Source organism: Lactuca saligna, chromosome 1, assembly GCF_052625555.1.
Source record: "Lactuca saligna cultivar CGN05327 chromosome 1, ASM5262555v1, whole genome shotgun sequence".
NCBI lineage: Eukaryota > Viridiplantae > Streptophyta > Magnoliopsida > Asterales > Asteraceae > Lactuca > Lactuca saligna.
Genome location: NC_136417.1, coordinates 53,357,078 through 53,429,166, shown reverse-complemented (window position 1 = coordinate 53,429,166; position 72,089 = coordinate 53,357,078). Strand labels below are relative to the sequence as shown.

Genomic DNA, 72,089 nt, shown 5'->3' with positions numbered 1-72,089 from the left:
ATCTCATGAAATGTAGTATAAACAATTTGAATAATAAGACCATAGAGTAAACATTTGGAAGAATGAGTTTTTTTGATCTTATGGATAGCAAATACGGCTCATCATCCATGATCAAAATTTCTTCTCCATATTCAATTTTTTTGCTTCCTTGTAGTTACTACACATTCTTGTAAATGTCAATATGTTATCCTTAGTAAAGTACTCTAAAGATTACAAGTAATACTCCAATGATATTATGAATTCATATATCTAATTGTAGGCTAATCATTTGGGACTATGAGTTGTATTTTAATCCTAAGGATAGTTGCAGGGGCTCATAATCCATGATCAAAAAATCTTCTCCATGTTTCAATCTTTTACTTCCCTTTAGATATACTAGCTATGTATGATTTCTTGGTCCTTTTCTTGTTAGGGAAACAAGTAGCCTATCTTGAACATGTCTCAAAAAAAGTCTACCTAGTGTCCTTGGTGTTTGGGGCCGAATTATGTATACCGACACTAGTTACATTTTATGCCACACCCCCAAACCAGATGGCGGAAACGTCTGGGGGTGGAGGACTTCATTTGTTGTATCACAAGACATGCATCATAGTAATCAAAGTTCAAACAACCATTGTATTTAAAAATTATAAATATTTACATGTGTTCAATCACTGTATATTGACACCAAAATAATTACCCCAAAATACAATAGTTATGACTCAAAAAGGCTTCATCTTCTCAAAAGCTTGGGGAGTACCTGTTTATTGTTTCCCTGAGAATACAAGTAATTTGAAAAGAGAGTATCAACATAAGGTTGAGTGAGTGCATAAGTATTTATGTTTAAAAGTATGTTTTCTGTTCCTTAATTATGTAAAACTATTCCAGAAAATCCTATATTTTCTACTATGTATAAAAAGTAGTTTTAATCCCATAAAACCGTACTGTTTTTAAACCATTGTTCTGTGTTTGTATCCTTTTGTAAAACCTATATAAGTGAATATGCGTGGCTCCACCATCTATTATTGTAAACTGTATCTCTGTAAACTAGTACTTTGAAAATATACTCATATTTAGTTGAATATACACTAACATATCGTTAATATCTTTTCAACGAGTTATTATAACCATACTATGACTGGATGTCCTGAAACAAACGCTTTGTTCAGATGACAATTGTCCCTTGTTGTTCAGATGAATAAACATCTTGGACATATTGTCTCATAAAAAGCATATATACGTTACATGTATAATGGAAACCCAATCATTTTGTAATAAATGATTGATAGCATTTTTCCTTTTTTTTTGTATACTCTAAGTGTACTTGAAAGTTGTATACCCTTGTTTAGTTTTGAATCAAACTCTTGTTCTTGTACAATAGTATAAACCCATGTTCTTGTAAAATACTGTACTCTAGTATACTTGACTTGTGAGTTAGTGTTCTTTGAATCATAAAATATACCTATTATAAATTATATGTATTTTATGTATTGAGACTAACGGTTCATGAATGCAACCCCTTGCTCGACATGTTACAAAGGGTATTTGAAACTGAATGAAATAACTTTAATATACACACACACACACACACACACAAAAGATATATAACTAAAATTCAAACGACATTCGGACAAATAACCGATACCCAAAATCCACATCCAAACAAGGAAAAGGAAATAAAGTGAGTTATCAGTCCTAAGTCTTTTAAATCTTGTTTACATATATATATATATATATATATATATATATATATATATATATATATATATATATATATATATGTAAACAAATGATTTCAAATTGTGATAAAGGGGGGGGGGGGGGGGGGGGAGGGGGGATACAAGTCTAACACAAGGATTTTGTGTTAAAAACAAATGATTTCAAATTGTGATAAAATAACATTAAGTCGTCTAAAGTATTTCAAAATGTTAAACTCTTTATATCCACATGTAGGTGAGACTATACTGTACAACTTTCGTTTAGGCTCCGTCGCTTAATTTTGTCTTAAATTTTAAAGTTATATTTTTCATAGGCCGGGACAGGAAAAGTCCGTTAAAAATTCATAACTTCTTCATTCGACGTCCGTTTTCGTCTGTATTTTTACCGTTGGATTTTATTTTGATAAGATCTCTAATTTTTATTTAGGTTGTTTTGGCTAAATGTTGATCAAACTAAATTTCGAGTTTCGGGTTGTGCACTACTGTCTCGAAACTTAGAAAAATCATAACTTGTTCATACGTAGTTAGATTTTGACATTCTTTTCATAGATCTTCTCGGTTTAACGAATTTTATGACTTTCATTTTGATTGTTAAGGCTCAAAAGTATCTTATTAAAAATTCACTTTTTATGCCGAATATTGTTTTGCCGGTTTTGTCGCAAATATTCGATTGGTCATAACTTTTTCGTTATAACTCGGATTTGGGTTTTCTTTATATTTTTGAAATCCTTGACACGATTTCTACCACTATATTCAACCTAATTAAGTTTATTTAACATTTCATTTTTGAGGGTTGATTATGTAAATATACATAGAATACGAAAATTTCTCATTAGTATTTTAAAAAGAACTACAAATCGATCTTATATTATTACATAGATTTGAAATAACAGGTTGTTAAATTATCCCCCCGTTATAGAGAATTTTGTCCCGAAATTAGGACTATAGCGTTACAGAAAGACTAGGGAAAAAGATGTGGATATTTCTGTTGCATTTGATCCCCCCGCTCCCAAGTGAATTTAGGTCCCCATTTTGCATTCGAGCGAACCTTCACTATCGGGATACGACTTTATTTGGTTTTCTTAACTTCCATGTCTAGAATTTCTACGGGTTCTTCCACAAAGTTGAGGCTCTCGTTTAACTCGATTTCCTCGAGTGGGATCACAAGATTCTCGTTGGATAGACACTTTTTCAGATTAGAAACATGGAAGGTAGGATGAATGTTACTTAGTTCTCGGCATAGTCGAAGTTTCTAAGCTACATGACCGATTCTGGCAAGAATCTCGAATGGTCCTATGTACCTTGGATTCAATTTGTCACACTTTCCAAAGCATATCATTCCCTTTCAGGGAGAGACCTTCAACAAGACATGGTCACCTACCTGGAACTCCAAGGGTTTTCTCCTTTTGTCAGCGTAGCTTTTCTATCTATCTCTGGAAGCTTTAAGTCGCTCTCGAATTTGTATAATTTTCTCCGTAGTTTCTCGAATATTTTTTGGACTAGTGAGAGTACTGTTTGGAACTCGACCTCTAGCTAACTCCGTATCACCCACTTCAGCCCAACACAGAGGTGATCTGCACTTAAGGCCATAGAGTGCTTCGAATGGAGCAACCTTTATGCTAGTGTGATAACTATTATTGTAAGAGAACTCGACAAGGGGTAAATGAGTATCCTATGCCTTCCCAAAGTCTATCACGCAGGATCGCAACATATCTTCTAGATTTTGAATCGTCCTCTCACTTTGCGCGTTCGTTTGTGGATGGTAGACTGTACTCATGTCCAACCTAGCTCCCAGAAACGAGAAGTGAATCTACTACCTCGGTCAGAAATAATAGATATTGGCACACCATGATGTCTAACTATTTCTCTGATGTAAGTTCTTGTTAGATTCTCCATATTGTCGGTTTCTTTTATGGGCAAAAAGTGTGCAAATTTGGTCAATCTATCAACGATTACCCAAATAGTATCATAACCACCTGTTGTCTTGGGTAACTTAGTTATGAAATCTATCGTAATCCGCTCCCACTTCCATTCAGGGATTTCAGGTTGTTGCAGTAGACCTGAAGGTTTCTGATACTCTACTTTGACATTGGCGCAAGTAAGGCACTTGCCCACAAAGATAGCAATCTCAGCCTTCATGTTAGGCCACTAGTAATGTTTCTTAAGGTCCATATACATATTGTCTGAACCTGGGTGAATGGAGTATCGGGTTTTGTGTGCTTCATTTATAACCACGTCTCTGTAAACACCGAACTTTGGTGTCCAAATCCGGTTCATGAAACAATAGACTCCATCACTTCTGACTTCGAAATTTTTATCCATTCCTCTCAGTGTTTCACCTGCCGTGTTTTTGGGTTTTAAGGCCTCAATCTGATCCTTTTTGATCTATGTGGACAGATGTGAATGGATCGTCATGGTCAACGACTTTACTCGACATCCTGAGTATTCTTTTCTGCTAAGGGCGTCAACTACAATATTGGCTATACCAGGGTGATAACAAATCTCACATTCATAATCGTTCAGTACCTCCACCCACCGTTGTTGCTTCATGTTCAGCTCCTTCTGGTCTAAGATATGCTGATGACTTTTATGGTCCGTGAATATTGTGCATTTCGTGCCATATAAGTAATGTCTCGATATCTTAGGAGCAAAAACCACAACTCCTAATTCAATGTCATGTGTTGTATAGTTGACCTCATGTGTCTTGAGCTATCTCGAGGCGTAGGATATAATCTTTCCTCGTTGCATCAGAACACATCCAAGCCCTTGGTTAGAAGCATCACAATACACTACAAAATCCTCTATCCCTTCGGTTAGAGACAAGATCGGTGAACTGCACAAAGCTCGCTTCAACATTTGGAATGTTGTTTCTTGTTTCTCTCCCCAACTAAAAGTTACACCCTTTTGTGTCAGGGTGGTAAGCGGTTTAGTAATTCGGGAGAAGTTCTGAATAAATCTGCGATAATAGCGAACAAGACCTAAGAATTGTCGGATTTCTATAGGTGTTTTGGGCGCTAAACAGTTCTCAATTGCCTTTATTTTGGAAGGGTCCACGTGAATTCCCTGTTGACTGACTACGTGACCCAGGAAATTTACCTTCCTGATCCAAAATTCACATTTTGAGAATTTCACATAAAGTTTCTCTGTTCTCAGGGTTTGTAGCACTTGACGAAGATGTTGGCCATGCTCTTCTTTGCTTCTCGAGTAGATAAGGATGTCGTCAATGAAGACTATGATGAATTTGTACAAGTATGGACGACACACTCTGTTCATTAGGTCCATGAACACAACAGGTGCATTCGTCAATCCGAAAGGCATCACTACAAACTCGTAATGACTATAACGAGTTCTGAACGTTGTTTTGGGAACATCCTCCTTCAAAATATGTAACTGGTGATCCCTAGATCTCAAGTCTATCTTCGAGAAGTAGATCGCACCTTGAAGTTGGTCAAACAGATTGTCAATGCGAGGTAGAGCATAACGATTCTTGATGGTAAGTTTATTCAGCTCGCGATAGTCTATGCACATGCGGAATGTTCCATCCTTTTTCTTCACGAACAAGACCGGTGCTCCCCATGGTGAGAAACCTTGGTCTGATGAAGCCTTCGCTAAGGAGTTCGTTCAGCTGGTTGGACAATTCCTGCATTTCTTATGGTGCAAGACAATAGGGGGATTTGGATACAGGGGTAGCCCCAGGGATTAAGTCGATTCTGAATTTGACTTGTTGTTCATGTGGCACTCCTAGGAGATCATCGGGAAATATTTCAGAAAGTTGCAAGCCTCAGGAATGCTCGCGATGTCTTTCACTTCTTGCTTTTTGTCTACTACATGAGCTAAGAAAGCACAATACTTCTTGAGAAGATACTTTTGTGCCTTGATACAAGAAATGATCTGGAGGTTCGATCCAAGTTTGTCGTCGTAGATAATAAGAGTTTCATTATTTGGCAAGTTCAAACATACGACTCTTTTGTAACATAGGATGGCAGCATGGTTAGAACACAACCAATCCATACCAATAATGACGTCGAAACATTTGATAGAGACCGACATAAGGTCTATTGGGAATGAAAAGTTATTCAAGGTAAAGGTACATCATGTGTATATGTCGTTAGTGTATTTGGATTTTCCATTGACCATTTCTACTGTGAAGGTTTCATTTAGTGGTTGGGAGTTTTGTTTTAGTAGGTGCTCAAAATTATGGCTCACCAAGTTCTTCTCAGCACCACAATCAAATAGAATGTATGCATAAGTATTATTGAGAAGAAATGTACCCGTGACCACCGTAGGGTCTGCCACAGCTTCTTCGTGACCGATTGCCAGTATTCTTTCAACTCCACCGACATTTATACCTTTGGGGCAATGTCTTTTGAAATGTATAACTTCGCCGCATTCATAACATGCTTGACCCACTCCAGCGACATGTACTTGGTTAAGTGGTTGGGGTGGTGATTTACAGAATCGGGTAGTATGCCCTTTTTTGTTGCAGTTCCGACACTGCATTTCTTGGCAATTTCCGTTATGGTGGAAATTACACTTGTTGCATTTAGGGAGTTTACCAGCATAAGGCTTAGTTGGTGTGGGGTTAGCAGGAACAACAGTAGGTATAGTAGCAGCATGGACTGCCACTAATTGTTACTTCTTTGAGGGCTCTTGAGAAGATCGGCCCTTCCTTTTATTCCAGTTCTTCTTCTTGCTATTGTTGTTGTTGCTGTTTTTTCCCTTGGCTTGTTCTGGAGCAGTAACCATAAAGTTCTGATGGGCTCCATGGTCAATTAATGACTATGCCAGCTCTTTAGTACTGTAAAAGGTAACAGGTCTGGAAGCAATTACACTTCCCTGAATCTGGGACGACAGCCTCCAGATGTACCTTTCAATCTTTTTGCTCTCCAGAGCAACCAAATCCAGACATAGGATCGTTAAGTTGCTGAACATATTAGTGTAGGTTGTTATGTCTGAACCAACCATTGTAAGACCCTAAAGCACTTGTTCGAGTTTCTGTATTTCACCTTGCGGACAGTATTCCCGCATCAGCATTGATTTGATGTTCTCCCAACTTATGGAGTTAGCCACTACCAGAGTCAGTAACTTAACATGGCTGTTCCACCATGTTAGGGCTCTATCAACAAAAGTACAAGCAACGAGTTTAACCTTGCTGCTTTCTAGACTGGAGCAGATTTCAAAGACTACCTCTATTTTCTCAATCCATTTCTTTAACGCAACAACTCCCCCAGTCCCGTTAAAGGTCCTAGGTTTGGTGTTTGAAAATTCCTTGTAGTTACACTCCCGATGGGCCCCTTGATTTTCCCTGATTGGATGGGTGTGCGCCACTCCCTGATCCACTTGTGCTAGTGGTGTTTATATTATACATAGCAACTACAACAGTTGCAGCGACCGCTGCCTGAAACGTGGCAACGTCAAATTGAGGAGGTGGTGTTGGCGCTTCGTTAACATTGACATGTCTTGGATTTTTCCATGGAGGTATCTTTTACTATAAAAGTTAAAAGATGAAAAAGACAATTAAATATCAAGAATAAACATGTGTATGATATCTCTGAACTAAAACCCTTAGTTCAATATGAATCTTGTAAATAATTGGTAATAGAAGTCTATTGTAAATAATTGGTAATAGAAGTCTCTTACAACTATAATCTTGCAACAAGGTAATATGAACTTGAGTGGTTATTCAATTTCTCATGTGTTATGATTCGACTAAAAATTGATTTATACTCGATTCATAATAAGAGTTATAAAATAAAAAGATAAATTTATGAATTTCGAGTGATACATGCTGAAGTAAAACGTAATACTTTAATATATATATATATATATATATATATATATATATATATATATATATATATATATATTGGATACATTATGTTGATTGGAGAATTGGACCTTTCTAAAGGTCTAAAGTACACCAAATTACTGAAAATAATACATTTAGCCGAAGTCCTAATCTATAACAAAATTAGAAGTAGCATACACACTACTTGCGTCATATTCTGCGCTGAGTACTAGACTCTGCTTCCTGGTGTACGTTTGGTTTCTATTAATTGTCTTTCCAAGGTAGTTTGATGCTCCCTTAGTTCTCTTATTTCTGTTAGGTCAACATTCACTTGGTTTTATAGTGCCTCAGTGTGGGTTTAGGATTCATCTTGGATTTCGTCCAAATGGACGAATATCCGTCATGCTAGTGGGGGATTGTATATCATGGGTTCTGTGGGGGACGAATATCCTTTCTTGAATGCAGGAGGTGGGATGGCCGGTGGGGGATTGTATATCATGGGTTCTGTGTCGGTATCCTCTGAATCTTCCTCTTCTTCTTCCTCTACCGATTCCTCTTCTTCTTCCTCTTCCGGATCCTCTACTATCAACCATGTTGGTCATATCTCAAACCAATATAGTTGATCAAGCTATATTTATTCCAGATATGATTACATAACTGCCCAGGTTTGACTGTAGTGTCCAATATCCAAATACTTTTGAGTTGTTATGGTTGTGATACTATTCCTGTATGTATAAGTGTTAGTATAGTTCTTGTAAAAATATCTAAATTTTTAAAAGCATGATTGTAGTCAGAGCCCTCAGCCTCAATGTATTTATAGTTTGTATATCTTTTATGGATTGATATACTAAGTTCACTATAAACAATGCTTTGATACCAATTTGTCACACCCCCAAACCAGACGGCGAAAACATTTGAGGGTGGAGGACTTCATTTGTAGTATCACAAAACATGCATCATAGTAATCAAAGTACAAACAACCATTGTATTTAAAAAGTATAAATATTTACATGTGTTCAATCACTGTATATTGACACCAAAATAGTTACAACAAAATACAATAGTTATGACTCAAAAAGGCTTCATCTTCTCAAAAGCTCGAGGAGTACCTGTTTATTGTTTCTTTGAGAATACAAGTAATTTAAAAAGAGAGTATCAACATAAAGTTGAGTGAGTGCATAAGTATTTATGTTTAAGAGTATGTTTTCTGTTCCTTGAATATGTAAAACTGCTCCAGAAAATCCTATATTTTCTGCAATGTATAAAAAGTAGTTTTAATCCCATAAAACCGTTCTGTTTGTAAACCATTATTTTGTGTTTGTATTCATTTGTAAAACCTGTATAAGTGAATATGCCTGGCTCCACCAGCTATCATTGTAAACTATATCTCTGTAAAAACTAGTACTTTGAAAATATACTCATGCTTAGTTGAATATACACTAACGTATTGTTAATATCTTTTTAATGCGTTATTATAACTATATTATGACTGGATGGCCTAAAACAAACGCTTTGAAGGCGTTTAAACTGTTGATAACAATTGTCACTCGTAGGCGTGTATGCCATACTGTAGCTAGCAGCTTGAGTGCGAGTTTGTCAATTCCAATTATAGATCTATACACACTTGTTTCAATCACCGACTGGAGATTCTGGTTATAATATCAGGACTTTAACTGTGTTGTTCAGATGAATAAACACCCTGAACAAATTGTCTCATAAAAAGCATATAAATGTTACGTGTATAATGAAAACCCAATCATTCTGAAATAAATGATTGATAGTATTTTCCCTTGTTTTGTATACTCTAAGTGTACTTGAAAGTTGTATACCCTTGTTTAGTTTTGAATCAAACTCTTGTTCTTGTACAATAGTATAAACCCATGTTCTTGTAAAATAGTGTACTCTAGTATACTTGACTCGTGAGTCGTGAGTTAGTGTTCTTTGAATAATAAATAGTGTACTCTAGTATACTTAACTCGTGAGTCGTGAGGTAGTGTTCTTTGAATAATAAGTTATACCTATTATAATTTATATGTATTTTATGTATTGATACTAACTATTCATGAATGCAACCCCTTGCTCAACATGTTACAAAGGGTATTTGAAACTGAATGAAATAACTTTAATTGTTGTATATATACAAGATACATAACTAAAGATGAAATGACAGTCGGACAAATAACCGATATCCTAAATCCACATCCAAACAAGGAAAAAGAAATAAAGTGAGTTATTAGTCCTAAGTGTTTTAAATCTTGGTTATATATATATATATATATATATATATATATATATATATGTATATATATATATATATATATATATATATATATATATATATATATATAGTAGTTTATAACCCGTAGTAACCATGGTTAGAAAATTAATTAAACTTTTATAGTGAAAACTCAAAATTATTAATCAAATATTTTAAATAAATTATTAATTAAAAGATATTTTTTTAGTTATATAAAATTATAATTGTTAATTTAAATAAATATATAAATTATATAATCTTATAAGTTGTATTAATTTTATTTTAATTTTATTGTAATGTTATTAATTTAATATAATTAGAGTGAGAAATTTAAAATTTAAAATTTAAAATTGAGAGTTAATATGTTAATAAATGACATGCATTAATTAGAAAGACTAATAGGGTGACACTTGTTAAAAGTAGAATAAAATATGTATTTATTAAAAAGCCTAATAAGATGACACATATCAAAAGAAGATTAAAGCTATTATTTTATTTGAATAGGAAGATATATATATATATATATATATATATATATATATATATATATATATATATATATATATATATATATATATATATATATATATATATATATATAAGTTTATAACCCGTGGGCACCACTGATTAGAGAGGTAAAAATAATTTTAATTAAATTATAAGGTAATAATTGAGCAATGATAAAAAAAAATTAATAATTTAATAAATTAGGCAATAGATATTAACAATAAATTTTTTGTTTACGTGTTTGATATGTGTAAAATGGAGGAGTAAATTAGTGGAAATTTAATTAATGAGGAAAAACCTTAGAATGACAAGTGACAAATAATTAATGTGAAGCTCTAATTGATTGACACATGACAAATGTGCTACTCTTTTATTAGGTAGGGATATATATATATATATATATATATATATATATATATATATATATATATATATATATCATTTTTGGGAAAAAGTATAAGTTTATAAAAGAGTTTAACATTTTGAAATACTTTTGATGACTTAATGTCATTTTATCACAATTTGTAATCATTTGTTTGTAACACAAAATCCTTGTGTTAAACTTGTATCCCCCCCCCCCCCTTTTAAACAGTAAAAACCATGAAAATATATGGGTATGAGCTCACTTGATAAGTAGGGATTTGGGTAGCGATTCAGTTTTAAGAATGACTTTTCTTGATGTAACTACGAGTTTTTGGTGAAAACCCGAGCTTCATGTGGGCAACATTTAGACTGGAAGAGATATTTTTCTCGGGAATTTTGGGCTTCGGGCTTCCTTTAGATGTTCGATATGTAACCGAGGCGTCAGGGTAGTTTAGAGAGGTTAGAATGTGAAGGAAAGTAGGAGAGAGGTTGAAAAAAGTAAACAAAATCCCGAGGTCTCATATCCTATTTATAGGAGGGCTTCTGGCCTCAGTACGCTGGGCGTAATATTCACGTACGCAGGGCGTATTAGTGAAATCATTAAGTCGCTGGGCGTACTACTTGGATCCTTATCTGAACGTCGGAGGTGGCAAGGCTACGAGGCACGTGTCGATGCTAGACTCATTATACCGAGCATAATCTTATTACGTGGGGCTTACTCCCTTTGATCATATCTGGAGTCTCCGACGTGTCCGACACATGTCACATGCAAGGGATAAGGCGACGTGGGTAATCCGAAGCCTAGTCTTTGAGTACGCGGGGCGTACTCCTTGTACGCAGGGCGTACTTCTCTTTTTCAAACTTCAAAAATTTATATCATTTACATACGAACTTCGTATTTGATGTTCTTTATATCCACGCATAGGTGAGACTATACTCTACAACTTTCGTCGTGGGCTAATTTTGACTTAAATTTTAAAGTTATATTTTTTAACAGGTTAGAACATGAAAAGTTCGTTAAGAATTCATAACCTTTTCATCTGACATCCATTTTCGTCTGTCTTTTTACTGTTTGATTTCTTTTGATAAGATCTCCGATTCTTATTTAGTTTGTTTTGTCTAAATGTTGATGAAACTAAATTTCGAATTTCGGGTTGTGCACTGCTGTCTCGAAACTTAGAAAAATCATAACTTGTTCATACGGTGTTACATTTAGACGTTCTTTTCATAGATGTTCTTGTTTAAAAAATTTTATGACTTTCATTTTGATTGTTAAGGCTCTAAAGTATTTTATTGAAAATCCACTTTTTACGCTGAATAGTGTTTTGCTGGTTTTGTCGTGGAATTTTCGATTGGTCATAACTTTTTCGTTATAACTTGGTTTTGGGCGTTCTTTTTATTTTTGAAATCCTTGACACGATTTCCACCAACATATTCAACCCAATTAAATTTATTTAACATTTCATTTTTGAGGGTCGATTATGTAAATGTACGTAGTATACGAAAGTTTCTCTTTATTATTTTAAAAAGAACTACAAATCGATCTTATACTATTACATGCGTTTGAAATAACAGGTTGTTACATTTTAACCCATGGGCAATTGACATTCTTCTTCTTCACACTTCCATTCATGATAACGAAAGTAGGAGCATTTGAAGTTGGTGTTTCTATGATTGGCCATGTTAGTTTCAAAAGGACCCTCAACATACCATCCAACTCATTCATGGATATTTCAAAGTTGTTCATATCAAAATCAAAGTGATTTGATTATATGTACATCTCGTGTAGTTGATTACGATAACCACAGTCAACTCCTAACTTAATGAAATTCCATTTGTCTTCAATATGTTAATATACAATGTATACTTTATAATTTCTCTTTCTTAAAATTGAGATCGCAGTGGTTGGAGGAACCTTAGGAAGAGTTTTTTCTAGGGCATGATCTTTCTTTTCGTTCATGATAACTATTCCTAAACTACAAATTTAAGCAAGATTGATCATCCTATCATCTTAACCTTTTAGAAGTTTTATAGTAGTAAATGTTAGTGTATAGACATCATTCAATATTAATTTCCATTATAGTGTGCTTTGTTAATCCTTAGAAAATAATTACCCAAGCCAAAAATAATTTAACTAAGGCTAGGATCCATATTTAACTCCATGATGTGAAGAGGGATGCAGTAATCACACCACAAAGCTATTTAGGTAGGCAACATTAATCATCAATTTCAATCACTATGAAATTCCTAGATCTTTGAGATTCCTTAACTAGGGTCAATGTTCTCGATTATGCCCATCTTAGTCTATATCAGTGATGTCGTGGAACATATATTATATGGTGAATCAACCATGAAAAAACCACATGATCCCCGACTCAAGTTACGTTTGAGATTCACGAGTACCACATCATTTCCAACTATAATAACAAATTGACGTGTCGACAAACCGTACACACTCCATCAGTAGATTATAAAGAAATGTGCACTTTTTATGGGTAGCTTATGACTCAGGTTTTTTACTTATATAAAAAATGATTTTGTTTTAATACTTTAAGTTAATAGTTTTAACTTGAACATCATCCTATCAAACCCTTTCGGTAACTTCACTCTCAAAATGCAAAGAGGTGGTGAAGATGGTAAGCAATGAACATTTAAAAACCGCCCTCATTTAAAATCAATGAAACCTCGTTAAAACTCTCTTATAACATTAGAGTGAGTAAGCCTAGTCATGGTAAAGCTGATAATGTTTAATTAAACATGTGAGGAAACATGTTTATAAATGTCTTTTATATATATATATATATATATATATATATATATGTAAATTTAAACCTTTTAAATTTAAGTGCCCTTTATTATTTCTAATTAACCGCGAGAAATCAATGTTAATAATTAATATTAATTTATTATTTTTAAATCACTATTATAAACTATCTTTATAATAATTTAACTATTCAAATTTAAAATCATTAAATTTAAAATAGGTAGTTATCTAAAATTCAAAATCTTCATATTTGTTTCTTGCAAGATAGGTTTGAAAACCTATGGAACAAGTTAGGGTTTATGGAGTTAAATCTGGTAGAAGCGCACTACGCCCTATAGGAGGCACACCACGCCCTATCGATTTTCCAAGTTTCCATTTTGATTTTTGTTGGTTAAGGTTATTAAACCGTAGCTTAGGGCACAAGAAAAAAAAATAGAAAAGAAAAACTTTCGCACCCTCAAAACCGTAGCAACAAATAAGAGAAATTTCAACCAGTTTTGATTTTAGTAGTGCAAGTATTCATGAACTAAGGCTCTAATACGATTAATAATTAATATTAATTTATTATTTAAAAATTTAAATCACTATTATAAACTACATTTAAATTAATTAAAGTATTCAAATTTAAAATCATTAAATTTAAAATAGGTGGTTATCTAAAATTCAAAATCTTCATATTTGTTTCTTGCAAGACAAGTTTGAAAACTTGTGGAGCAAGTTAGAGTTTATGGAGCTAAATATGGTAGAAGCGCATCGCGCCCTATCGATTTTCCAAGTTCCCATTTTGATTTTTGTTGGTTAAGGTTATTAAAACGTAGCTTAGGGCATAAGAAAAAAAACAAATAGAAACGAAAAACTTCCGTATCCTACAAACCCTAGCAACAAATAAGAACAATTTCAATGAATTTTGATTTTAGTAGTGCAAATATTCATGAACTAAGGCTCTAATAAGATTGATAGGGTTTCTACATCTAAGCACCTAATTATGTGCAACAGAAACAAAAGATAATTCCTGTGTGTTCATGCAACTTAGAGGATCTAAGTTTCATGCTATTATTGCTACTACTATAAGAAATAAGAAAAGTACATACCTCTTTAATGCGAGTGATCTCCTTGCTTGAGATATAGTTCTTTCCACCTTGCTTGGATGCGAGGACCCAAACGAGAATCCCTCTAATGGCTCACACCTAAAACACCTATAAATAAAAACAATAAAACCCTAGGATGGGTGAGGTTAGGATTAAAAACTCCAAGAACCCTATAAGGGTTAGGATTTTCGTCCACCTTAGGGATACGAGGGGAGAATAAATTTTTCAAGGGAAGAATGAGCGTCCAAGGTTTGATCCCTAACTTCCTATTTATAGGCGTCAACTGCTTAGCCCCAAAGCAACTAAAAAACAATAGGGAATCCTTGCCAAATTCATCCACCCTATCTTTAGGGATCTAGAATGTTCCGGTTAATTAAATTTTAACTAAATAACATTCAACCCCTTTATTTAATTAATTCCAAAACAATATCTAATTAATTTATCAAAATATGACAAATCAATATACTATTTTCTCATATATTATTTTTGTCTTTTAATTGCTCAAATATGTTTTGAGGGTAACCTAAAATGACAATTACCAATAGTTAATGACCTTGAGCACTCTTTCGAATAACATGTGGATGACCTCAAGAATGTCAAGGTCTATTACATTCCAATAGATGTCAAGGAAATAGGGCCTTTCCCGCTTTGCATGACTGATATTGACGAGCCAGTCACATGTATTCTCTACCTCATGTTGTAGTTGACCTGAGTTGGATTCAAAATCAGATAGTGTATATGATTTACATGTCTGCATAACAAAAGATCAAATTTTCTATTTTGACCAACTCAAGTGTACATACCTTTAGCCACATGCTAAAAAGAATACTCATGATATGAATAAGGGAAAACATGATCTATGGAAAAAGTTATCAGATCCTTCATATTGGTTATGAACGCTACTTCCCTAACATCCATGAAAGCTTCCTGCAGCCTCTTCAAGCACCAGGTACAAGATTTGACACTATTTTTCACGTCCATACAAAATGCTATAGTCGGGGTCTAGTTGTTTCCGTCCATAACAATAACTACGGACATTGAGTGTAGGTAGTCCTCTCTGAGAAGGATAATACATATGAATATGACACGAAGCATGGACATGATGAATGTATGAAGCTACATTTTTTGGGCAAAATAAAACAAGTAGTTGTAAAAAATTAATAAATTGAAGTAAACACTTAAAATTTGGAGCAATATTATCTTACGACACATCTAATATCCACAAAATAGAGTTGAAAACGGTCCATAACATCTATTTTGATGTTAGTGTAACTATGAGGGTTGGTTATAAGTGAAAGAAAAATGTATAGAATACATAGATTATGTAGGAGAGAAACCTCTACTTTTCAGTGTCCGGAATGTGTCTGGAGTGAATGAACGCAGTCTGTACTATTAAAACACATTCATGAATGTGAGTCAACCATATACGGTTTTGAATATGATAGTAAAAAATTAACTACTTTCATACGACTACACGTTTCGGAAAACAAAGTCTACCTACCATCGCTTACTCCAGAATGATGACTAACAGTTCATAATGGCTATATTTCATATGGAGTGGCTATATTTCAAAATTTGAAAATAGTTGGTTATTTTTATTAAATAAGTCATCTATATTGGTTAGTTTACTCAATTTCCCTTTTTACAATCACTCTCCATCCCCATCTTATCATTTTCTTTTTAACTAAGGAAATAGTCACTTTTTAGTTTTATTTTTTAAACATAAAAAAAATTTAATTTGCTAAATAAATATACAAAACTAATAAAAATTATTTATAAAAATTAAATACCAGATTAATAGTGTTCTTAAGTCATGGGATGCATGGTGGTGGTGAAGAGTTGAAAGAAAAAATGTTGAAGTAGGTGGTGTTTTCGGAACTAGTAAATTAAGATTGGTTGTGGCTAGCTGTATGGGTGGTTTTTGGAGAAATGTTTGTAGCAATTGAGTGTTATTTATATTATTTGAATGAATATCTAAAATGGAAAATAAGTTCAAAACTCATTATGAAAAACAACTTTGAAACTAATGAAAAATTTCAAAACTCATTAACATGTTTGAAACTTATCACAAAGAACAATATCAAAACTTTCATAGTTTTGAAGTATCTTTTGTGAAAAAAAATTCCAAACTTCTTTTTCTAACAAAAAGTATGCTCAAAACTATAAAAGAAGTTTGCAAATTGACAAGTTTTGAGATGATTGTCATTTTTGCATTTTATCCAAATGATGGTCAATCTGTCAGGTTTGAGGGAGTGGTGTCACGCTTGACATGGCCACTTAAGCTCCATATAGGTTCTATATAAACTCCACATCAGATGTATCTTAATTTAGCATTGCAAGAAAAAGATAAGGAGTGGTTTATGGCAAGTAAATGGAAAAAATCGGATTTAAATAGTACACACACACATTCCCTTTCTCCTATCTCTCTCCTGATCGACAATCCATTTTCATTTGCTTCCTATTTCTCTCGGCATGCTGCCATGGGGGAGGCAGTGTATGCCGAGTTTTCTATGCCATTACTGAGCTTAATTTCGAGTCACACCCTGAAGCCGTATAACTATTTTAAAAATTAGACATTTTCATGAACAACCCTATATGCTATATGTAATCAAAACTATTTATCAATTGGCTAAAAGCGAATAAACAAGCTATTTTGGGAATTTCGTGTTTTAGGTGTAGTTATAAAAAATTTACTTGATATTAAATTGGATAACTAACAATTACATTTGGAAGAGGTGACTTTAGGTACTACTCCACCAATCTCTTTCCATGATATCAATTAAAGGCATTAACTATACTACGATAATAATAATTGAGCTTTATCTCCATTTTACATGACATATACATATGCATATATACAAAGATCACATACAAGAATGTTTTCACTATGCTTCCATGGTGAAGTTGTTGTTGGATCATCTCCATGATGCTCCTTATCACTTATAATAACAATCATTCACAATTCTTCATCAAACAACATCCTTTAACTCAATTCTATCGTACCTTTAACCATAATCCAACCTACCATTTTTGGTCTAACACAAACATGGTGTAAAACCATCAAGTTAATGATACCTATTTCATTGATAACCATTTTTTTATCAATTACAACTATCAAAATTCAATTCTAATCGTCTCTTTTAAAACACATCCACACATCTCAAAACTCGAACTTCAAACATCATCAATCTTTGTTATATATTTAGTAATTCACTACATATCATCACAATTATATCAAATTGAAATCTAAAAAGTGAATTTAATTTGTCATTATCAATTTAAGGTTTCCTCTATATATGGACAAAAACCCTAACCAAAATTTAACATCTTTCTAATCTAAAGTGCATAATAATATTGGAATTTAAGAAATTTACCTTTAGTATTAACTATATGTGATCAATAACTTTAATCTCATTCAAATTAATTATATGAACTCTTCCCATTCAAAAGTTGATTTCAAGATTTTCTTCCCAAAAATAGATCACAAATGAAGCATAACACTTTAAAGAAATGCTAAAAGAAATACAAGGTGCACATATCGGGAGGTATCTCACAACCATACGACTTTCCTTCTAAACCCTAGGGCTAGGCACTACCATCAACCCCACACAAGGTTGACAACTAAACCCATGAACATTAGGGAATTTAGGGTTGTTCCTACAGCCATGACGCGTTCAAAACTCTTTGATCTCTGGGAAATACCTTTCTATTAAATCCTAAGGTCCAAAAATCATATTTAAAAAGTACCAATTTTTGTCTCATAATTGATCTAGGCAACATACTTTTGTTTTTGGAGTACCTTTAACTTAAGTCCAAATCACTTCATTATTTTTGCAAATTCACTCCCTTTTTCATCTCACATACACATAAGACTAATTGGAATATTGAAATGTTACACAATAATTGGGCATGTATAATAGACTCAAGCAAAACAAAACTAAAGATACTTATAGCACGATACTTTTGACGGTCTCAACAAGCTTACCTAAGACTTGAAATTCACGCTTTCAACATAAGCCCTCTTAGGTAATATAGACGACCCTTTCAAGACAAACTCCCTTTCTATAAAGTATTTTATTAACATGGGTATACTATTTTCATCGACATTACATTATATGTTCCATGGTACTTATTGATGTGAAATGCATTTTCACCTTAACAACATACCATTTCTACTATATATCTTAATTTATATTCTATTGAATCTATCAATTCCATCACTTTTATTTTTAATTATTAGTCTTATAAAAACCAGGGAATGACACGTCACACACACAGTCATGTCACGATTGTCGTTCTCTGATTGGTGCCATGTCAGGGTGTAACACCCACGTTTATCACTAGGCATTAATAAGATGATATAATTGTAATGGTAAACAATTGTAATCATCATCTGAAGTAAATAAAGAGAGTTATTGAGTATTATGTGTTCTATATGTAGTTATATGTAGTATACATGCTTAAAGTGATATAATAAAATAAGAATAACCTTGATGAAATTCGAAGTAGTCCTGATGAGGATTCTGGGGATATAAGGAATGTTCAAATCGGGCTTAGAATGAAGAAGTTGTGACTCATTGAATTTTCGCGTTCGACTTGATAGGACAACGAGTGTAGTAAAAAAAGTAAATTTTGATAGATTGCTTATAAGCCTAACTGATCTAAATGAAATTTGTATTAATCATAAAGCTGAGAGCATGCATATAGAGAACACCTAAATCTGACTTCGTATGAGAAACTTATGATTTTTCTAATATTTCAGCGTAACTGTATTAGGACATAAATCAAATTTTTGATCGGTTGATTTTTAGCTGAAACTATCTAAATGAGAATCGAAGATCTTCTTAAGAAGAGTCTGTCTATATAAAGATAGTCGAGAACGAACATCGAACGAGAGAGTTAGGAATTTTTAACGGACTTTAACAGACCAAGCTTGTTCAAAATATAACTTTATAAATAAAGTCAAAATTAGCCGACAAAGTCTAAATGAAAGTTGTGGGTCTCGTCGATAGCTATACGTGGATATAAAACTTGTAGAAAATGGAGCTCATATGAAGAAGATATGGGTTTTATAAGATTTTATACAAATATGAACATAGCCATGCACACTGACAAGATGTGCGACGTGCATCTGACATCCACCTAAATCTCAACATATGGCACCACTCATAGAACAACACGTGAGCACCCCCAACCATTTGCTCATCATGCCTCGATTGACTGCACGACGCACATATCTTTTTTTGGTTATAAATATCCTTCTTCGTATATGCTTCTCATATCTCACCCTTATAGCCCAATCCCTTGAGTTCTCTCTACATTAGTCTCAAATTTCCTTAGTTTCTTGTATACCGAAGAGGCCCTGTAACTTATGAGTGCCCTGAAAGTAGTATCCTTCAAGTAGAAACCCTGTTAGTATAATTTCCTTACTTCTGTATGGGAAATCTCTGTAAGTTAGATTACACACTATATTATTTTAAGTGTAATTTATATTTATATTCATAGTCATTATTATGAATTTATAAATAAGATTTGTTTGTGATTCCAATGTCATGTTACTGATTGATCTACTTACGTGGATGAATTGTAGGTTGGATTTAGTGAGGTGTTCAAAGTGAGATATCCAAACAGTGTACTCTGTATACCAAATGGGCCCTACCTCCGATATGATCCTACCTGGTTGTTCCTTACCTGATAGATCTCGATGTACTGTTAGGATTGTTGAGGAATCTAGATTATTAATTAGTCATAAAAAATAATAAAGTAAGACTTAGAAAAAATTGAAGCTAGGTCACATCAAAGGAAAAGCCAAGTGCTGAAGCGAAGCGCTGCCCAACTTTCCAATCATCCACTTTATCAAGTGAGTGCATAGTTACTTTCGGCTTACACATAGATATAAAGTATCTAGATGATTAAATGATATGTGTGCCTATTATCTTAATTACTTGATATTTGTGTTAGATAAATTATATGATTTTTTTATTCATATATGTATTTTCTTATATATTTATAGAAAATATATTGGGTAGTGATGAGTGATGAAAATGATGTGAGGACTTGACTTTTGATGAACAAGTCATCTAGCAGAGTATAGATGATGTCCACAGACTATCCTAGATATCTAGTGGTACGTTGGTAGGCTTGCAACCTGTAGTGTTTGTGAACTATATTTTCATTGATGTACTATATCCGATATTGTTGCCTTATTAACACATATTGCTATAGGAATCCCCAAAGCAGTATTGTATACACGTTGATGATGATGATCCTTAGGAAAGGTCCCTTGAGATCAATATTTTAGGATCAGTATGTGAGAATAATGAGAATAAATAATCGGGTAAATTATTTGATGTGAAATATATAATTAAAAGAAATTAATTATTGTAGGTTAAAAACCTTATTTGCTCACCAGGCTGCCAATCCTGACCCACTTAGTTTCTTTATATCACATGTAGCATACGAAGGCACTTGGATGTTGAATGATTTGAGAAGCTTGCAGGCCATTAGTATAATAAGATGCTGTAATGCCTATTAAGACTTGTTTATGCTTATGTATCTGTATTGGCGATGACATACCTGTTGGATTAGTGTCTAAGTCCATAACTATTTTGGTATGTACTTGACCCGATGGTGCATGGTCCTTTTGGGTTGCCTTCACCAAAGCAACTTGATTGGAGAAATAAATAGAGAGAGAGGTTATTATGATTTATTAATATGTTATAAGAATAATATATTAAAGGAGAAATCATATTTATTTAATTAATATTGATCAATAATTAATTAGGAATTAATTTTGTGATCAAGTGTAATTAATTAAACTAGAGGGGCTGAATTGTAATTATGTGATAGTTACAAAATAAGGTAAGGATTATCCTAAGTATAGGATGGATGAATTTAAGGTGATAATACCTTAGAATTCGACTATGATAAGGATTCAAGGATTATCTTATGGGTTGCTTGGTAAGCAAGCAACTAGATAATGATAATGACTGAAACCCTAATCTTTACACCTATATAAACCCCCTAAGGCTCATGAATTCGTGTATCCCTTCCCAAGAGGTCCTAGAGACAAATTTTTATACCTCTTCTCTCTCTTTATAACTTCTCCATTTGCTCTAAGCCTTCCAAAGTCAATTCAAGGAGGAATTAGGATTGTTATTGCTACATAACAATCAAGGTAATATCTTAAACCTAATTATATGTTAATATCGATTTCTGTATGCTAGAATTAGGGTTTATAGTCTTGGATTCAAAGCGTGTACAATAGAGAAACCTAGATCCAAGCTTTAGGGTTTGTATGAGCACATAGGATGTCTTATGACCAAAACCCATCAGTGGTATCAGAGCCTAGCTTGGTTTCAATTGTATTGATGCATTACATGTTCAAAAAATTTGTTTTTTGGTGTTTTGGAGGCTGGACTCGCCGAGTCCATAGCTGAACTCGCCGAGTCCATGCAAACTCGACGAGTCAACTCATCAGATGGAGGGTATCTCGGGTTTTCTTGCTGTTCTTACTTATGGATAGTTACCTTATCATGTTAGATCAATATTAATCCGATTATATGATATATTTGACTATAATTTTGATCTAATTGAAGATATTTATCAATTAATAAGATAATTGTTTCCTTATGTGATAATTGATTAATTATTTTGAGTAAATTGATAAATTGTTTTGCAAGAAATCATTAAATAAATCTAATATGGATAATTATGTGATTAAATGTAAATTTGAATTATTTGTTATTTGATCCTTGTTGTTATGAAAAGTTTCATATTTTCCCCTTTAAGTTTTATAGTTTAAATTTGAACCCAAAAGTTTTGAAGTTTTGAAATTTAAATAGTTAAAACCTTAATGTTTTGAAAAAGGTTTCAAAACTTGCCCTCAAGTTTTGGAATTTAAATTTTAATTAAATAGTTTAATTTTGATGTATATTTAAATTCTAAACCCTAATGTTTTGAAATGTTTCAAAACTTGCCCTCAAGTTTTGGAATTTAAAAGTTGATTAAAAGTTTAATTAGGAATGTTATATTCTAAAACCCTAGTAATGTTTTGAAAAGTTCAAATCACACCCTTATGGTTTTATTAATTAATTAAGGTGTATAATTAAAAGAAGTTTAATAAATCCATAAAAGTTTAGGTTTACAATTTAATTGAATTAAAAGTATAATTCTTAAATTTGATCACCAAATATTTTAAAAGTGTAAAATACACCCTATACTATATATATAACATTAAAAGTCTAACATTATATATATGTATGAGTAAAAGTCAGTCTTACCGTTAGTAGGCCTCATTCACGAAGCTGGTCTATAATGGGTGTTTAAGGAAATTGCCTATAATATGGCGATTGAATGGGTATCCACTCTTACCCACCGCACTCTTGACTAGTGGAGGGTCGTTAGCCGAACGGGTAGGATAGGACGAAACCTTCCATTATAAGTATAATGAAATAAAAAGTAACTAAATGTTTTTCAAATTCCAATCTTAGTTACTTAGGCAAAGTGAATTGATGCAATTCCATGAAATTACACTTTGTGCCCTTGCGAAGACGTTAGTGGAGCGTGTGTGGTTTACCGGCACACTAAATGGTTCTAAGCAAAGGTAGCAAAGGGTGACTCAATGTTTGTCATAGTTCGGTGGAGCGTGTGTGGTTTACTGGCACATCGAATAGGTGACTGTAACATGTGAGGGCACCATGTAAATTTGCATGGTTATTCACACCCGCTTTGTGATCCTCGGCATCCCAGTCACAAACTAGAGGGGCATATCGAGATTTAAACATGTCATTGAAATGTTCAATGAATCTCAAAGGTTCTAGGAGTTTTCATAGATTTAAAACTTAAATTACCTTTTCGTTTTTCATGGTGGAAATTAGTGAATCGTCATTCACTTACCTTCAAATATTCTGCAACTAGATTACGACATCCCTTTTCTAGGTTGTAGCGTATTGTGTTGGGTCGTAACCTTAGTATCTCATTTGGGTGATTTACTAAGGAATCAATCGATCAACTAAGTTGAATTTGTTTTCTCCTGTTTTGTAGATGTCAAAGTTCGACAACCATGGTCTTCCCAAATCCCGTGGAACAAGCATTCCACATGAAGATGGTATTCGACGATTCGATTGAGGAACAAGATATCATTCTTCACTTCCTCCACCTCCTCCAATTGTTCTCCCTAACCCACAAGATCGAAGAATTGAAAGGTTCAACATCACTAAGACCCTATTGGAAATGAAACATGAAGATGGTAAATCCGTGTGTGCCCACATTCTAGGAATGAAATCACACATCGATAGGTTGATTATGTTGGGTGTGTCATTCCCGAATGAGTTGGATGTAAATTGGGTTTTGCAGTCACTTCCTGAAACATATAATGAGTGCAAAAGAAAGTATTATATGATGGATCATGACGATAACCTCATTGACCTAACTTACATGCTCATTGCTGCTGAATCAGAAATGATTTGGCGAAGCAATGGAGCGTATTTGTTGGGAAAGTCAAACGACCATGCTTCCGAGGATGTTCTAGGAGAACCGACCTGCGTTTGCTGCCAAGAGAAAGGGCATTGCATAGAAGTCTGCCCCAAGAGCCTGAAAATTCCAAAGATGGGAGAGTCAAAGAGTATGACTGCGCTTCAGGTAAAATCCACTATCTAACTCGATTAAGTTCCTATTCGTTGATTCATGATACATAATGTGATAAGATTGAATTTGAATGTTTTGTAGGATCAATGAAAGGAGAGGAAGCTTGATGAAATAGAGCAAGATGAGTCTAATCACGAAGAAATGGATCTCGATCGCATAGATTTGAAGATTATATTTTGAGCTTAGATAGTTATGATAGAGTTGTTAGAAATTTTCCTTTTGAAATACATAATTTTCAATGGATTTTGCATTGTAAGGACAAATGTTTTCCGCTGCTTTTATAAATAAAATAAATTTTCGTTTGACTTATTTATTTATTTGTTTATTCCCTTGCAATGAAATCGTTATGAAAATTGATGTTTGCATATTTCTACAACGAATGGATATGATTCTTATTTATGGAAAAAGTCGAGAATTTACCAAATAGGGAGAGTTTCTCATCGCCCAAGTTTCAATTGGACAGAAATTTAGAATCATGCAACATGGTTGCACGAAGAATGAGAAATTTCATATTTGAAAATTAGACTAATTCATTGACAAAGTGTCAAGTGAGGGACTAGGAGATCAAGTACACAAAGTTGTGTGTTGGTCAAAGTCCACTATAAGAGTAACAAGATATTCGTCATGGTTTACTAAAAGTTTAGTAAATATGATTATACTTATAAGATTAAGTGTAACTCGGAATTGATTAAAAAGGTTTAAATCAATAGCAAAACGAATAAGAATCAAGTAGGCAGAAAGATAAAAGTTTCTACATTCTAAGAAGAAGGGAGAGTACCTTTTATGCTTTATGATAGGTCTTTATGATTAAGAACCATATCTCAATTGATCCTCTAAGCGAGTCTTAGTACAATTGTATGTTTAAGAAGAGGAATCAAGAATTGAAGAAATGGTTAAATCGAAAGGTCAATCATACTTCGTTCCAATAACAAGTCTTAAAGTTAAGATTGTGACAATGAGTGAAAAGTATTAAGAAGGTTTATAACATTCATCAAATATGGAAAGTTGTGATGTCTTGGATAAGACAAAGGCCAACTAGGACCAATTTATGAAGTGTTTTGATAAAAGCTACACTAACTCTTGAATATTTGTTTGTCAAGAAATGTTTATTGACAAGAGAATCTTATATGTCAAGGAGTCAGTGGGAGTCTCAATGGTCTTGAAAGGTTTCAAGAACAAATCAAATAAACCTTATCAATCATCACTAGCACACGAGTTGAGGTTTACAACCTATCGTGTTGACAATATTTTGATTCTGTGCTGTTCCAATTGAGTTAATTATGCATGTGAGTCCTATGAGCTCTCATTTTGAACGCATAAAAGGCAAAGCACCTTAATCAATGGAAGGCACATTGATAGGAAAAGGTGAGCTGCTTAACTACTTGGAAGATGTGGTGGGCAGCTGTGCTACCATAAGGCAAGAAATCAAGATTAAGAAAGTTCGGTCCATATGAGTTTGAATTTGTCATAAACTTTGGTTTTAACAAATTCACATGGATAGGAACACATACACCGTTTAAATCAAAGTGTCATAAGATTTCCTCCTTCATGAAAATGATTGTGAGGAAATGCTTTCACTAAGAAATATTTTAAGAAGATAGCGATTGTAAAATTGCATTCTCGAATTCGATTATGGTTACGGTATCCCTTTCCATAATTTGAATTGTGAGGTTTGGCAATTAGTCTTAATTGTTTAGACACACATATGAACTATCTAAGGCAAAGGTGTATAAGCTTAAGAGGCCTTGATAAAGATTATCAAAACATTAAGTATTAGAAACATGGACTTAAGAAATTCAATAGGTATTGTTTTTCTGGAAGTTAAGATGTTTTGAATACATGTCGAAGCTAGTGGGAGCATAAGTGTTATGTTTTTATAGTAATCATCATGATAGTGGGAGCATAAAAGTTATGATTGTATGATTATTATGAAAAGTTTTGCAAGTTGGCAATATTAATTATAGAAAACAAGAGTTATACCTTACAAAGTCGTAAGGGTTGTAAAGTTGTTTTGCTATAATTAAGGGAGAGAATATTATGCTTCATTTCAAATCTAAAGGATTAGGTTGTGGAATGTTAATAAATTTAGTCAAAGGTACATAGTGTGTTCTTAAAATTTCGATTATGATTACGGCATTCCTCTTCACAATTCGAATTTTGAGAACATAGCAAATAAAACATTATGCGTCGTGTCCCATACGCTTCGGGTATAGGATCGATTGCAAATGCTTTAATGTTTGACCATTCTAAAATTTTCCAAATGTCTAGCGCATTTAGAGGGAAAAGGGACTAGAATCGGTTTTGACTAAAATAATTAAACAACTATCAAAGGACAATCCAAAGTTCGACGAGGATTGGTTGCTTGTGAGTAGTTGGAAGCATGATATTGGATGGACCATATCGACATTATCATGAATAGATAAGGTTCTATTAATAATGAGTTGTCATATGGAAAATATGGAAGCGTGTCCATATTGGGAATTGAATATTGAAAATCTATGTCTAGATTAGAAACTTTTATGCAAAAGGATGTTCAAAGGAATGTACTTTGAGTGAGAGACATCATATCTAAGGAATTGTCTTGTAACAATCTCCGATAGAGGACTTTGTAATATCATTGGCAATAGTCTTTGTGACTTTGGTGCAATGATATTACGAAAGGATTGTTGCATAGAATGTTAGAATCTAGCATATTTTATAAGTAGCAAGAATTTGATATTCTTTCACTTATGGAAAAGCATTTGGAGTTGTGAAATGAGAATGATTGGAAATGTGTTCAATTTGATCTATTTCAAAAAGTAAGAACCATAAGTAAACATTGTGTGCATGATAAGAGCATGGGACAAGTGTTATAATTCAAGTAAGAAGTTGATTACCCGAAATGACAAATAATGAGTAATCGATATGATGATAAATAAAAAGGAGTTTTATTTATACTCAAAGGGTTGAGGCCATATGGGATTAGTATTATTCTTGTGTTTCAATTTGCATGTTTTGACTTCCAGAATAATTGAGTTTATTAAGAATAATCGAATTATTTGAACGGGCCACAGTCGTTCATATGTTGGAAGTAGGTATGAAGGAAGAATGTCATGAATTGGTGTGTGGATTGTCTAAAAGAGTATTAGACATAAGAAAATGTTTGCTGCAACGTTCATGAGTGCTTATGAATATGAATTTGAGAATTGGAGTAAACCCACGCTCACTTGGATCACTCCATGAATTGTATCACGAGTGATTAGTGAGACGATAACATCTTATATTCTTGAAACCGAGATGTGTGAGTTGTATCTTACTAATCGGTTGCACATTGATAATATGAAAATGCACTAGTAACTTGGTGTTATAAAACATATTATTGTGTGTGATTCGGTGAGTAAGTGCAAGCGAACATTGAATCAAAGTTTATCTGTTCCTTTTATCCAAAGAAGGATAAAAGCGATATCTTTGGGCCCCTCGATGGTTTAGTGATGACAAACGTAAATGCTCGGCCGGGCTAGGGCTAATTTGATTTGTTCAATTAGTCAGTCGTCATAAATCGGGAATCGAGAAATAGTACAAAGAGAATGATTGGAAATCATGTCTTACGATATCTAGAATGGAGGAATATATGATCCCTTATCTAAGGACACGCGTATCTGATAGGATCAGAGTTGACAACGGCTTTGGAAAGCTACGATTGCAGATCAGGATCTGAAGTCATACGCAGAGTAGTTATTAGACTTATCCAAGTGGGAGACTGTTGGATTAGTGTCTAAGTCCATAACTATTTTGGTATGTACTTGACCCGATGGTGCATGGTCCTTTTGGGTTGCCTTCACCAAAGCAACTTGATTGGAGAAATAAATAGAGAGAGAGGTTATTATGATTTATTAATATGTTATAAGAATAATATATTAAAGGAGAAATCATATTTGTTTAATTAATATTGGTCAATAATTAATTAGGAATTAATTTTGTGATCAAGTGTAATTAATTAAACTAGAGGGGCTGAATTGTAATTATGTGATAGTTACAAAATAAGGTAAGGATTATCCTAAGTATAGGATGGACGAATTTAAGGTGATAATACCTTAGAATTCGACTATGATAAGGATTCAAGGATTATCTTATGGGTTGCTTGGTAAGCAAGCAACTAGATAAGGATAATGACTGAAACCCTAATCTTTACACCTATATAAACCCCCTAAGGCTAATGAATTCGTGTATCCCTTCCCAAGAGGTCCTAGAGACGAATTTTTATACCTCTTCTCTCTCTTTATAACTTCTCCATTTGCTCTTGGTGTTTGTAAGCCATTAGAGGAGTGACACTTGTGACTCTAAGCCTTCCAAAGTCAATTCAAGGAGGAATTAGGATTGTTATTGCTACATAACAATCAAGGTAATATCATAAACCTAATTATATGTTAATATCGATTTCCATATGCTATAATTAGGGTTTATAGTCTTGGATTCAAAGCATGTACAATAGAGAAACCTAGATCCAAGCTTTAGGGTTTGTATGAGCACATAGGATGTCTTATGACCAAAACCCATCAATACCATGGTCTTAAGTATACACGAAATACATTTCCTTGGAAATGTTTTGATAATAATAGTATTATGTTTAGGAACAAATTCCACATTAATTTTATACTCCGAAAAAAGTAAAGCATAAAAATTGGCTGTGAAAATGGGGATGTAAGAGTTGGTATCAGAGCACTAGTTTAAGCGAACTAGAAATAATTGAGGATTTTAAGACTTAAATTTAGAATGCTAAGCAATGATCGTAAGATGAGTGTTTTCTATATTAGGTAGTATGCCTGAAATGACACATGCACCAAATTATTTTAGGAATGATGCCTCAATTGCTTTTATGTGCTAAATAATATATGTTAAAGCATTCTATAGCGATAAGATGCCTTAAGATGATTTAGGTTGCCTACCTAGGATGCTATTATTTGAATAAATCGATGGTCTGTTGCCGACCTAGATTTAGAAATTTTATGTGTTCAAGTTTTTAAACGTTTAATTACGGTATTACTACTGGCATCTAAATTTTCGATGTAATAAGGAGGATCATGTGTCTAAACATTCCTTATCTTAATATTCTCATCTTAAACGTTTGCTTTGGTGTATAGATCAACATGACAAGAACTTAAAGTGGACTAGGTAATGGGAATCAGTAGCCCGAGCCTCGTGTACTTGAGCCTACACCTGGAGCAATGCCAGTAGCTGAACCTATCATAATGGCAGGAGTCCAAGAAATATGTAACATCCGGATTTCCAGGTATTATATTTTATAATTCATTTTTGGGAGTTTAGAGAGGGACTCGACGAGTTGACGCCTAGACTTGTCGAATAGGATCTCGTATTGTTAACTGATAAATGAAGGGACTCGACGAGTCGGTAAGGGTGGAATCGACGAGTCCGTGCTGACGAATAAAACCCTAAATCCCCGGGCCTGTGCCCTATTTAAAGCACCTTATAGCCCTCTTGTGCGGCTACCTATCCAGAGAGAGTGCCCCTTGAGAGCTTGAGCGAGTTGAGAGAGAGATAAGGCTATATTGATCAAATTTGGTGTGATTTAACAAAGGAGAAGTTGTTTCCAGCAAGAGGAGGTCAAAGGAGTTGTGGATCCATGGTTTTCAAGTTCAGAACTACACTTTTGAGGTATCAAATCGAACTTCCTTTCTGTTTTGGGTTAAGATCCATGATCTAGGGTTTTCTATAGCCTTTTTAGAGTTTGATAAGTGGAGTTTATGGTCCTTTGCTATGTTAGACCTCAGCTCTGGACCCATAGAGGTCCAGAGAGCCTTCCCCATTATGCTTTATGTTGGTTTATGGAGGAAAGGAGACTAGGTTGCCATGTTAGAAGGAATTTCACCAGAATAAGACTTGGGTGCAATGCATGTGTAGCAAGATTAGACCTTTACATGGTTATTGGCTATGGGGAAGTCAGATCTATGGATTAGAGAAGCAGATCTGACCTTCGAAGGTCAGATGGGTGTTTTCATGGAAGCAACTCGCCGAGTTCATGAGTGGACCCGATGAGTCGAGTCGGGGTTGCCCCGCGATTTGTTACTGAGTAACCCGACGAGTGGAAAGGGGACTCATCATGCCAAGTGAGGATTGGAAGGATTCAGAGGGCTAGTGTGGACTCACCGAGTCGCCCGAGTGCACTCGACGAGTCTGGTCAAAGTTTGACCATTGACTTTTAGGGTTTAGTCAATGTTTGAACTTATGAGCCATTAGAAGGGGTAGAATGGCCTTTTACCCTTCTTAGAGTACTTATATAGAGGGGTTAGCCTATCCTTTAGAAGTTGTATTAATTAGAGTAATTATTATGTGATTAGGTGGAGGCTAGTGCATAATTTCAAAGTTTGAGGTTTACCGAGTTATCCGAGGTGAGTCTTCTCACTATACTTTACCTTGAGTGGTAATTAGAGTTATGTGATAGAATATATTATATGCTATTTATGGGATTTTGTTGCACAACATTATTTCTATGATTTATGTTGTGTGTATATCAGAGTTTACAGAGTCAGGACCGGATGGTCCACAGAGTTAGGACCAGAGGGTCCACAGAGTTAGAGCCCGAGGGTTCACGGAGTTATAGCTTCGAGTGTCTATTATGTGTTATATGTAGTATTTTGGGGAACTCACTAAGCATTTATGATTACAGTGTTTTGTGTTATGCATTTCAGGTACCAGTGAGGATCGCGGGAAGGCGTCGACATGATCGGTACACACTATTGGAGTTTTTATACATTTTGATCTTGGGATGTGTTTTTATGGATTTGGTATGTGATACAATGAGATATGAGAATGTTTATGAATTAAAATTATAAATTTTAAAAGTGAAAAATTGTTTTGAAATTTACGTTGTTACAAAATGATTCTAGGTATGATGGCTGAACAAAGGGAGGAGATGAGACAAATATTACGTGATAATAGGGATGAACCCACTGCACCTTTTGTGTAACCCAATCTGAACATAGAATAGTGAGAGGAAGGAAACTACAATCGAACTGTTAGTCAGGCTGAGCCACATGTGGTTAGAAGGTACCAATTGATGGAGGAAACTATATACGTGGATGAAAGTATAAGGATTTCATGGAATCTAAGCCAATAAGTTTTTTTGCAAGCTCCACACTAGTGGAAGTTATGGACTAAATCTCCGATATGGAGATGGTGTTTGAGAGTTGCGACTATAGCAAGAAGCAGAAGAGTGTTCTCGCGGTGAGATAGTTGAAGACTGGAGTATTAAGCTGGTGGAAGTTACTGGCTTATACTATGCCCAAGGGAGATGTTAGTAAGATGTCTTGGGAAGAGTTTTTGGTGCAACTGAAAATGCAGTACTACTCTATGCAGGATCTTTTGAAGATTAACAATGAATTCAAGAACCCGAAGAAGGGCAAGATGAGCGTCAATGAGTATATTGAAAATTTACCGAAAAGATGAAGCTAGTTCCTATCGAACTCTCTAAGATCAACAAGTTTGCTTGTGGACTACCAGCGAATTTCGGTCCAACAGTGAAACTAGAAACCACTTTGATAGTCGCCATTTGGGCAACTGAAAATGTGGAGACCCAAATAAGAGAGAAGAGTCTGGAGAGAGTAGAGGTAGGAGAGAAGAGAAAATTTGAAGGATATTCTAGATCCAAAAAGAAGAGCATATTTCCAAAATCCGGCCCTAATAACAAGAAGTTTGGGGGAAGTGGTGAAGCAAAATGGTGCAAGAAGTGCAAGAAGAAGCACTATGGATGATGCAACGATGAAGTGACCTACTTCAAATGTGGGAGAACCGGTCACTACTACAATGAGTGCACATTAAATAAGAGAGTGCTAAAGTTATGGAGAGGAGGGGCATGTGTAAAAGGATTGCCCGAAGAAGAAAGATACTGTAAAGCTAAATGTACTGCCAAAACCAAAGGCGAGAGCATTCCAGATGACTTTGGAAGCAACAAAGGAAGAAGTTGATGTCGCATTAGGTACCTTTATAGTAAATGATTTTCCTACCAATGTTTTGTTTGATTTTGGAGCTAATTAATCCTTTATTTTCCATAAATTTGGTATAAGACTAGCATCGCCTGTAGATATACTAGATAAGCCTTAATAGTCGAGGTAGCTAGCGGAAAATTTGTACCTGTTAGCGAATGCATGAAGAGCATCGTCATCGACTTGAATGGGAATAAGTTCCACAAGGAATTATTGCCCACTGAGTTAAACGACTGCGATATAGTATTAGGAATGGATTGGCTTAGTGCGAATGATAGTATTAGCCATGCACACACACACACACACACACACACACACACATATATATATATATATATATACATACATACATATTATGACTTTGAAACTTTTAAGAGAACATACCATGTTTACCAAATTTTATATGACATATATGTAAGAAAGCATGTTCATCACGTTTTGTATGAGATAATAATCTATTTAAACAAGTATTTGTTCCATATTCAACACACCACTAAAAAGCATGCATTTATCCAATGGTTAAACATGATCTAGCAAACATGAAGCTTATAAATCACGAGTTTATGATGTTTTAGCATGAGATAATCAACATGTCAATCACAAATTGTTAACTAAACGCATAGGTGCATGCAAATATCCAATGGTTAAACATGATCTAGCAAACATGAAGCTTGTAAATCATGAGTTTATGATGTTTTAGCATGAGATAATCAACATTTCAAGCACAAGTCGTTACCTAAACACATAGGTGCTTGCAAATATCCAATGGTTAACTGGAAACGGACTTGTATTCCCCTTCAGAAAGTATGAAAAACACGAAAATAGTAGGGTATGATGCTCACCTTGATTTTGTGTGATAGGAAGAAAAGGAAGAAGTTATGGAGCCTAGCTTGTGTGACATGAAGACCACTCGAAAATGGGTGACATTCTAAGGATCATACACACGAAAATAGGTGTGTAAATGGAATGAAAAGAACAATATAAGGTGTTAAAAACACTAGAGAATTTCGAATGGATTACCAGTCTTCTAAGACCACTTAGGTTATAGTGATTTTGGGAGAACTTAGCTCTTGTTCTTGAGTGAGAGTTTCTGGTGGAAATGAAAATGGATGGATACTGGTGGGAATGTTTTTCGCCTGGACGTGACTTAAATGGAAAAGGTTGGCATTGATATTTGATGAACATTGGAATGTTTGCCGAGTTGTTTGCTGGGTAAGAGTGTATAAAGCTGAATCCCTTTTCCTAAGTAAATCTTGACGTACAACAAATCCAATAGAAATCTCCCTTGGAAATACTTTTACATAAAATACTCCATAGGTTTACTGCCACAAGAAGGGGTTTACGGCCTAGGTATGACTGTGAACCCTTAGAATCCCTCACAAAAAATGAGGTTTTAGGTCCTAATGGATCAAAAGGAGGTGCTTACAGTCAAGTTATGGCCCATTAAGGGGTTTACAGCCAAACCATGGTCCATTAACATGGAGTTTTTGGTCATGGGGTTTTCATGGCTGCAAACTCTAATACATCCACCACTTTTTTATTATTTTATGATTAATTGATCTATGTGGGGTCTTCTTAATTGTTATATTCGATAATGATGCATGTATACACATATAATAATGCCCTTTTTTTGAAGCACCCTAAACTAGTGCAACACGTTTACATGGAGGGAAATTCGTTTTTACATGGATAAAAATCTCGACCCTAAAATGCTAGTTGGGACATCACCCCCCTGTTCGAGGGAAATTCGTCCCGAAATTTTGTTCTAAAGTAGCCTTCAAGAACTAGGGAAAAGATGGGGGTACTTCTGCATCATTTGGTCTTCACGTTCCCAGGTGAACTCTAGTCCTCATTTGGCACTACATCAGAACTTCACAATAGGAATACGGCTTTGATTTGTTCACTTCATTTCTCTATCCATAATTTCAATGGGTTCCTCAACGAAATGGAGATTTTCATTCACCTCATTTTCAGCAAGCGGGACAAAAAGAGTCTCATCAGATAAGCATTTCTTTAGGTTTTATACATGAAAGACTGGGTGTGATTTGTTGAGTTCTGGTGGTATCTGTAGCTTGTAAGCCACCGAACCAATCCTGGCAAGGATTTCGAATGGTCCGATGTATCTTGGGTTCAGCTTTCCCTGCTTCCCAAAACGTATCATCCCTTTCTAAGGAGAGAGTTTTAGCAGTATGCGATCACCCCTTCCTCTTCTTTCCCTAGTTTTTCTTGTTATCATCCCCCTTCTCTGGTTTAGTGACAGGAGTCTTTGTGTCCTTTTGTTCTCCATGGTCGTATAGATTTTACGCCTGGAGCTTGGCACTATCTAACTTCACTGGGTTTGCAACAATCACATTTCCCTGAATCGGGGGAGTTAGCCCCCAAATGAAACGTTTGATCTTCTTACTCTCAGAGGTGATCATTCCTGTACAAAAGAGTGCCAGATCACTGAACCTGGAAATGTAAGATCTACAACTTTCATTTTGACTCCGTCAGCTAATTCTCGACCGATCTTAAATTTAACAGTATGAGGAGATAATACTGATAAATGTCCGCGTAAAATTCATAACTTCTACATACGGACTCTGTTTTCGTCTGTCTTTTTACTGTTGAGTTCCTATTAATGAGATCTTGAATTATCATTTAGGTCACGTAGGCCAAAAACCGCTCGAACTAAAATTCAAGTTTCGGGTCGTGCACTGCTATGCCAAATCTTAGAAAATTCATAACTTCCTCATACAAAGTCAGATTTGGGCATTCTTTTTTTTGTATGTTATCAGTTTAACATATACTACAACTTTTATTTGGATCGATAAGGCTAAAAAGTCCTTTATCAAAAATTCACTATTTACTTCTCCCGGTGCCGTGTCAGTTTTGCCGTAAAACTTCGACGGACCATAACTTCTTCGTTATAACTCGGATTTTGGCGTCCTTTATATGTACGGAACCCTTGAGACATATTATAAAACTTGGTTAAGATTAGTTATTCTAAGTAATCTTTTGTCAAAAAGATGTTTTCGACCCCTATTATCTCTAAATTGACTAGCCTGGATCTACGGGAGTTACAGATAGCTCAAAGAGTTGCCAGGGCAACAGTAAGGATTCATTGTAGTGGACTTCAGTAGTACCAACTGCGTTACCTTCCAGTAGAAGTGGGTCGAAGGCTCCAATGTCGGCCCACTAGTAAGAGTATAGTAGAGATGATTGTATTTGTGATAATTATCCGCTAAGCCACTATTTGTTATGCTTTATGTGCTAGTATGCTATGATGTTATGTGATAGTGGTAGGAGGGGTAGGATAGGCCTAGTTCCAATCGAAAGGACCGAAAGGGTATGCCAACACCCTGGTAAGCTAGGCAGTACATGACTTATGTGTTTATGCAATAGTATGTTACATGGTAGGAATAGGGGTGAAATAGTCCCTAGATACCGGTCGATAGGACCGAAGGGGTAGGCCAGCACATTGATATGCTAGACTAGTTACTGGTCGACAAGATCAAAGGGGTAGGCCAACACCTAGATGTGCTAGGCAGTAGGATAATTGCATACATATGCTAGGATATTATGTGGTAATGGTAGGGGTGAAGTAGTCCCTGGATACCGGCCAACAAAACCGAAGGGGTAGGCCATCACCCTGATATGCTAAGCAGTTATCGGTTGAAAGAGAACGAAGGGGTATGCCAGCACCCTGATATGCTAGGCATGTTACCGGTTGAAAGAGACCGAAGGGGTAGGCCATCACCCAGATATGCTAGACATTATGTGATTGTATGGTATGTGGTATGATGGGGAACTCATGAAGCTTCGTGCTTATAGTTTTCAGTTTTGGTTTTAGGTACTTTGTTTTCAAAGGAAAGGAGTCGGCGATCACAACGCATCACACTATGTTTTCCGCACACGAGATCCTTGGGATTATACTCCGATATTGTTTTATGATGACATGTTTTGATTACTAATATACTGATTTTTAACATGGAATGATATTATGAATGTTTTTATACTGTTGGTTTTATAATAAATCAATTAAAAACGAAATTTTGGTCTTGAATTTTGGGATGTTACATCATTCATGTGATTCATTTCACTATACTTGCATGTGTGGTAGTATATACATGTTGACCAACTGGGTCTTATTTGTTGTTTGTTGTTATATGTGAATTGAGTTGTTGATAACTCCTAGATTGCTATGAGTCCATGGGAATCCTGATAGTCCACAAGGTTGCTGATAACCCGTGAGTTGTGCTGTTAGTCCACAGGGCGTGCTGTTAACCGACTGAGACTGCTGATAGTCCCTAGGGTTGCTGATAACCCATACTTTTGTATATTGTGTGATGCTTATGATATTCATGACTGTTGAAAGTCTTAGGGATGCTGATAACCCTTAACTGATTATTATATTGTGTTGTATGTGATATTTTTGTGAACTCACTAAGCTTTATGATTACAGTTGCAGATTAAAAATGTTTAAGATACTTATCGGATTACGAAGGCAGGACTGTACACACACATCAATAGTTTTATCATTTGAGATTCTGTATTTTCTTCATTATAACTCAGATTTTTGAATAATTGTTTATGAACAAATGTTTGCCCTGAATGTAATTTAATTAAAATGCATGTTATTTTATTTTAAAGATTAAGATAATTAGCCTGAAATTTTGGAACATTATAATCCTATATGTTAGATTTGATGGTTTCATTCGATTCCATTGAGCACGAATTCAAATCAAATATAAAAATCGCATATAAGGAATGAATTAAAACAAAAGAAGCAGATCACCTAAAAACGAAAGAGGAAAAACCACGGGATGGCTTTGAATTGGACTACAGGAAGACGATATCATTGTTCACTTGCATACTCCATCTCAACTGGAAGCCATCCAAATCGCATCTTCAAAAAAATCCGATGTTGATGTTCCAAAGTAAGAGAAAAAGAAACGTATAAGGAGAGAAAAGAGGAGTGAGAGAATTCTGGAGAACTAAAATTGATATACTCTTACCATAAATGAAGGTGTTAATATTTTTAGAATTAAAATTGATAATTAAAAAAGACAAAATTGACCCTGATTAAGTAGTTAAAAATACAAAAAACTCCTATCAAATGATTGACGAGGAATACTAATTCTTTGTTGACAAATTAATATATATATATATATATATATATATATATATATATATATATATATATATATATATATATAATGACATGAGTTGTGGTGTAACCTCAATGTCAAGACTCAAGATATGGCGAACAATGACGTTTTTCAAGATGTGATATATATATATATATATATATATATATATATATATATATATATATATATATATATATATAAATGACATGAGTTGTGGTGTAACCGCAATGTCAAGACTCAAGACATGGCGAACAATGACGTTTTTCAAGATGTGATAATATATATATATATATATATATATATATATATATATATATATATATATATATATATATATAGTAAATTACTGAAATCGTCCCTATGGTTTGGTTAAAATTGCATATTTGATCCCTAATTTTTATTTTGCACTCGGATCGTCCCTGTGGTTTGATTTTCTTGTATTTTTCGTCCCTATGGTTTGGTCAAAATTGCATGTTTGGTCCCTAACTTTATATATGTAAGGGACGAAAAATGCAATAAAATCAAACCACATGGACGATCCGAGTGCAAAAGAAAAGTTAGGGACTAAACGTGCAATTTTAAACAAACCATAGGGACGATTTCAGTAATTTACTCATATATATATATATATATATATATATATATATATATATATATATATATATTGAAAACGATAAATCACATAACTATAGAATTATATCAAATGTATCCAGTTTATAGAAGTTTTTAGAAATGTTATATCAACACTTAATATAAAAAAATTAACAAAAACTCAATTGTTTAACGCTCGGTCAGAAAAAAAAACTCGCGCTTTGGAAAAAAACTGTTGTAATAACGCGATAAGTCACATCTAGCCACACTTTTTGGGCGGCACCACACATAACAAAGACAACTTGCATGTTTTTTAGATGTCTACCTTACGCCTTGACACGCCATGGTACACATTGGCGCCGCCATGACATGTTATTCAGAACACTGCATTATACCAATCTAGAAAACATATACATGCAAAGGTAAGATCCAAAATCTATATGAAAAGGAGTAAGATCCAAAACGTATATGAAGAGGAATGTTACGTAATTTACAAACTGATTATAATTTTTTTAATGAGAAAAAAAATTCTCTAAGTTATGATGTTATACTAAAATTTAAAAACTTTGCTATTTATTAGTGAAATTAAAAGGTTTGGGGCAACTACTAATCTTCTGGGTATTTTACTGATTGCATGCATGTTAGTTCAAGCATGTTAATTCAAGCCAGAAGGATAAGATTTAAGTATCTTATTCCAATGTATCCATATGCTCATGAGAAAACATGATAGAATGCTTTGACTTTACTTTGAAAGGAATCCAGGAACCATATATCACTATATCTGCAAAAGGTTCGTTCCAAAGCATGACTGACATACATTTGTAATAAAAGTCAATCTTTGAGCTTGATATGTAGAATCAAGTGCTTATGCTTTTGCTATCCTAACATTCTTCAAATTTTATGAAAATGCACACAAAAGTATGATAATTAATTGTGCTTGAAAGGATTATATAGAGTACCGCAATATATGAACCATAGGTGAGTGACCCGGGTTCAATCCCCGCTTGGTTCCAATTAAAAGGTGGCCACCCGCCTGCCGCCTACCAAATGGATGCATTACTGTTGGGTGGAGAAAGGGCTTGGAGGCAATGTTTTAAAACCCGGGTCGACCCGGCCGGTTCAACCGGTTGGACCGTGACCTGGGGTAGAAGGCGAGTCAATTGAGAACGGTTTTTTGTAAAAGTTCGAACCGGATTGAACCGGCCGGGTTTCCCCTAAGCCGCGGTTCAACCGCTTATGTTGAACCGGTTAAACCGGATTGACCCGTTTTAATAGGTTTTGGATATTTGGATACAAGTAGCGAACGCCAAAACAACGAGCCGTTTGCGGTTTCTTCAATGTTTTTCAATGTTTAAACTTTGTGGACATCAAATTATTGGTTTTATATGTTTATGCATTATGCAATAAAGTAAAAATATATAAAAATAGAAAAAGACCATAAACCGGGTTGACCCGGCGGTTCAACCGGTTGACCCGTGAACCGGTCATCACATTGAGTCAACTAAAAACCCAGGTTTTAAAACATTGCTTGGAGGTTTCCCAGCCATGTTATTGGTGATTGCTCAGTCCTTGGTTACCAAAAAAAAAAAAAGAAACAACAGAGTTGACATGAAGGAAGTTAATGACCGATTATTAAAAGAAATTTTTCATGAGGGTCATTGGGTTCAGTGGAGGGGTCAAATAGTTGAAGTCAACACCGATGGAAAGTTTTTAGTCATTTATTGAAGAACATTATATAGATATCGAGAATTGGGTTCATATTGTATATCAAGTGAATATATTCTATCATTAATGGTGTACATGCATGGTAGAAAGTTGGAAAGACAAAATACGGTTTTATATATTCATTACTAAATTATCATATGCTTGCTATAAATACTCAATCTTGCTAAAACAAGCAATGCACATCAATTACAATAAATAACAGAATACGAAGAGTGGTTCTTACATGAAGAGAAGAGTACTCTTGTTTGGTAGCCAATGATGACTTGCCTCGTCACACTTCAAGGTGTTGTAAAAAAGACACCTTATTTTGATTTAGTAAGCAGTCACTCCTTGGCTAACTTGACATGCTATTCTTTCTCATGTTAGGGCATCTCTTCTTCATTTCAAGAAGAATAGACAAAGATGAAAATTTGATGCTTGGAGGGAAGAGAGTTCTTACATGAAGAGAATAGCACTTTGTTTTGGTAGCCAAGGATGACTTGCCACAAGCCATTGAATGTGGTAGCAAGGAATGCCCCATTGTTTGGTTGATTTGGCAGTCACGCCTTGGCTAACCAAACATGCTCTTCTTTCTCATGTTAGACCTTCTCTTCCTGATGTTGATAGTAGTCTCTGTCAAAGCTAAAAATGGCAATGTAGATTCTAAACTGAAGACAATATACTTTTGTGTGTGTGTGTGTGTATATATATATATATATATATATATATATATATATATATATATAAACTATTCTAATTGTTTTGTCCCACATTCAGTGAATTCAAATCAGAAATGCTTGAAAGTGATTTCAAAATGGAATTTCTTTCATGGTTCAAAGAAAATGTAAGTATGTTATATATTTATAATGTAAAACTAATTTATTAGTTAAACATACAATCTTATATTTTCTTACAAATTTATTGTCTCCAAAAAGATATGCCTTCGGACTGTACTAACGAATTAAAGGCGTTGGCACATGGTCCGTTGCATGCATATTCTTACACTGCGCGTATAGTAAATGGTGTTCGATTTGTCGTGAATAGCCGTGATCTCCAACACACTACTCAAAATAGTGGTGTTGTTACATTCGAAGAAGAGGGTACACCAATCTATGGTCAATTAGAGGAGATCATAGAGTTGCATTATTTATATGGTAAATTATTTGTATTCTTTCGTGGTAAATGGTTCAATGCATCGTTACGTAATGGGCGTTTAAAGACTATAAATAATATGGTTGTTATCGATACCAGTCATGAATGGTATGTCGGTAAAACGTGGTATGATGATCAACAATACATCTTAGCCACACAAGCTAAACATGTATTTTATCTCCAATATCCTACTCAAAACAATAATTGGAGAGTTGTGGAAGAGGTTCATCATCAAAAACTTTGGAATCATCAAAGTATCGGCGTTGTAAATGAGATAGATGTCGTGAACGTCACTCAATCAACTGATTTTACCTTGGTTGTCGACTTAGGCACCTCGCCTATGTAGACGACTTTAGGTGAAGTTGGTGAATAAAGTGTAGTTGCTAGGAGGAATGTTTCTCATACTATAAACGATGAAGATTTCATTAACGATGACAATGAAGGCGGTGGTACGTACTCTTCGGATGAAGAAATAAATAATGAAAACTATGACAGTGATGATGATGTTGTACAAGTATATTGTTCTAGTGATGAATCTGATTGACAGTATGTTATAGTTATTATATATCCTGATTGCTTATAATATTTGTTAAATTTTCAAATGTTCCTTATTTATGAGTAGCTTTATTATATATTTTGAATGTTTATAATATTTGTTAAATAGATGGCAGAAATTGCAAGGGGACATGGAGGAGACGGTGGGGATAAACCTCCACACAGGGTCGCACACAGTGTACCATCGGGTTGCCAATCTTGTAAGTTACATGAAATTCTTAAGTAGATATATTAAAGTTTTAAATTTCTAAATTTCCAATTCTATATGTAAATCCAGCACAAGCAAAGAATGTAAATTTGCATGGCAAAGGGAGAAACTTAAATTTGTATGATGAGTTTGAAAATAACAATCGTAAGCCTTTGTTTGTGAGAATTGATACCTTCGGGAGGACGTATCTATTCATGGGGGATAACAGGCAAATGTTTTTCAAATTGATCTCAAACCTGGTGGGATCAAAGGTACCATTGTATTATCATACTTGGTGTCGTGTTCCTACCAAGTACAAAGATGATTTATATCCTGACCTAGAAGTAAGTATACAATATATTTTATATGTATCAAAGGTACCATTGTATTATGAAATATGTTTTTCCTTTTTGCAGACTTATTTTGATCTTAATAGGTATCGGGACACATACTTGTGGGAACCCGTTCGAGCAAGTATCCAAGCAGATATGCAAAAACCTTATCGAGAGCACAAGTATTAGATAAAAAAACGTTTTGATAGAATTCGTGGATATCATGATGTGGAAAGGGCAAGAAGATGTCCACCAACTGATTGGACCGCCGAAGCTTAGAACAAAATGATTGATTTGTTGTTTTTGACCGATAAATATATATGCACGTCAATCAAAAATAAAGTTACTAGGTTGAAACTTCTGAACACAAGTACTCACGGATACAGATCCTATGCTCAACGAAGTTATTATAGGTAATAAAATATATTAGTATTATTTAAAATTGTTATTAACATTTGTCTAAATATATTTATTCTTTTTCACTTATTATAGGATCAAAAGGGACTCAAGCCACAACTTACTGAGGGTTGAAGACAAATGTGCTACAAAGAAGATTCGGGTTCGTGTACAAGTCGAGCACAACAAAATTGGGTAAGTGATAAACGAGATGAATGCGTTGTTTAAATATTATTATTATTATTATTATTATTATTATTATTATTATTAATTATAGTGTTTTGTTTAAGCTATACTATTATTATCTTTAATGTTTAAATTTAGTTGTTTGTTTTAATTAACATATATTTATTGTTTTCTTTATTTTAGAAGAAAATTTAAGAGGAATATGAGAAAATGTTAAACGAGGTTGGGGAAGGAGGAGACGTAAATGAGGAAGAATGTTTAGAACGTGCCATTAGGACGAGACACGGACATGCTTGCGAAGTGGGTAGGAGACCAACCGCCAACTTCAGTTTAATTCCAAATGAACGACCTTCCACTTCCAAATCCTCCCAATCTCAATCCCAATTTGATGCACAACAAATGCAAAAATACGTGCAACAATATAATACATCATTGGCGGCATGTATTCTGAACTTCCAACCACCCACTATTTCCTAACTTTCTGTTCAACTCTAACACACAAGGAAGTACGTCTCAACAATTTGCCGAAAGGATGAAAGAAGACTAAGAAGAAGAAGAAGAAGAAGAAGAAGAAGAAGATGATGATGATGATGGTTGATGTTTTTTTTATTTATTATTTTGAACAATGTTAACTACTTATTGTAATATTAAACTTGAATGTGATGTTTTGAATTTGAATAATGGTAACTAGTTATTGTATTTCAATCGATATGTGCTGCAAAGTGTTTGGATTTGTTAAAAACGCAAGATTGATAATGTACAAAATCTATAAAAAAAAAAAAACAACAACAACCGGTGGCTATCCCAACGACAAGTCGCTGCTATAGATATTTAATCGACAACTGTGAAAAACCTGTCGCGACGACAAGTCGTCGTAATAGCTATCCCGACGGCAAGTTGTCGCTAAAGGTTTCCCAACGACATGTCGTCACCACATATAATTAATAAAACTTTATTTTTTTCCGAAAAAATGCTCGACGAAAGTTGTAGGACAGGTCCATGCTGCTATTAAATCGAGATGACAACGAAGTTTTGAAAGCTTGAATGGTATCGATATTGTTTTGACATTATTACCCTTTGTAGAATAAGATTCTACTTACTAGATTGGTGATATCTATATTTGAAGGTAAAGGATGCCAAGTTTATTGTAAATTGTTATTTCTTTCGTAATATGTATTTCTATTTGATACTTTTTTTAGGTTTATTAGGTTTATTGTAATATTATTTGATTTGTGGTTGAATTTCAATATTATTATTAGGTTAATGTAATGAGTTTTTTAAAATATTTTGGACAGAAAAAAGCTGGATTTTTTATAATTTTTGGCTGTTTTTATTTATTTATTAAATTAAAAGTAATTACCTACGGATTACCTATGAAAAATCCGTAGGTAATGTGAACCATAGGAAATCCGTAGGTAATGAAGTCAATATTAGTCAAAGTGGGTGCCGTCGGTAATCTGTAGGTAAACTGTAGCTGCTGCTTTCCGTAGCTATTCTGTAGGTATTTTAACTACGAAAAAAACCGTAGGTATTTTGTAGTTAGTCCGTAGCAATTCTGTAGGTATAAATTTCCACGGGTTATTATGCTACATACATTTTTCCATAGCAATTCCGTAGTTATTGCCTTATACCTATGGATTGTGCCATAGGTATTGCCCTTGTTTTCTAGTAGTGACTATACTGACCTATGCCGACATACCTATGCCAACGACTTATTGCCGATGACTAGTCGTCTGTATACCCTATGGCGACGAATTATCGTCGGTATAGGGTCAGAAATTGTCGTCGCCATTGGGTGTTAATGTTGTAGCGAGATCGACTCCTCTATCAGATTCTTTGACATACCATATGGTGTCAATCAAGTGAATTGAGGCATAATAAGCAATCCAACTAGTGCATTAGTGGGGAATTTGAAATGTACTGAATCGTTCACAACAAAATATATATCTAATTAGTACATTAGACTAATTATAACAACTAGAACCCTTAATTTGCGTGCATGGCTTTTAGTTGGAGCCAGAGGGCAGACATTGAGCATCTTGAAGTGCATCTATTCCAATTCATGCGCATACGATCACAACAATTGACTTTACTATAAAAGGAATGGAAGAAGCATCACAAAATCTTCAAAGACTTGTTTAGTAATGTGTGACATGTTGAATAAGTGAAACAAATATGTGTATAAATTCCATGAAAATGCTAGTCAAATTTACATAAAAAAAAAGGGAAGCAACCACAAGGTTAACATGAACTCAAATATTTTGGGTAAATCTACTTTACTGATGATACATATTCACATGCCTTTAAGAAAAATATATTTACATATTTTAGCTTGTTACATTATTAAAGTGCCAACACACAAATAATATAAGTATGTACAATAACTAGTATTGAACTTGAACCAAAGTAGAAGGGGAATGAGTACTATAACGAACTATATATACTTCCAATTTAGCAGCAACGTTGACATGAATGGAATCAGGGACAAATAAAGGATAGTTTTCAGTACTTGTCCTTTCTATGGAACGATTTTTAGAGAGGACATCATGTTGTCTCTAAAAGTCTCATCACTAAAAGGTAGATTTCTTGTAGTGTATATCACATGCCAAAGATTCAACAAGGCTTGACAGGATCAATTAATTCAGCTACTATCAAAGAGGATTTGCATAATTTTATTGCTTTTACTAGGAGTGTTGCCTTCTGTTTTCTTTATATATACATAGAAATGGGTCTTGCAAGTGGATATTATTCTTTTGAAGTTGAACGGTTGAAAAGAAAGACAAGAATAATATATATATATATATATATATATATATATATATATATATATATATATATATATATATATATATATATATATATATATATATATATATATATATATCCTAATTCTAATAAATAAGTAGAACTCGGCCACGTGGCATTCTCCCAGCCCCCCAAAATAGAGTTTTCCCGCTCATTTTTTCTTCTATATTTACGTAAATGCCATTGAATCCGGAAATTGAGTAAAAGTTCAAACTGATGCAATATATCAGGAAATTTTAGCTGTCAACTGCATTCAAAATATTCATGCATTAATTTTAAATGAATAAAGATTATGGAAATAATTTGAAAAAATATGTTAATGAATAATCAGATTCGAAAATCACGATTAAATTTGAAAGTTTGTTTATTTTGATTGCAAATTCAATATATTGCAATCATTAAATCCCTAAAAATCTGCAGTATTTTTCAGCAAACGTAAATATCATTTATACGGTTATTTTGTTTTTACCATTCTGCTCCATAACAATTCTGCTCCATAGAAACCACAGCAAACGTATTCTTCTTCATTCTTTGTTATTCTGCAACGCTTCAAGAATTAAATATCAGGTTAGTGTATTCAAAAATCAGAATTACCAATATTTCTATTTCCTCCATGTTCTTATTTATCTGTATCTATCACGTTCTCATTGTATGATTTCTATTCTTCTTCTTTTTTGTAATTCTTCTTAATCGTCTATTTCTTCTACCTTTTCAGTTTAAAAGACGAAAAACTAATGAACATTACAAGTTCATTTTCTTTTAAAAAAAATAAAAATAGTGTTTTTCAGATGTGCACAGTAACTTTTTTTTATGGTATGAAATTTTAAAATTTGTTTGTTTTTATCTAAATACAATCTCAAAAAAATTTAGAATTTTAAAATTTATGAGTACATTAAGTCAGTTGTTATTGTCATGTGTTGATTTTTAATTTTTCTGTTTTACTCATTGTTATGTTATCTGTTAGTGTATGTTGCAGGGGCATTTTCGGTATAATTGTCGTTTTCATGTTTATTATATATTTGTGTTCCATCTTATTATATAAACTTTTATTCAATCTAAAACATTATTTCATATGAATTATTTGTTTTTGTTTGTATTCCATTTTATTATAAAATGAATTATTCAATTTAAAAATTTATGAGTACATTAAGTCAGTTGTTATTGTCATGTGTTGATTTATAATTTTTCTGTTTTACTTATTGGTTAGGATGTTCTGTACATTTTAAAAGGTTGCTAATTTTCCTTACAATTCTATAATGATTAAATTTAAGTCAATTTGTATAATAAAAATGCGAAATTCTTAGCTTTCTTCCCCAATTCGCATTCTACTGTAAAATTCGCATTCTTCATTCACCCCCTTTCTTCGCATGTTCCAGTCATTTTTTTCTTTTTAGTTCATTCGCATTTGAGTTGTTTGTCTCACCAAATGCGAAATTAATATTAACCATAATCACCTTCGCATCTTTAACCCCAATCCATACAACCTCATATGCGAAACCCAATTTTGATTTGTATTACCAAATGCGAACATTTTTGCTTTTACACGTGAACTGCATTTGACTCCAATATTGAACAAATCACATTTCACAGTCCTTCTTGACTTCGCATTTTTCTTCACGAATCGTCCCTCAATCAATAACCCAATTAACCCAATTGCGAATCCAAAATCAAAACTTATCTGTTTTCATATGCGAACCCAACTGATTGGCTTTTCAAAATCAAATTCGCAACTCCAAATCGTTCGATTATTCGCCCCAATTCCAAAATCAAATAACAGATCCTTCGTATGATTCATTTAATAACCAAGGCTTCGTTCCAGAAAACATCGAATTTAACAGTTATTCGTTCCCACAATCTTTAACCTCCGTTTAAAATCGATCCCTGTATACAAACCCAATAACCAATCGAACACATATCATTCGAAAACAATAATCATTACACCCTTCAACAGATTTGACATCGCATTTCAAAACAATCGATCTTACTTCATCTGCTTGATATATCGCAATTAACAATTAAGACAAATCAATCAATCAATCAATTTGTATAATAAAAATATTGCTATATATGTAAAGACCATATTGCCCCTAACTTGATAAGTATTTGATATATCGCAGTTAACAATTAAGACAGATAAATAAATCAATCAATTTGTATAATAAAAATTCGAAATTCTTAGCTTTCTTCCCCAATTCGCATTCTACTGTAAAATTCACATTCTTCATTCACCCTCTTTCTTCGCATGTTCCAGTCATTTTTTTTTAGTTCATTCGCATTTGAGTTGTTTGTCTCACCAAATACGAAATGAATATTAACCATAATCACCTTCGCATCTTTAACCCCAATCCATACAACCTCATATGCGAAACCCAATTTTGATTTGTATTACCAAATACGAACATTTTTGCTTTTACATGTGAACTGCATTTGACTCCAATATTGAACAAATCACATTTCACAGTCCTTCTTGACTTCGCATTTTTCTTCACGAATCTGTTCAAAAGGTTTTTCATTTTATTTTATAAACTTTTAATTATATTTGCTTGTAAAATTTTTTTAAATTTTTTCTTAATATTTTAAATTTTTGGCCGATATTGCATATGTGGTTATTATTGTTCAAATGTTAAAGCTATCTTGAGCTTGATACTTTGATACTTTTACAGGTGAAATTATATTGTGATTGAGGGTGCTTAATTTGTACTTTATCTAATTTGTATTAAAAAAAAATGAAAACTTTGTTGGTATTCTTCTTAAAGTAAAAAATAACTACTCAATAGTCAATACTACAACATTTTACTTTCATTGGTTTCCCTTTAACCAGTAAAAATCATTATTATGTAATTTTTTAGAATGGAACATTCCCTTTAACGGCTGTTTACTTAATAATTTTTTTCATCATATTGATGAATCCTACTTTTTTTCATTTGTTACCATTTAAATCTTATGGTTATACCATTGTACTTTAAAATGTTTTTTGGTTTAATATTAATGGAACATTCCTTTAATGACAATGTACTTTCATTGGTTTCTATGTAACCTCTAAATATCATAAACTAGAGGGGGAGCCCCCGCGATGCGGAGGTCGGATGAAACCTTTTTGGTTTGTTGTTTTCTCTATGTTGAGGAGATAAAACAGATGCAAATGTGAATACATACATAATTGGTTTTTCTTATCTATATTTATGTTGAAGAGAGTTGCTAATGTGACAAAATTATCACTTTATGTTGAAAAGCAAAAGGTACGGTTTAGTACCTGACACAGAATAGACAATTTCCAGGAGAATAAAACTTCATAAACGTGCTTGACATGTGGTTTATTCTGTGTTTGCATTACGTTTTATATATGGAATGACAAAATAGACCTAAACGATAGATTATATTTTTTAAAGGTGAAAACAAGGCTTAACCATGCAAAGTCCATAGATTAACAAAAAACATGAGGCTAACTGTTGGAAGGGATCAATCAGATATAGGAAAAATAAGAGATTTTGCAAATTGGTTGTTGGATATAGGAGAAGGAAAATTTGGTGGTCCGAACGACGGTGAAACGATTATCGATATTCCGGATGATATTCTCATTAATGATTCACATGATCCTATAGGTTCCTTAATTGAGTTTGTATATCCTTCAATTTTAGAGTACTATAGCGATATAAATTATTTCCAAGAAAGAGCGATACTTGCTCCAAAAAATGAAGTTGTCCAGGAAATAAACGACCGTTTACTTAAGAAGTTTCCAGGAGATCAAGTTGAATATTTAAGTTCAGACTGCATATGTGAATCCGAATTTCTCCATGATCAATTTGATGCAAATCTATACTCTCCTGATGTATTAAATGGACTCAAAGTATCCGGTTTACCAAATCATAAATTAGTTTTAAAAATTGGTGTTCCAGTAATGTTACTGAGAAATATTGATCAGAAAAACGGCTTATGTAATGGCACAAGACTACAGGTGTTATCATTGGGCATACGTGTTATTGAGGCACGTATAATAACTGGAACTAATATTGGAAATCAGACTTTTATTCCAAGAATGTCTTTAACTCCACCAGAAAAAAAGATTCCCTTCAAATTCACAAGAAAACAGTTTCCTTTGGCTGTATGTTTTGCAATGACTATTAACAAAAGTCAAGGACAATCGTTGTCAAAGGTTGGTCTGTTTCTGAAAGATCCAGTTTTTTCACATGGACAATTGTATGTTGCCTTATCTAGAGTTCAGAGTAGAGAGGGATTAAAATTATTAATTTTAGATAAAGATGGCAAACTTAGAAATAAAACTTCCAATGTTGTTTATAAGGAAGTTTTTCGAAATTTGTAGCCAACTTTTTTGTAACGTCGTTTTATTTAATTTTAGGAAATCACACTTAATCCATCATATTACTGTATTTTTTTATAATTACGTATTGTTGTATTTTATGTTAATTTCATTACACACATTGGTATTGTATCATCATATGTCCAATTAGAATGATGAATAAAAAAAATAGTTTTCAAAAATATTCATTCCTAATTAAATACTTCCCATTTAGTTAGTAATTAAATAATTACCAATAAAAAAAATTATTTAAATATTCAATATTACAATTTATAAGTTATCAGAATTATTGATATAATATTTTATTAAATAATTAATTTTTAAATTCAATTCAAAAACAGCACCCGTGGGTTCCACGGGTTTTAACCTAGTATATATATATATAAACCGGCCTCATTGACTATTGATACATGATTGGCTATAAATAGACGGTTTCACTCAAACTAGTAAAGCATATATATATATATATATATATATATATATATATATATATATATATATATATATATATATATATACACTAGGTTACAACATGTGGAAAGCACAATAAAATATTTATATTATTAAATTAAACCCATGGAAACCACAAGAAATGCACCAAGCTCTAAATCAAAATCGATTACAAACATATCAACGAAAAATATAGGATAAAAGATGAAGGAATTACCATGAAAAGTATTTGAAAGTGAGATGGGAGAGTAGAGAAAGTATGAAAACAGAAGTAGAGAAAAGATTTAGAAATTACCTCTTGCGATTTCTAAACCAAATCCAATAGCTACGCTATAGTAGAAAGAACTATAAATGACAGAGGGCTTTAGATGGAGGATGGAGAGGTTAAAAAAGAAAAGGCAACACAGCCGATTTGAATCCTAAACATCAAACAAAGTTGACCAAAGTTTTTGTTCCTCGTAAATTTGCCACTATTATCAATCAAAAAAAAAAAAAAAAAAAAAACATTGATTTGGTTCCTGATTTGCAGGGTTACCAGGGTTATCAAATTAAAAGGTATAATTTAAATTATAATTTCCATAAAATCAGGGATCACGTAAATACTTCCGAGATATTCCTAATTAAACGTCTCATAATCAACATAATTACTTTTTAAAAATTAAAAATTATGAGGTAAAATTATGTGGAAAAATATGAAGGGCATTTTTGGTAATTCACTTTCAAAATTTATAGATTGAGGAGATGCCAAATGGCATAAATGGATTCTTTTATTAGAGAGAATATATATATATATATATATATATATATATATATATATATATATATATATATATATATATATATATATATATATATATAGTCAAGATCAAATAAGAAGGAAATTTTTGGTAGGAAGGTAAGAAATTTTTTTTCTACATATTTTTTTCGCGAACAAACAAAATGAATCATTAGATGATTCATTTGAAAGATGATTCACAAGAAAAAATTCTCAAAAAAACATCTCGATGATTCATTTATATAATGATTTTATTGTTATTCACGAAAATTGTCATAAAAGTGGATTTTTTTCTTAATTTATTTAAAAATTAATCATATAAATGTTTTTTTGAGAATTTTTTCTTGTGAAGCATCTTACAAATGAATCATCTAGTGATTCATTTTTTTGTTCGTCAAAAAAATATGTAGAAAAAAAACTTCTTACCTTTCTAACAAAAAAAATTTCTTACCGGATCTATATATATATATATATATATATATATATATATATATATATATATATATAGTGAAACCGGCCTCATTGACTATTGATACATGATTGGCTATATATAGACGGTTTCACTCAAACTAGTAAAGCACGTCAAACTGATAAGAGCTTAAGAAGAGGCGTTCTTTCATGAAGAGAAGAGCACTCTTGTTTGGTAGCCAAGGATGACTTGCCTCATCCGGGCCGATCCATTGGTTTTCCATACCCTGGGCGAAGATGCTTAATTATGCCCGTTTATTTGTATCAATCATATATAAATTTATGTTTATAAAAAACAATTATTAAGAAGTTAGATTGAAGTCCCAAAGAATAGTCCACAAATATGATTATTGGATAGGATATTTGGTATAATTTAAGAGTTCCCTTTTTCTAGTTCTAGCCTAAAACCATTCATCAATACTTTTCTAGATGTCCATATAACGAATATGGATCTTCAATCACCACAATCTCATTTATTTAAGAAACTTAAATAAAAACAATAATATTGTATATGACTGAATTACCATAATTTTACATTAGGTTCTTCTATCTTCACATTTGTTTGTAAATTTTTTTGTTAGCAATGGTTTTGTCAATAAACAATAGTTTTGAAATTCGCAATTGCTTGACTTGAACATAAACAATCGCTCTTTCATCAATGTGTATCAGTAAAAAATTCCCCTGAATGTTCAACAATCAACAACTTTGTCTTATGCTACTAAAAATCTGCAAAAACAACAATCAAGTTTCTCAAATGGAATCCCAAACAAAAGCTATAGCTTGGGGAAGGCTGATTGAATATTTTTCAAACAAAATCTAGTGATTGTATACATCAAATTACTGAACTTGACAATATAAAATCAATAATTAACACCTGCCATAACTTGAGGAAGGCTGATTGAAGATTTTTCATGTTTCAAGTACAAGATGAACATTAACCCAACTTTTAATAGGTTCTAGACTTCACATACACAAATTCCTGGTTCTATGATATGCTAATTCTAGACTTTAAATACATACATGTGCTTAATGAGAACTCAAGTAAAAAAAATAAAGGGATCAAAAGAAATCAACATTAATCCAGACAAAAGAAATATATCCAGGCAGTTTTTATCAACATAAATTCGATTGGAGAAAAGAAATCATGTTCAATTAAAGAAACCAAGTTGTAATCGACATTGATCCGGACAAAAGAAATAAATCCTCAAAAATTAGTGATATCTTTCCTTCAATCCTTCCTTCTGAGATAGATAAAGAATAAAAGGTTGAAGATTGACGAGTCGACTTTAGGTCTTCGACTCTAAATCATCGAACGGAAGAAAAAGTAATCAGAGAATAATTAAGTATAAAAGAAAAAAGTTTGCACTTAGAAGCACTACCTATGCAACTAGATTTATACCGTTTCCTCGTCTCCTCGGCTTCTCCCCGTATCTTTGTCATCAATTGCCGCCTTCACTTTTCAAGTTTTCATCCTTTTGTTTGTTCGCGCTTCCCTTAAATCCCACCTAGGTGGACTGGATTTCTATTACAATATTATGGATCTAACATTTGGCCCAAACAAAATATACTATAACAACTTACTAAAATTTGTTGCCCTCATGTGAAATGATGCCCTGGGCTGTGGCCCAGCTCGCCCAGCCCTTGGGCTGGCCAACTCATGATGAAAGAAAATAACACCTTGTTTGGTACATCAGGCAGTCACTCCTTGGTTAACTTGACAGTATCTTATTCCTTATGTGAGGCTTTCTCTTCATGATATAAGAGTACATAATTATAATGATAATAAGATATAATAATAAGAGTAGTTATAACCTAAAGACTCTTGTCCAGTAGCCTATGATGACTTGCTATATCACAATTCAGGTTGTTTATAAATTGATACATTCCTATTGTTTACATGCATGCAGCCTTATCGATCTTAGGTAAGCTTCACAAACTCTTATTTCCCATATGAAACCCTCTTTTCTTTCTTCTTTTGCATCTATATTAAATTTAATCACCTAAGTGTTAAGCCAATAGGAGCATCCTGTTTCATTTAACTTAACGTTTATCAACATATGCCTTCCTTCTAATAGGAAACTCTTCCCTAAAAAATGATCCTCAGCCCCTGGGTTAGACATGAGGCGTTTCGGCTCTTATTAGTCATAATCTACCTTTTGGGGCAGTGCAATTTGAGACAATTTGGTCAAAGACTTCCTTGGAAAGGTGAAAATCCTTGCTTGGAGGACCCGTTATAGAAGGCTACCCACCCAATACCTATATTAACTTGACCATGCATAGAGGCATTTTTGGTTTTTAGCTTGTTGTATCCGATTTGCAATGCCAAGCTGAATACCGAAGATAATTTGGTTTTGGAGTGTTCCAATGCCAAAGAAGTTTGATCAGTGCTTTTAAGATGGTGCAATGACTTTCCCACGTCAAATAGCTTCATTGATGGCCTTCTTAATGTTAATTTAGACAGGAGATTCGCTAAGAAAGCTGTTTTTTTAACAACTTAAAGGCTAGGAAGGTTGTTGATCCTTGTAAATTAGTGATGCTTGCCTATGTCGGAACATGCTCTGCACATGATCAAAACACAGTAAGAGTAACACAGAGGGTCTCAAGGTGGGACAATTTTCTGGGTTATCTCCTTCATAGAAAATAGAAATTACACACGTACTACTTGAAGAGAAACTCTACTTTACTTATACTATAATCATGCTAAGAAAATGGAAAAACTATGAGTTAGAAACCCCAATGATAGGACTACTTAGTCCATGTTATTTAAATATAAACAAGAATGGATCGGCTCGACTCGATGTAAACCAATTTGTGAGAGAAATAAGCTTAGTTGTTGAAACCAAGGCTATAGAGCTTGCTTTAATCCGTAAAGGGACTTTTTGATGTGAAAAACATGATTCGGGTAGTGAGAATCTGTAAATCCCGATGGTTGCTCCATGAAGATTGTCTCATTGAGGTGTCCGTTCAAAAACACAATGTTTATGTCTAGTTTAACAACCCATTTTGGTGAATGGAAAGCGATCGAATGATACAAACTATAGTGGCGAGACTAAACGTGTGAGAATAATTGAGGCTGGGAATTTGAGTAAACCCTTGGGACACTAAGTGTGCTTTATGGAGTTTAATAGAATGTCAAAACGATACTTTTTTGCAAAACACCCGCTTGGAACCAACAACATTTGAAGCAACGAGACATGGGACTAAATCGTAAGTTTCATTATTGTGGAGGGAAGTGATTTCCATGTTGATAACATCGAACGACTTGGAATTCTTTCCTATTTATTTGAAGCCATAAGGATCTTTCAGGGCGAGAGGACCATATGTAGTTTACTAGAGTCAAGAGTAGTAAGAGCATCCATAATGGTGAGTTCAATGAGAGAGTTGAATGAGATGGCAAGTCTATGTGTCATTCAGTGGATGAAACTCTACCATTGTGAGATGCCATCTTAGCATTCAATGGATTTGGAGTTCAATGGCCATTGAACTCTTCAATGGGAAAAAGGAAAGTTTTTAACTCTTAAATATTTTACTATAAATTACATTTTGTAACATTGTATTGAACTTTGTAGAGTTCAATGCATTGTAGAAAAAAATGATAGAGTTATATGGATTGTAGAAAGATGATGTGGCAGTCCATTGAAATCTATAAAGCTCAATGCATTGTGGATGCCCTAAGGCCAACAGAGTAATGAGGATTAACAATACCGATTTTAGATCATGTGGTCATCAGGTGCACAAAAATGGGTGAAGAAGTCGATGTTGAAGCTAGTGTCGTGGGAATGGTTGCCATGACAATAAAGGGTGGTGACGACACAACTATAGCAGCGGAAGAAGGATATGCAACTGGCGGAGTTGGAGTTGCTTTGCGTTAGTGGTAGAGGCTACCATAATAACACCCATGGCTGAATCAAGTTTTGGACATAGAGAGCAATGAGTACGAGTTGGAGATGAAACCAGGCCAATAACAATACGTGAGACATTGGGCTTTAACTAGACCGATAGTGAAAATGACGCTTCTTCAAAATCGGAGAATATAAGTGTAACAAGATCCATAAGTGGAACGTTACACGTAAAAAGAAAAATAGTCTCATCAAATTTAGCATACCTGATGATATAAATGTGAGAAGTTATCGTCTCGAGACACCGATACCCATTTTATTGAGTGCTATATCTAAGAAAGATGCATGAAACATTGCGAGGTGCACGCTTATGGGCCGAGTAATTTCATAAATACGGAAAGACACGACAATTAAAGGTACATAACACATTGAAGTTTGGTGTCGTGTGAAAGTGCAATTGAAACATAGACTAATTTTTCAATACGGGTGTTGACAGTGAATTAATGGTATAGATGGCTGAACTAAAAGCATCATTCCATAAGGAGGCTGGAGCATTTTCATTAAAGAGCATTGCTAAGCAGGTTTTTGTGATGTGGCATTGTTTCCGTTCAACACACACATTTTGTTAAGGCATATAATGACATGAAAAACGGTGATGAGTACAATTCTTAACAAATAAAGTTTTGACCCGGTGATTAAGAAACTCTTTGTCACCATCACTTTGAAAAGCTTTAACATTGCTTGAGAATTGATTTTAAACAAAGGTAAAAAATGTTTTAAGGACCGCAACAAAGTCCAATTTGTGTTACAAAGAGTAAAACCAGGTGAAGCGCGAAAAAACGTCAAAAGATATGTCGTAATAAACATTACCATTAGTAGAAATAACTGGTGTATGTCCCCACAAATCACAATATATCATATCCAAAACAAGCAAATATTATTTTCATTAATAGGAAAAGGTAATAACTTTTAGAAATTAACATGAAGAGAAAGTGCTAGGTTTGGGTAAAATAGAGGTGGCAAATAAACAACCAAGTTTATTTAATAACGAAATATTAGAAAAAGAAATATGTACTAAATGGTTGTGTCAGAGCTCGTAAGATCCACGAAGCTTGTTGGAATTAAATTGAGCCACTAAAGTGTTGTGACCTTAATCTAGCACATAGAGTCCACTTTTACACCTGCCCTTGCTAGTACCTCCTTGGTTTGTCAATTCTGGGTAACAAATGAGTAGTGACCCGATTATGATGACGAATGCGGAATTGTAATGATAAAGTGAATCAAAACATATCAAGAACACACAAAAAGTAAATAAGATGGTTTAAGCTCTCACTAATAAGGCAAGATATTAAAAGCGGGTTATGTAATAATTCTCTCACTAGACTAATCTCTCAAATGGGTTCTTACATAAAATCGGAGCCACTTACTTCCTATTTATAGGAAAGGCTAAACCCATTACACAAGCTAAGAGGGTAAGCCTACATCACATCTAAGGAGAACTTTGCACCCTAACATTCTCCCCCTCAAAGTTAGGATTGGATGGCCCAGATTCAATATCCAAACGAGCTCCAAGTGATGAAGACCAACTCCCCCTCGAAGTAAACACCGGTCTTCAAATTCGCTTTGAAAAAGAATATCCAATAATAAACAAATGATTATAAAACCAAAAGGGTATGAGAAACACTTAAGGAATAAACCATACGAAACTCCCCCCTCGACGTGTGACAAAAATGGAGCTCTTCAATCTGAGAAAATCAGAAAAATACACCGATGTCTTCAAATATTTGACTTCTTGGACTTGAAAATGAAAACACATTGTTCATATACCAAGAAAAATCATGCACCAAAAACAATCACAAAAAGCCAAGAATTTTTTTCAGGCGTTGTGAAAATTTCGACTTTTGGGTGAGAGTTGCAAATTGTTTGAAAAATGGGTACAAACAAATATATAATATATATTAACGGGTTAAGCCACGAACCCAAACACATAACCTAACCTGACATATGAAATAAGCGGGTTCGAAATCTCAACCCAAACTTGTATATTTTCATTTTGGGTTACGGGATGGGTCGAGAATTGACACACCTACATTATACCAATGTTTTAAATGGCGTGGTGTGGCGGCAAGGTCAAGTCTCAAGCTATGGCGACCCATGACTTTTTTCAAGACGTGACACTTTTATATATATTTCAAAAGAGAAATCACACAATTATACAATTATATCAAATATATCAAATTTTTAGAAGTGTTACATCAACACTTAATATTAAAAAGTTAACAAAAAACTCAACTGTTTCATGCCCGATAAAAAAACTTGCGCTTTGAAAAAACTCGTGCAATAACGTAATAAGGCGTGCCAACCACTATTTTTTGGCGACACACCTAACAAAGACACCCTGCATGTTTTCAGGATGACACCTCACGCCTCGATGGCGAGAACACTCCATTATACCATTCTAGCAAACATATACATGCAAAGGTAAGATCCAAAATGTATATGAAGAGGATTAAGATCCTAAAGGAATGTTACGTAATTTACAAATTAGTTATATATATATATATATATATATATATATATATATATATATATATATATATATATATATATATATATATATATATATATATATATATATATAAAGAGAAAACAGTTCTCCAAGTTATATATGATGTTACACTTAAATTTAAAAAGTTTGGTACTTCGTGTAATTAAAAGGTTTGGGGCAAGTGCTAATCTTCTAGGTATTTTACTGATTGCATGCATGTTAGTTCAAGCCAGAAGGATAAGAGTTAAGTGCATATATTCCAATATATGCATATGCTCATGAGAAAACGTGATAGAATGCTTTGACTTTACTTTGAATGGTATCCAAGAACCATATATAACTAGATCTGCAAAAAGTTCGTTCCATAGCATGACTGATCACATACATTTGTAATAAAATTCAATCTTTGAGCGTGATATGTAGAATCAAGTGCTTATGCTTTTGCTTCCCTAATATTTTTCAAATTTTATGAGAATGCACCTAAAAGTATGATAACCAATTGTGAATGAAGGGATGTAATGAGTACTACAATTTATTAACCCAAGCTTAGTGATCCTGATTCAATCCCCACTTGGTTTTAATTGAGGGGTGGACAAAGGTCTCGGAGGTTGCCCTGCCATGTCATCGGTGATGTCTCAAATGGGGTCCTCGGTTACCAAAAAAACAACAAAGTTGACATAAAGGAAATTACTCACCGATAATTAAAAGGAAATTTTCATGAGTATCATTGGGCTTGGTGGAGGGGTCAAATAGTTGAAGCCAACAACGATGGAAAGGTTTTAATTAGTCATTTATTGGAGAACATTATATAGATATAGAGAATTGGGTTCATATGGTGTAGCAAGTGAATATATTCTATCATTTATGGTGTACATGGTAGAAAGTTGGAAAGACAAAATACGGTTTTATGTATTCATAACTAAATTATCATATGCTTGCTATAAATACACAATCTTGCTAAAACAAGTAATGCACATCAATTACAACAGATAATTGAATATGAAGAGTGGTTCTTACATGAAGAGAAGAGTACTCTTGTTTAGTAGCCAAGGATGACTTGCCTCATCACACTTCAAGGTGTTGGAAAAAAGACACCTTATTTTGATTCAGTAGGAAGTCACTCCTGAGCTAACTTGACATGCTCTTCTTTCTCATGTTAGGGCATCTCTTCTTCATTTCAAGATGAAAATTTGATGTTTGGAGGGAAGAGAGTTCTTACATGAAGAGAATAGCAATTTGTTTTGGTAGCCAAGGATGACTTGCCACAAGCCATTGAATGTGGTAGCATGGAATGCTCCATTGTTTGGTTGATTTGGCAGTCACGCCTTGGCTAACCAGACATGCTCTTCTCTCTCATGTTAGACCTTCTCTTCCTGATGTTGACAGTAATCTCTGCCAAAGCTAAAAATGTAGATTCTAACTTGAAGACAAGTGTACTTTTGTGTCTATATATATCAGTTGATTATCAAGTACTATATATCGAGGCATTTTAGACTTGTGTTCATTAATGCACCGACATAGTTGCAAATTAGCTAGTCTTTCAGGTTTTAGCTCTGCCGTCGGTTTATGGGAATTTGTAATGGAAATTTGCATAAAATATAAGGTTACCTACTTTTAATTTTGTATTCAATTGAGACCTACTTCAGGTATGAAGATAAACCATTCTAAAGAAAGTAAATTAAACTTTTTGGTGTTGGGCTATCTTTGGAGGAGGTTACTTTGATGACAAAGTGGATAATTTGAAAGGAAGGTGTGTTGACGTTTGCTTATCTTGGCCTTCCGTTAAAGAGTTTGAATAAACTCAAGCGTTGGTTTCCTATTAATTATCGAAATTTCATTATAAGTTGTCGGAAAGACGGATGGTGTGACAAATTTTCTCTTGATGTCTCTTTCCATGGGAGGAACACACGTCGTTCGAGGAGGCCAAAACTGTAACTTCAAAAATAGTTAACCCTAAGACACGAGAATTGTTTATTTAAAGGTTTATTGTATTGTAATTTGACACTCCTAAATGTTATTTTTAAATGTTTTAATGAAATTCTAAAACTGTTAAAATAAGTATTTTTTTATAACTTATTTACAAAAGTTTAATTTTTACCCTAGTTTTAGCAAAAAAAAAAAAAAAAAAAAAAAAAAAAAAATCATTCACACAATAAGCACTTCTAAAAAAAAGGCCAAGTCCTTTTAAATAAGAGATTTTAAACACCCTCATTATTCAATTAAAATAAAAAATAGAATAAAAAGTAAGAAATAGATTTTGAAAAACAAACTAAAATAATAAAATAAAGTACAAAATTAATTCTTACAACACTACAACATCGACAACAAGTAATGGAAGAAAACTCTTATTTTATTTGAAGCATTCACATCTAATGAACTTTTTTCATGAAAAAACATTATATGAAAAACTAAGAGCGCTTTTTCAATTTGTTTTTTACTACCTTTAATTATATATGTCGTATATTTACAATTGACAGAAAACCTATAAGCCCCGTCAAATAATTGAAAAGCTCATGCCAAAAACTCATTAATTAACAAGCTCTATAATAAAACTCAATTTTAAAAAAGCTATTCCAATAGCTTCTTTAAAATTTCAAAAGACAAAAACATGACAGAGAAACACTCATGACATAGTCTTTGTTTATCATTTCTTTTGGTTTTATACTCATTTGTTAAAAGAAAAAAAAAACTTAGTCGTTGAAAGAGAGAACTTAATCGCCGGAAGAGAGAACTTAAAAAAACTTATCATTTCTTTTGGTCTTATACCAAATCAAAGAAAATTTCACGATAATTTATTATGCGAGACTTTGAGAGCTAGAGTGTGAAGTGAGAAAGGAGAATAGATAACCAGTGTCCGGTGGTGAGCAATCACGGAACGAAAAAGCGAGAACACAAATCCACCTCAAGAGCCATATCGTTTCATTATGAGAGCATGTATTCAAGAACAATAGGTTCTTAGAAAGCCACATTTAGGGTGAATGAACTCGGATTGACGGCAATATGAAGATAATTTTAGGGTTTCTAACGTATTTTAGAAGATTGAGTTACAATGTTGTAAACTTAGATGAAACACACTATTTGGCCGGAAGTATAAAAAATCTTTAATTAAAGATGACAGACTTTTTTAAAAAAACCATCATGCGTCTTGTTGTTGTTGTTATTTATTTATTTATTTTTAATTTTGACACTAAAATACGACGAACATTGTATGTCATGAATTTTAGAAAGATTGATTTTACGATTGACATCTGTGTCAGCCATAAATCATTAAATTTACACAAAAGGTGAGATAATTTTTATGACAAACTTTTTTTGTGTGTCGTAAAATCGATGTACATCATAATTCTTTAGTTATTAAAAGCCAATTTTATTCGTGAAACCGATTTTTAAACCTCAAAAAATGTAAAAATAAAAATATATTAGAAATCCCTTAGAAATTCCTACATATTAGTGACAAGGTGTAGAGTATCTTTGGAAATTCCTACAATTTCCTAAGGATTTCCAACAAACTTAATTTTCTTTTTCATTTTTTAACGTTCAAACGTTTGTCTTTTTCGTTCCATATTTTGTACAATTTCATTACACATGAATGCCACTAATTTCATAGAGTTATACGTTATATACACATACGTACATATATGTGCACCATCAGATGTCATTCTTAAAAACTTGCTTTTCACATTCTAATATATGTATATGTATGTGTATAGATGTATGTATATGTGTACATGTGGGTATAAGTATGTATATATATGTATTAGTTTGGTTTATAAACAAACACATACATCTAACATTTCCATAATGGCTATTTTTTTCAAGTTTCAAGCTATATTTTTTCCGTTTCATATTTTGTTATTATTAATTATAACAATAACAACATGATATATAATAGCAAAGATGTATATTAAGAAATATAATTATAATATTCAATAAATAATATTAACAATAATTAACTAGTTAAAATGTTTTTATAAAAAAAAACTGTGATTTTTAAGAATATAAAGTCTAAAAAAAAGATTTGTGATCTCTAAGTATTTTTTGAATTTATTTTTATGTTTTTTTAGGGTTTTTTTTTGTTTTCCATATATATATATATATATATATATATATATATATATATATATATATATATATATATATATATATATATATATAAAAGGAAAAAGGGAATATACATTACAGCCCCACCTAAGCTTAGGTACTAAACCTTTTGAAAATACATTGTTTTACTATATAAAGATTACGGTTAATGGATTCACGATTAATACTTAAGATGTAAATTCAAGATCGACACAATAGGGTTTAGGGTTTAGAGTTTAGGGTTTAGGTTTATGTCTAGGGTTTAGGGTTTAGGGTTAAGGTTTAGGGTTTAGGGTTTAGTGTTTAGATTTAGGGTTTAGGGTTTAGCTTTAGTGTTTAGGGTTTAAATTTAGGGTTTAGGTTTAGGTTTAGGGTTTAGTAATGTTCACTTGGATGAAGTAATAAACAATAATTGAGGAAAGAAAACGGAGATGATAAAACGATAATGAAAGAAAGAAATGTTATAGAGAATGATATATTTACCAAGTGAAACCAAACCGGGTATATTTAGCATGTTAAAACGACATATTTTAGAGGTTTAGTACCTAAGCTTAGGTGGGGCTGTAATGTATATTCCCTATCCCCATAATATATATATATATATATATATATATATATATATATATATATATATATGGAAAAAGTGAATATACCCTTAAGGGTATATAAGCTTAGATACCCAAACTCATCATAATACGTCGTTTTGTTTGATATATTTATTATAATGTTCTTCAACTTCAATCCTTAACTTGATTACTTTCAGGATTTTTAAAATTTCATTATTATCTTCCTCTTATATCACATCTTTTTGATGAACATCAATTAGGCTATATATATATATATATATATATATATATATATATATATATATATATATATATATATATATATATATATATATATATTATAGTTGAAAATGAAAATTTATGTAAGAGGAAAATAAATGTGAAATTTATAGAAATCTTTGAATGAAATCAAGTTAGAAGTTGAATTATAAGAACATTAGACAATTACAATGTATATATATGATAGAAAACGATGTAATATGGTGAGTTTAAGTATCTAACTTATATACCTTGAAGATATATATATATATATATATATATATATATATATATATATATATATATATATATATATATATATATATATATATATATATATATATATATATATATATATATATATATGGCAAGGCCTTATGAACAGTAATGATCGGGCTTATCATTTTTAATCCAAAATTTCATTTAATTTAACATTTCTGGTCCAGTTTCATCGCAGTTAGATTTCCAACCCTAACTCCTATATGGTGGTGGCTAAAGACGCTTAGTTATCTGATGATTGATACGTGTCCTTCACCGTTTTATTCTTCCAATCAGATGCACACAACAAATGATATCGACTTAGGAGTGATATGCATTCCTTTCTTCCGATCTAGACGAACCCACAAACTCGCTGTCATTAGTAATGATAACTGACTCTTCAGTTTTACGTCTCCTCCACTTTAATCGTCTTCTTTGTATGCTGTCAATTCATACTGCTAGTAGCGACTTTCACCACCAACATGATTTTCACCGTTCGCAACTGTTTCTACTCCTGCTATATGTTAAATAACAATTAATGTTTGATTTATTAAACATCTTGAATCAATTCAGCTAACAGACTTCAAGCCTATGTTTGTGTCTTCCTACGCTTTACCTTCGTATTGACATTTAACTTCAGTTGATTGTTACATAATCAGATGAATTTGCCCTCCGTCTACTGCACCATCGTTTCTTGATTTCAAACTTGACAAAGAAAAAAACGACACCATATCTCCAATTTGTGTCTATGTCGAAGTGGTTTATTTCTAGAAAGTTAGATATGGACAGAGGTATGAAGTTCTTGCCACGATCAATTCTTCTCTACCTCGACCCTTCTTTAATTTGGGTTTTAGGGTATTTTTTTTTTTTTTCTATTATATGGATGTTGCCCTTCATATCATCATTGTCTTTCCTTTATGGTTTACTCATGACATGCCTCTTCACATTTTACCTTTTCTGAAGAAATGAATTACAGCATCATGGACACATAAGTTTTACAGAATGTATATGATTTTATCACTATTAATTCGTACATCATCTAGCCGAGATTTGATATTTTTCATTCGAGTATTCAAGGTGAGCAAAAATAAAGCCTTATCTAATTCCATTTCGGTGATTTTGTATATGGTATGATGTGGGCTTAGCCAACTGATTTCAAATGTTTATGGGTTTTGTTTTTAATTTAATATTTTATGAGTAATGGTTCTTGAGCTCTTCAACACCTCTTCATGAGTAGTTGAGTACAATAGTTTCGGTTTACTTCTTTTTCGTAATTGGTTTGGTAGAATAATTTCAAATTTTAATGACTTTTGTAAAGTGATCAGAAACTGCAATGGGTTTTTGTTTTAACTTATTGTTTTATAAGTTTATTTTATTTATTTATTTATTGTAATTCAAGGTTTTATGAGCAACGGTTCTTGAGCTCTACAACACTTCATCTTCATGAGTAGTTAAGTATAATCATTTAGGTTTCATTTTCTTTTGTAATTGTTTTTGTAAATTAATTTCAAAATTTAATGGAACAATGTTGTTATTGAAATTATAATCTCTATGAATCTGTTGCAAGATCATCCCAACTCATTGTAGTTGAAACAAACAATGCCTGAAAATAGTATTTGTGAATGTTGTAACACTTGGGCCAGGTATGAAATAAATCTAATTATTTTCAAGTCTTGAATGCAACTTGACGAGTTGGGAGGCTCCAACACTTTGTGTAGAGATTTCCCCAGCCGCATATTTTAATGACCCAACTTGACGAGTTGACGCACGAGGAGAAAACCCTAATTTTCGGGTGTTGCACCCTATATAAAGCTAGGTTCCTAAGGGTAAAGTTGACTTTACCCTTCTAGACAACATTATGGAAGGGATTTGAGGTTTGGAGTCCTTGGATTCAAGAAAAATAGCTTAATGCATTAAGTAGGTTGTCAGACTTGAGAACTCGACAAGTTTGTAAGGGAACTCGGCGAGTTGGTTTGGGGTTGTCACGATTTTGTTGGAAAGGGGGAAATCGACGAGTTGTAAGGACACTCGACAAACTGGATCACGATATCGTGATTATGCCTTTGAAGGGAACTCGACGAGTTGAAGGTTAACTCGACGAGTTGGGTCAACTCAGAGTGTTGACTTTGCCTTTAACCAAGGTTGACTCTTAGGGTTTAGAGTATTGTGTTGAATCTAAGAGGTGCTTATGTTAGGGCTTGAGTGCTCATACTTGGAGTTAGGACCTATTTAGCTACTGTTAGTATTTGAGGTGAGTTTCCTCACCATATCAATGGGTTGAAGGCACCAAGGCCGACCCATATTATTTAGTTGTAATGGTTATTTGTGGATGTGTTGGCTATTTGATATGTATTCATGTGAAGACCATGTGGGGTTCCCATGGCAGCTGATCAAGAACATGTGAGGATTCCTATGGTAGTTGTTTAAGACCATGTGGGGGTTCCCATGACATTTGCAAGAACATGTGGGGATTCATATGGCAGTTGTTTAAGACCATGTGGGGGTTCCCATGACATTTGCAGTAAGACCAAGGAGGCTTTCCATGGCATCCCTTTATGATTGTTTGTATGCATGGCGTATGTGGACTTATATGATTGTACGTGTGGTAGATATAGGGAACTCACTAAGCATTAACTTATAGTTTGTTGGTTGTTTCATGTACTTCGGGATCTAAGGTTAACGGCCTGACATGATGACGCAACACGCACTCTCAAATGTTCTGTTATGGAAACTTTGATCTTTTGAATAATTTAATTGGTCGTAATGGCTTTTTGAAAAATATTTTGTGGTTGAAATTTACAATTAAGGATCATGGATTATTATTTAATTGAAAATTTATATTAGAAAAATTAGGATGTTACAAATGTACAAACAGAGACATTAGATCGATTGCTCAGTTGGTGAGTTTATGTTTAAATGCAAAATCGGGGGCCTGTTTTGAATTATTTAATGGTAAGGGAACTTATTAAACTTTTTGGGTTGTTTGCAGTTATTTATAGTGGACAATGTGCTCTTCATTGCAGTGTACATGGCAATAACATCTGGGTAATTTTGTCTTCCTTCTTGGTACTGATCCCCATAAGTGTGATTGATATAAGAATTAAAAGGTACATTTATAAACATAATACTGTCTAATTATTGATAGTGTCATTTCTATAGGAATTTTGTAGGGCATAGAAATTGTAGTTTCTTGAGGTTTTTTTTTTTTTTTCTTTTCTTTTTTTTTTTTTTTTTTTTTTTGACTTAAAGTTAAAGAATTTTTGGATCGGACTACCTGCTACATTCAAGTGGTTCAACGAATGGTTAACAAAAAAGTCGAATAAATGAAGGTGAAACTCATATTTAATGTAGTAATAATTATTCCAAAAATCCATTTAAGAACATAATTTTTTTATTAAATTATGCTTCTTGGTAGAAAATTAAGTTTTTTTTTTTTTTTTTTTTTTTTTTTTTTTACAAATTTGTAAATTGCAGCATGTTGCTATTTGTGCCGTTTTTACCCAAAAATTTGGGTCATGAGCCTTGAATGGGTTATGTATAAAAAACATTTTTTTGTCGGATAAATAGCAACACATTTTTTTTTGTCTTTTACTTTGGTTTAATAGCATCTGATAATCAAACATTGCTCAATTTTTCTTTTCCTTTTCCAACGGGCTTGATGTTGCTGGTGTTGTGGCATGCTTAAAATGTTGTAATGATCGACCATTTACTGTTGCTAAATCAGCCGATGTATTGTTATACAACACTTGATGTAAGGTTTTTAACTAATACATCAGCTGTAGATGTTAGGATGCAAATTATATTGCAGCGTGTAACCGTATATTGATCCATGTTGCAAGAAAATTTAAAGTTGATTTAGTTCTAAAAGAATAAAACGAGAATACAAACATGAAGCAATTTTCTGTTTTCATATATCTTACTAATGCAGATTACAACTCATATAAATATGCACTACTTACCTAAAAACTAGGACACAAATGGTCATGGACCTTAGGCATGCAAGACTACATGGACTACTATCATGCAACTACCACTAAAAATAATGAACGACTAAATCAACCAATTAATAAACTAGCTAGGCACAACCAAGTCAATGTGTGTTCGTATCAATTTTATTCAGGTTAGTTCTACTAATCGTCAACGATTGCTTCAGTTATAATAAAATTAAGAGTAAATTACACGAATGGTCCCTATGGTTTGGGGTAATTTGTATGTTTGGTTCCTAACTTATTTTTTAACTCGGAAGGTCACTGTTGTTTGTTTTTGTTAAGCGTTTGATCTTTATTGTTTGTTTTTGTTACGTGTTTGGTCACTATCTTAGTTAAAAAAAGACTATTATTTATATAAAAAAAAAAGTGTTAAGATATGCAAGGTAAGGTGAGAGGGTGGGTTGGGGTGTGTTTATTTGAATAAATTAAAAAAATCAAAGGAAAAATAGTCTTTTTATTTAACACAGGACCAAACGTGTAACAAAAAAAAAACAGTAGAGACCTTCCGAGTTAAAAAAATAAGTTAGGACCAAACGCGCAAATTACCCTAAATCATAGGGACCATTCGTGTAATTTACTCTTAAATTAAACGTGGGCACCCATTAAAAGATCCGAGCAGCAAAAGTGTAATTTTTCGAAGGTGAGTTTGGAAGTGTTCGATCTGGGGAACATAAGTAATTTTATTATATTAGAGTTTTTCTCCAAACTACGAATACTTACTATTTTTTGGTAAAAAAATAGTGATTTTAACAATTTTGACCAAATTGCCCTTCATACTGTTTTTTTGGTTAAAAAAATAGTGATTTTAACAATTTTTGTTCAAAATATATCTCTATACTTTTTTTGATAAAAAAAATAATGATTTTAATAGTATTGACCAAATGACATACATACTATTTTTTTGGGTAAAAAATAGTGATTTTAAGTGGTTTTATGAAAATGACCCTACATACTTTTTTTATAAAAAAAAAATTGTGATTTTAACAGTTTTTGTCCAAAACGCCTCTATATATATTGTTTTTTTTTTTTGGGTAAAAATTAATGATTTAATAGTTTTTGACTAAACTGCCCCATTTTTTTTTTATTAACAAGACTTTATTAAAAAACAACAAGAAGAAGGAATTACAGGCTACAATAGATAGGGTTATCAACCCATGAGTCCCAAGACAAAGGTCTCCCCAACTTAGCTCTATTTTTAAGCCACAAAAACCCTAAAGCTTTGACATCAAAAACAAGAAGAGAATGGTTTTTCACTTTGCTATTAAAGTCAAACAGTTCCTGTACGTTCAGATAACCTATAAGAAGGCCCTAGAGACCGTGTCCATGATAACTTTATTTCTGTTGCCTTTTTTGTGGATTGAGTTTACTCCAATGAGGTTGTCCAAAGAGTCATTTTCATTGAGAGCATCCTTCCACCACAAGTGTAGAAGTGCTCCCAACTCCCTAGTGGTTGAACAATCTTTAAATATATGATCTTTATTCTCCTCAAACACATTACACATCGGGCATAACGTACTTGGAGTACCCACCCCCTCCGGGCAAGGTTAGTTCTCGTCGGTAATCTACCAAGTCTAGCACGCCATATGAAAATGTTGATTTTCCTTGGAACAATGTTAGTCCAAACCGTAGGCGTATTGGTTGACTCCAAGAAGCTTTTGTAAATTTCTTTCCTAAGGGAAGATACAGTGAAATCGCCACTAGCATCAAGACTCCAGCACCACTTACAACCATTGGAATTACCCCCATAATCATTTCTTCTATAGAAAAGTGTATTGAGATCAATATTGAAAGGCTCTAGATCCTTACACACGTTGCTTATTCTGCCCTAAATTGTATTTCTTTTACCCAATGGTATCGTCACTCCTACCCCCCCCCCCCCCCCCCCCCCCCGATCCCCATAAATACAAGTAGTAACCTTTTTCCAAATTCCTTCTGTGTAATCTTAATAGCGCCACCACCACTTCGTGATAAGAGCAAGGTTACATGCTTGTAGGCTTCTAATATCTAAGCCCCCTAAAGCTTTGGAGTTTATGCTTTTCTGCTACGCAATCCATGTGATATTTTTTTGATCCCAGGACGCACCCCATAAGAATCCGTTACGGATACTTTTGAGCTTTGAAATTACCTTTTTAGGGACCTTATAAAGCGAAAAGATAAATGTTCCACGGCTACCAAGAACGGACTTTATCAACATTAGTCTCCCTCCTATGGAAAGAGTTCCTGCTTTCCACATAGAAAGTTTTTTTTTTGGAACTTGTCAATACTGTTGGTGTTAATCCAAACCAAGTCAAAGTCATATGTTTTATTCAGAGGTATTTTAGTCTTTTATTAGGAGTATGACTAAGTATACCACGTAGAGATTTAGTGGGCAATAGGTGCAGTAATTTTAGGATAAGTAGTTGAATTTATCTTGTTTAAATATCCTTGTAGTCGATGAGTTAAAAGAATCGAAATAAACACATAAAAGTTGCCCCTATCTTCTCCCTTTTTTTCTCTGTTTTTGTTGTGTGAAACAGGGCCTGAACCAACAAATAAGAGAAACCCAAGTTGACACATTAGAAGACTTTCCACCCACTTGCATACCAAGATAATAGAATGGAACTTCGCCTTCATGACACTTCAACAACCGAGCCATAGATGATACCTCTCCTCTAGAAACTCCAATACCTAAAATTTTTCTCTTCCGAAGGTTCACCTTTAGACCAGACGCAAGGTGAAAGCAAGTAAGGATTCTTTGAAGATTTCTAGCATTGTCCTTAGACCATTTCCCCAAGAAAATGGTGTCATCGACATATTGAAAAAGGGAGATATTTGGCCCTTCATTAGTCATCTAAATTCCTTCAAAGATCCTTTTTCGTATAGCCTCTTCCAAACTACCCCTGCATATTGTTTTTTTGGTATAAGTTAGAGATTTTAAGAGTTTTGACGAAATGTCTGTATATACTGATTAACAAGTTTGACCCCATGTGATGTGATTCTGGTTTAAATTGAATGCTATTTTCACATGTTTATTGCTTTTAAGACCACTTACTGTTGGAAATCTGTTAAATTTGTTATATAGAATGTATTATTTGTTGCTATAAATAGTCAAAATTACTAAAAGTCTACAAAGACTTGACCAACAAAAAGAGATTTGAGCAGCATCAAAGCAATAGGGGAGAAACCAAACCAAAACAGAACCTACACTCAAAACTGTCCAAAACAACCCCTACACTTAAAATGAATGAAATAGGTACAAGTTAAAAATGATTTTTGCACCACCTATTTAGTGATTCCAGTTTAAATGTGTGATCTTTTAAAAATGAACACTCAACATTTATCTAATCTTTTATCAATGAACACTCAAGATTTATGCAACTAATGACCAAATTGCTCATGCACTCAATTGTAATAGTCCTTTTATTGTGATTCATTTGACTGTGAACAAATTGCCCCTCTCCTGTGATTACATTACATTCAAGGTAACATTGTTTTAAATGAAAAGATCATACATTACCATTTATATATTTGCCTTATTAGTTGTGCTCTTTGTCTTGGAAAATTTTGAACTTGAGGTGGAGTTGAACGATTTAGGGGGTGTTTGGTTAGGCTTTTTAAAACAACTTATTAGTATCCACAATATTACAAGTTAAAAAATATTTGGATGAAAATAACTTATTCCGGTGGAAACCTCTAATAAGTTATTTTATCATAAGTTACTATACACTTACTTATTACTTAAATAAGTTAATACGTTATAAACTAATAAACAATAAGTTTTTTTTTGCTGCAATAAGTTTTTTTTGCCAAACATCCTCTACAGAGAGAAGTCCCTATAGTTGGATGATATCGTTTGCCTTTTATAACGTTTTTAAAACTTTCTAACCATAATAAATCATTTTCCCTAATAAAATATTGAAAAAGTCAAATGTATCATGATTTCAAATATATTTCATGTAATAAAATCGTGAAAAAGTAATTTCAGTATCTTTAAAAGTATGTTATTGTATTCTACAATAAATTCAAACACTTTTTATTATTATGGTTAGTGATTTTGAATGTGTATTTTAACCAAAAAAAAAAAAAAAAAAAAAAAAAAAACTACTCGGGGAGATGGTCATTAATGGACCTTCTTTTTGCTGTGGTCCAGCCCCAAAACATGTTTGACCCCATGTGGCCACTAATAGCCTAACGCGATTAAAAGCATTTATGATCTTGAAGTCATGAAGTGCATATATTCCAATCATGAATCCAAAATATTGATAGAATGCTTTGCCTAAATCTGGAAAAAGAAAAGTTTGTTCCAAAGCATGGGATATATGGACGACAACTAATCCACATGGAACATCATTACTGCATATTAATCAATCAAACCAATTACATGCACTTGCATGTCGGGCTCAGCTATTGTCATAAGGAAAGCATCCAGGACTTGAGTGCATATATAAGGCTGGAGGGTGTGGGGTGCGGTTCAGCTGAAACCGCAGCTGATGTGGCACTGAAACACCACCCCCTCCCTGCGGTTTTGGAAGTACGGTTAGGAAGTGCGGTAATGAGAGGGAGTGCTCCCTTCCTCTCTCTCTTCCTCTATCTCTCTGTCTCTCTCTTCTTTCCACTCCGTTGGTGTTTTAAAGAAATTGCAGTAAAGGGAGGGAGTGGGAGGGAGTGCGGCTCCACTCCCTCCAGCCTAAGCCAATCCATATGAACGCGAAAACATATTAGAATATTCTGAATGAAAGTCGCTTGTTCCAAATTCTGGCCGACTGGATACATATCTACTAAGAGTCAAATATTAGCCAGAAATAGGAAATCAAATGCTTGCTTCCCAATGATTCTTTTTTTTTAAATTTGAGAGTACGTATAAATATTTCTAAAATGGATTTGAATATTAGTGACAAGCACTACTAAAACAACAAACCATAATAATAAATTGGACATAAATACTTATACAACACACTAGTAGCAAAAGTTATGTATATATACAAGTATGAACTTCCAATTTAATAGCAGTGTAGACATATATAGATGCGATCAATGAAGGACAAAAGATCGAATATGTCCATGATCTTCATTACATCAACGATTCAACATGCTAGGCATCTGCGAAATGATTAACTAATTGGGCCCCTATTAGATCTCTCAGTTGATCTTTCAAGGAAGCATCAGATTGTTGAAGTCAACTCCCACATGCAAGATTTTGGCCATTAATGGAACACACTTTATTCCTTTTACTGGTCAATTTCATCCTCTTAATTTGCTTCATATAGATATAGAGAATAGAGTTCATTTGGGCTAGCAAGTGGATATATTCTCGGTCCTCGGAAGGATAGAACAAGAATTATGCCATTTCATTTGCGGTTCAATTATCATTGGCTATAAATAGGGAATATTACTGAAAGGAGTAATGCACATCAAAAATTTTAATAGAAT

General features: G+C 33.4%; 1 protein-coding gene and 1 long non-coding RNA gene across 2 annotated transcripts; both read left to right on the top strand.

Moving 5' to 3' along the window:
- Window positions 1-40,361: 40,361 nt before the first annotated feature.
- Window positions 40,362-42,999, top strand: LOC144998256 (uncharacterized). Its single transcript, XR_013660220.1, has 3 exons — window positions 40,362-42,157; window positions 42,237-42,335; window positions 42,510-42,999. It is a non-coding gene; the product is annotated as an uncharacterized LOC144998256 (long non-coding RNA).
- A 5,568-nt stretch (window positions 43,000-48,567) lies between these two features.
- On the top strand, window positions 48,568-55,014 carry LOC145006467 (uncharacterized). The gene is made up of 2 exons (XM_078965552.1): window positions 48,568-49,328; window positions 54,873-55,014. The coding sequence occupies exons 1-2, from the start codon at window positions 48,568-48,570 to the stop codon at window positions 55,012-55,014; spliced, it is 903 nt and encodes a 300-aa protein (XP_078821678.1).
- Window positions 55,015-72,089: the final 17,075 nt, after the last annotated feature.

What these genes read in the sequence shown, in the direction of transcription:
- LOC145006467 (XM_078965552.1), top strand. Translation starts at nt 48,568, where the DNA reads ATGAGGCTAACTGTTGGAAGGGATCAATCAGATATAGGAAAAATAAGA. An exon ending in GTTTTTTCACATGGACAATT is followed by an intron (nt 49,329 to 54,872) that starts GTATGTTGCCTT and finishes TGTGGTCATCAG; the next exon opens with GTGCACAAAAATGGGTGAAG.